The 72,089-nt window shown below is 40.6% G+C and overlaps 2 non-coding genes and 1 pseudogene across 2 annotated transcripts; 2 read left to right on the forward strand and 1 right to left on the reverse strand.

Annotated features, from left to right (window-relative positions):
- The first annotated feature begins 36,732 nt into the window (after positions 1 to 36,732).
- On the forward strand, positions 36,733 to 37,357 carry LOC118980810 (ferritin light chain-like; annotated as a pseudogene).
- A 3,958-nt stretch (positions 37,358 to 41,315) lies between these two features.
- Positions 41,316 to 41,394, forward strand: LOC118981005 (small nucleolar RNA U2-19). Its single transcript, XR_005065257.1, has one exon. It is a non-coding gene; the product is annotated as a small nucleolar RNA U2-19 (small nucleolar RNA).
- A 19,859-nt stretch (positions 41,395 to 61,253) lies between these two features.
- Positions 61,254 to 61,356, reverse strand: LOC118980998 (U6 spliceosomal RNA). The gene has a single exon (XR_005065250.1). It is a non-coding gene; the product is annotated as a U6 spliceosomal RNA (small nuclear RNA).
- Between the last annotated feature and the right edge of the window lie 10,733 nt (positions 61,357 to 72,089).

The following is a 72,089-nucleotide window of genomic DNA, read 5'->3' on the forward strand; positions in this document are numbered from 1 at the left end:
GCCACTGGTACTGTGAGCTGTGTCGCCTGCCTGTCCAGGCAGGATCTCCAATTAATCCAAAGTCATGCAGCACCTTCCACTGGCAAGAGTTCTTTGTACCAAGTCCTAGTCAAAGTCTCTCCTGGTTTCCAGGCCACTCAGCCAAAGGGCGCACGCCAAAGCCGCGTGGGCCTCTTCTACCAAAGCCGCACTCCACCAAAAGCGCGTCTTTCTTCTTCACCTGGCCGCAGGGATCTCCATTCTGGCAAAGCTGCGTGGGCTTTCCTTTCACCTGGCCAAGAGGGTGTCTGCACTCTGCTGAAACTGCATGGCTCTCCCTCCTAATGGCTACAGGGGTCTACATCTTCCTAAATAGCGTGGCTCTCCCCCTCACCTGGCCAAGAGGGGGTCCTCACTCTGCTAAAGCCACATGGCTCTCTCGCAGGCACTCTCTCTCAGAGAAGCAGCCCCCCATTCCCGCCTGGTTAGCCGCCACTCACTTCTCCCTGGCCCAAAACTTGGCCACAGCTATTTAACATATCTATGAAACCAGTTAAAAGTTATAGATATGTTAAATGACCATTCCAGGGGTTAGCTGCAAAACTGTTGCTATGCAAAACAGCTCTCAATGGCCCTGCTCCATTCGTCCCTTCCCCCAACTGACACCTTGAGGGGGGGCGGTGAGGACATCCTAATATTTCCTCCAATATTCCTGTACACTTTGAGTTCTGGACACCATTCTAAATCTTTTCTGGGCCCCCCCTTGGCTGCACCCTGTATCACTAACAGGATATCTGTCTAAATTTTCTGGCTCTCTGGGTGGTGAGTCATTGTGGGAGGAGGAACTCTCTCAGGGTTGAAATAAGGAGCAATGGCTACAAAGAAGGTCCTCTGGGGGTGCTGTGGGCAGAACTTTCACAGCTGGTTCTTCCACTACGTCACACACGACTTCCTCCTTTGAACTGGGCTCTTTATCTTCCTTTTTGACTAGTTCTAGTTTCCCAGCCCATATGGGCAGGAAAGCAATCCTGACTAGCCCCCAGGTTACTAAGTTTTGAGTTCTGATAGAAACACCAACAACCTGTAAAGTTCTTAACCTATCACCTGCATCTTCCCCAATCTTTGTATCTAAGGTTCCCTCCTCGGGAAAAGCAGGGTAGTGTCCTTTATAGTTTGTAAAAGCTGAATGAGCTGCTGTTCCTTCACCTTGCAACCACTCCCCTGAAGAGCTGCTATAATACCCTCGGATAAACTTCCTGGTCTTTAGATAAACCAGAGCCTATTCTTGCTATTAAAAGGCTCCTTTTCTCTTTCGATTGTTGTCTTTTCAGATTCCACCACCTGTGCTGAACCCTAGCTAGTTAGCTATTGAGGGATATAGTGTGATGGGTCTAGGTGTGCTGCTGGTGAAAGACAGTCAGGGAGAGGGGTACTGGACTTTCCAAGTACTCTCACTCCCCTTATGGGTTTTGGGTTCTCCCCCAGTGTTTAGGACTGCAAGGTGGGGCTCATAGCGGTAGGTGACCAACCTTTATATGGTGCTTCCCAGACGAGCCAGAAGTTAGATTAAGCAGTGTTGGAGGTCCCTATAAGGCCCCTGCATGTCTTGGGAATTGATCCCAGACACCCTCGAAAGGTTCCAAATCATGCAGGAACACCCCAATTTCTCGGGCTGAGGAGAGGAAGTGCCTTTTGTCTTCGGAACTTGGCAAATGTCAGAAGCTTTCATACAAAACCTGTGACTAACACTAAATTCTTCTGGAAAGAGATTTTCAGAGTTCAGTCAAAACCAAAATACTCATTCACTAGCGGCTTTTCCTTATGCAGGCAGACAGAGGGAAAAGGCAAAATCAAAAGGACTGCAAGAGGTGGCCTAAAAGAAAAAATTTGCTGAGATGCTTGTAAATTATCCTGTAACTAGTTGATGTTTTTAAAGATGATTAAAGGGAAAATGTTTGCTCTATCTCCCAAGCCTAGCCCTAGTTGGGAGTTGTGCCATGGGAATGGGCTTGTGAGTGTTATTATAGTGTGCCTCTCCTTGCATCGACTTTTACTTGAGGCTGGCAGGAAACCTAGTGTTCTAACCCAGTCCACGTTCTAGGTAATCCTGTCATGGGTGACTTCTAGCAGTGAGCACCCTTGTGGCTTTTAACTGCTTGACCCGTGCCCTTGAGGTTGTGGAATATACTTGGGAGAGACAGCAAGGGTCCTAACTTACTAAAGAAGGTACAGTTGCAAAGCAGTCGCAAAAGAGGGTGACCTAGGAAGAAAACCCTTTTTGTCTGAAATCCAACACACCCTATGACCTAACTGAAAAGAACTCAGTGTCATTGGCACTTACCTGGGCTGATGCACGTGTACTCCAACCAAGTTGGTGTGTTGTCCACAACAATGGCTCATAGCCCTGGGTCCCTGTTCCTGGGAACAGGGACGCCCTGGGTCCCTGTTCCTTGGAACCAGCTGATGTGCACCCTGGCTCATGGGGTCCATGGCATTGTGGCTGACATGAGACAAATTCACACAGACTACCAAGTCCTGTGCAGGAAAAGGGATAGCTCGGGTTCTCTCTCAAGAGGAGAAAAAGCCTCAGACCTTGTCTTGACAAGCTTGTATTGCTTTTCTAGGCACATTACAGGATGGTCCTAATTTACTATACACAGGTTCACTTTAGGTGGTTACCTTTTACAGAAAACAAAGGAGAAGATGCCTCTAATCACATCACAGAAGAAGGATATTTGCAAATGCAAAGGGAAAAGTGGTTGACCTGGTTACACTCATCCTTGGAAGGTTTAGCATGGATTTGAGGAAGTTGACCTATAAAAGGTCAGCCTTTTAAAGATGTGCAGTGAACATTTTCTGCCTCAATTCAGGGTGAGGGAGTTTTAGCAAAAGCAAGTTTCATAGCAGTGTAAGTACAATGCAGGCCCGATTCCCCATAGAAGAACCTATCCATGGGCATGGGTCCTATGTATCTCCAAGTGGGAGCTGGGCCCACACCACGCAAAATGGTCTCTTATATTTCCCTTCTTAATTTGAGTTAGGTTGGCTATAGATCCCACAAAGCTTGCTACTTGCTGGTCTCTCACACGACCCTGGGAATATAATTTGCAAATGTGTCAAAGTACACAAAGCACTATAATAACCAGTAAGCAACCAGCCATTCCAAAGACCCACATTCTCAGATGAGGCCTATCAGTCATTGTCAGGCAGTAATGATCAAATAGATAACATTCAAAGAACTTCCTATGCACCGCCAAATGGGAGCTGGCCCACACCACACAGAATGGTCTCCTAGAGAAATCCCAGGTATAAGGAGAAGGAATCTGAATGCCAAGGAAAAGGGGATGGAACTTGATGCCCTAGAACAAAGGGAAGGAACTTGGAATACCAAGAACAAGGGACTTGAACCTGAAACCCTGGGGACAAGGGGATGGAATTTGGAATCCTGAGAACAAGTGTATGGAACCTAGAATCCTAAAAACAAGTGGATGGCATTTGGTATCTGGAGAATAGGGTGATGGAATATTGACCCTGAGAATAAGAGGATAAAACTCAAAAACCCAAGAACAAGGAGATAGAACTCAGCACCACAAGAAGAAGGGGGTGGAACTCAGAATTCTGAGAATAAAGGAATGAATTGTGGAACCTTGAGAACAAGGTTATGGAACATGGAAGTACCAGAACAGGGGTCGGAACAAAAATCTCCAGAGAAAGGGGATGGAACTCTCAACTGCATAAACAAGGGGAAAGAATTCAAAACCCTGAGAACAAGGAGATGGGACTCAAAATCATGAGAACCAGGGGATGAAATTCAGAATCTTGAGAACAGGATGATGGTACATGAAACCCAGAGAGCATGGGTACGGAACTTGGAATGCAAAGAAGAAGATGGAAATCAAAACCTCATAAACAAGGGGAAGGTTTGGGAATCCCAAGAATAAGGGGATGGAACTCAAAACCCAAAAACAAGGGTGTGGAATGTAAAACCCTAACAACAAGGTTAAGGAGCTCAGAACCCCAAGAAGGGGGGGGGGGGGGGTGTAGAACACAGAACCCAGAGAACAAAGGAATTAAACTCAAAACACTGAGAACAAGGTGCAGGAACTTGGAATCCCAAGAAGAGAAGGATGGAACTCTGAACTCTGAAAACAAGCACATAGAATTCGAATTCTTGCAAAAAGAAGGAAGTAGGAATCCCAAGAATAAGGGGATGGATTTTGAAACACCAACACCAGGAAGTGAAACTTGGATCCCTGAGGAAGAGGAAATGGAACACAGGACAGCAAGAAAAGAATTTGAAACCCCAAAATGATGGAGAGGAACTTGGAACTCTGAGAAAAACGGGATGGAACTCAGAAGGCTGAGAAGAAGGGATAGAACGTGAAATGTCTAGAACAAGCAGAAGCACACGGTATTCCAACAAGGAAAAGATTGAATCCCAAGAACAAGGGAGTGAAATGCTCAACCCCAACATCAAGGGGATGGAACTTAGAGGCCCGTGAAAAGAGGGGTAGAATTTGAAATCTTAAGAACAATTGTGATGGAATATGAAACCCCAAGAAAAAGGGGATGAAACCCGGAATCCTGAGGAGAGGCTGGAAGTTGGAATGCCAAGAAGAAGGGGATGGAACTCATAACTTGGAGAACAGGGGGATGGAACTCTCAACTCCAGTAAGAAGGGGATAAAATTCAAAACCCCGAGAAAGGGGACTGAACTCAGAATCCCAGGAAGAAGAAAAAGGAACTCAGAATCCTGAGGGGAAAAATGGAAATCAGAACCACAAGGAAAGGGGGATGAAATACAAACACCAAGAATGAAGGGAAGGAACTTAGAACACCTACAACAAGGGCACTGAACTCAGAAAGCCCAGAACAAGGTAATTGAACATGAAACCCCAAGCACAAGAGGGAGCAACTCGGAATCCCAACAACAAGGAGAAACACCTTGGAATCCAAAGAACAAGGGAAAGAAAATCGGGATGCCAAGAGAAAGGGTATGGAACTCGACACCCTAGAACAAGGGGAAGGAACCCGGAATTCCAAGAACAAGGGGATGGAACTTGAAACCCCTAGAACAAGGTGGTGGAATTCAAAATCCTGAGAACAAGGGTATGGAACCTGGAATTCCTAAGAACAAGGGGATGGCGTTTGGTATCTGAAGAACAAGGTGATGGAATATCGACCCTGAGAACAAGGGGATAGAACTGAAAACTTGAGGAACAAGGAAATGAAACTCAGAACCCCGAGAACATGGGGATGGAACTCAGAATCATGAGAACAAAAGGATGGTTTCAGGAACCTAAAAGACAGGGTTATGGAACATGGAAGTACTAGGACAAGTGGTTGGAACTCGAAATCTTGAGAGAAAGGGGATGGCACTCTCAACTCCAACAACAAAGGGATAGAATTCAAAATCCCAAGATCAAGGGAATGAAATTCTCAACTTCAATAACAAGGAGACAGAATTCAAAACCCTGAAAAGGGGCATTGGAGTCAGAATTCAAAGGAAAAGAGAAAAGAACTCATCATTCCAAGAAGAAGGGAATAGAACTCAGAACCGTGAGAATAAGGGGCTGGAATCTGAAACACCAAGAATAAAGGGAAGGAACTTGGAACCCCTACACCAAGGGTATGCAACTCAAGAACAAGGTAATGCAACAAAAACCTGCAAGTACAAGAAGAAGCAACTTGGAATTCCAGGAACAAGGGGAAACAATTTGGAATCCCAGGAACAAGGGGAAGGAAATCGGAATCCCAAGAAAAAGGAGATGGAACTGGAAACTCCGAGAACAAGGGGATGGAATTTGAAATCCTGAGAACAAGGATATGGAATCTGGAATCCTAAGAACAAAGGATAATCAAAACGTAATCACCTTGAGTCATGCTTCTTACAGCCATTTCACTTTTGTCCTGGGAGTGTCTCCCCTCTCCCCATGCTGCCACACCCAAAGGCAGGAAGCTTTTGCCTTTGTCCCTTGGGCTTTCACTCTGTGAGATGGGTGTTATTATCCTTATTTTCAGTTGAGCAAGCTGAGGATAAAAGAGGGTAAGGGTTTCCCCAGTATCTCCAGGTCAAAACTACCCTGTTTTGGGAATTCCCACATTATGTGTCTCATGGAGAGGTAGGACCTGACTCACTTTTTGATTTCTCTAGAGCCCACACTTGTTTTCCTGGCCTCCCTTCCAGCGAAGGTGTGGCTTGTGATGTAGGCTTCACCAATCACACACCTCTTTTCCAGATTTATTGTGGGTTGGAGCCACAATAAAGTAGGGACTGAAGAGAACTCTCTTTTGTGGCTGTGGTGGCCACATGAGTGGTAAAGGCCAGTGTCCAGCACCACAGAGCACTCCAGGAGGGGCATCTTCTTTGTTGGAAGTGGCATGTAGAACCCTGGGGTTTAAACCGTAAGCATCATGAGAGTCTGGGGAGTGAATGAGGTTCCTACGGCTGGGCATGAATGGATCAACTGTCATCTTTTGACGGGCCATGTGGCTTCAGGTAATAAGCCTCCTAGCGAGAACCTTGAAAACCTGAAATCAAAACCTTTCCGCAGCCCTGGCTTGTATGTATGTAGCTCAGTGGATTGAGCGCAGGCCTGCAAACCACACGATTGCGGTTCGATTCCCAGTCAGGGCACATGCCTGGGTTGCACGCCAGTTCCCAACAGGGGACTCTTGAGAGGCAACCATACATTGATATTTCTCTCCTTCTCTCCTTCCCTTCCCCTCTAAAGATAAATAAATAAATTTTAAAAAAACCTTTTCCCAAAATTTCAGGATTGCCTAAGTGACCTGATACCCAAGAACAGTTTTGGGAAGGATGCAGACCACTACACATAACTAAGATTATCTTTTTCCCCTCTGAGTAGGTAAAAGCTCAGAACCACATATAATTTGGTGCCAGAAATTAAAGAAAAGATTACTGTATATCTTGCATTCAAGTGTTATTGAGCAGAAAATATTAGCTATACTTGAAAAATAATTCACACACTTTAATTTTATTTAGATCTCCAATTCTCCCACCCTTATAATCATAGTCATAATGATTTGACTATTGACACTGAGAAGGAAAACCTGGTCTGGATCTGAAACTTTTGCTCATTAGGGTACTTCCTGGTTCTGTTGAGTGATGTTAAAACAGGGTCTTTAAAGGAGCAGGCAGCATCATTTTTTCTTCACCTGCCACTTGACCACAATGCTGTGTCAACCCTTCTGAGGAACATAATGCCTGATTCATAGAGAAAACTCCCCAAAGTTGGAGATGCCAGAATGAAAGAAACAAGGGCTACTGACAATAAGCAACCATCTCAAAGCCTATATAGAATAAGTTCTCAGATCCAGGGTCTTCAGGGTGAGGGGAGAGTATGGGGATGCTCTTTGGGAGGCACAGAGAAGTGGGGACCACAATGAACTCTTCTTCGTGGCCGAAGGGGTCACAAGAGTCACACAACAGTGTAGGTGGAGCAAAAAAGACTAATAAAGTCTTTCCTGGTACTTGAATATCCTAAGAAGTTCCCAAGACATTATCCTACTTTGATAGATGACAACACTGAGGCCCATGGTGACTCCATCAGGATGGAAACTGGTGAGTGCTAATTTTCTTTCCAACATGTTTATGCTATATTACTGTTATTTCCAGGTAATTGAATGTTCTCATTATTTGCATTTGTTCAATGATGTCACAAGAGTCAAGCTATAGGGAGACTACAGAGCATACAGAAGGTGCTCTAATGGACAATGGACTGAAAAAAGAATGAGCTTGGATCCTCATTGCAGCCACTTTGTGGCTATGGTTGTGAACCCTGGGGTAGCTTCCTTAGACTCCCTGAGCCTCAGCTTTCTCACCCAAAGGTAAGGATAGTGGTTTATACCTTATAGGATTTCATAAGGATTAAATGTAGTAATGTATGTAAAGTACCTTGCACATGGTAGGTGATTAATAAATATTATATTAATGTTATTGTCCTCATTTTATGTCCATGATGAAGAGTTGATCAATAAAAGAGTACTTTGCTCAGTATCACGTAATAATGTAGTTTCAGTTCTGTTGCTAGAGACCCAAGACGAGTAAACAATGGATATTAAGAAAATAAAATGAGAAACCTTAAATATTCACAAATCAAAAAGCTGCTAAACATAGATGTTAAGGCTGTGCACAATCCAACACAGGGGTATCATTCACACAGATTATAATGTCAGCAGTGCCCTCTGGATTTGTTCGGTATACAACCTGAACAGTCCTATGGGGTACCCCAGAGGATAATACATGATAAAGAGTTTTCAATGAGGAAAGACCGAAGATAATGGCAAGGAGGGAGCAGACTCCACTTCCCCCTACACACAGGAGAAAAACCGAGCTGAACTACAGAGGAGCAGAGCAAACAGCCAACAGTGCCCCAGCACATATGAAGATAGGAGACCAAAAATTGTAGAAGACATTGAAAAATCAGATGGTAAGCAGAGTGCTTCAGGACAATAAGGTCTCTGGGTCCAGCACAGGGACCAGGGTGGCTACAGCCCCAGGCCCAGCACCCACCGGGTCTGCCACTGAATTCTTGGCAGAGAGCTTGTTCAGTGGCTCCCTCTCCTGTCAAACAAGGTTTGAGCAGCACCAGGAGAGACAGTGGTTGCTTGAAGTCGCACAGAGGGGAATAAGGACTAAGTGGCAAACATACAGGGGCTGTGAGCACACACAGAGTCTGTGGATGCCAGCTGGGGAGAGTTGAGAGTTGGGCCATGACAGGCCCTGACTCAGATAGTCTCTGTTCTAGTTGGAGAATTGGCCTGTGTGAGAGGCCAGGCCTCTGTATGGAGCAACAGTCTTGAATAGGAGAATTTCTCAAAAAGAAAAAGTGAAAAAAAAGACACTGTTTGGGGAATTCTCCTGCAGCAGCCACTTCGGCCTCCTCCCCACCCAGCTGGGCAGCACTCCCGAAGTGTTGGGGAAGGCCCTGCACACCCCCATAGCAACTCAACCTGAGGGACCAGAGGCAGCCTGGTTGAGAGTGCACCCTATGGAAGGCCCTGAGCCCACACCTGTAAACCTGGAGAGAGTGTGCTCTGAGGAAGGCCTGGATCCCACACCCAAAGCCCCAGGGAGAGGCACCCAGCTAACCCCGGGGAGAGTCTGTAGCCAGCCTTGGGGAAAGTGTGTACCCAAACATGTAGAACCGGAGGGACCAGAGGCTGCTAGGGAGTTGGTCTGGAGGCTGAATGAGTGCAGATCAGGAAGGGAGAAAAGCAAAACCAATTGCCCCTCAGCCTGCTTCAGCTAGGAAGACCAGCAAAACCAGTTTGACCACTTTGAAGCCAGCAAGAGGCTTTTAAAAAAATAGTTCTTTATTTTTTCTATTATTGTTTTTTTATATTTCAACTTCTTTTCCCCCCTCTTTCCTTCTTTCTTGTTTTATTTCTTCTTCCTTTCTTTCCAATGTTATATCTTTTTCCTTCCTTCTTCTGCTTTAAAAAAAAAACCCACAAGTAAGACAAAAAAATCTGGCACTGTGAAAAGACCAGAGTTGGACCCAAAGAGGGGTCATCCCAAGAGCTGAGACAGTGAGATGAATTTCACTTTGCTATTATAGAGAACCCACAGGTTATTGCATACTTGTATTATTATTTTTCATTATTCTTACATCTTCTATTCTATTAGTATTTTTGTATTCCTCTTCTTTCTGTTTAGTCTTTTTTTGCTTGGCTGGTTAAATTTTATCATTTGACTGGTTTCCCTTGTTCTCTGTTTCATAGTGTATTGTTAATTTAGTGTCTCTCACTTCATGTGTGTTCCATTAGCACATTACTCAAGGTCCTGTACTTCCTATTCTTGTTATCCAGATCACATAGAATCTGTCGAATGATTGTTGCTCCATTATTATTGTAAATAATAGCTGTTCCATACAATTGTAAATGCTACACAGCACCCGTCCCAGATCTGAGCCCACTTCACAGTTTCATGAACTCTATTACTGCAGTGGTTAACACTAGTCTCTCACACACTACAAATATTTACTATCCTTTACTCTCACCTTACGTCAGAATCTGACCTTCCACAACCTCACTGCTTTCTAGATCCAACTCACAATCCTTCCCTCCCCTACAAGACTCTCACATTCTTTCCACCCTTTCTAAAAAGTGACTAGTTGGGTAGAATATCACAGTTAATACTATACATATCCAAAGGATCTCACATCTCTTTTCTATGGGCTGGTACTGTAAATATCATAGAATTCATGCTTACTGTCTTAAACCGTTTTGCCTTCCCCCTCCAAACGATCACAAAAAAAGGGTAGGTGTAGGTGGAAGCTGTGGACACCAGAACACATGCTAGAAGAGAAAACCCACTAACAAAGGAACCACCAACAGATAACAACAAAGAAGGTGAAGAGGGAAATGGAAGCCACACTAACCCCAATCCAGAATCTATATGGAAATACAACGAAATAGTGAAGAAATTACCCAGAACAAACAACTGAACAAGAGCAAGAAAGAATCCTCAAAACCTTGTACACACAAAATAATCAGCTTCAACACAAACTGTCCACACCAGCACAACAAAATACAAGAGGTGGTGGACAGAGTGACCCTCAGTTAACCAGCTTGTGGGAAGGACACACCAAAGAAAGACCCAACAACAATCAAAACCCAAAGACAAACACAGAACCAACATAAATGACAGCCCAAGACCAGTGAGCTTGGCTGATGAAGGAGACTGCACACTGAATCTCACAGGTCTTCTACCATAGAAGTTCACACCATAAACCCAGGGAGTCAGAACAGATCAATTTAAAAAGCTGAGGCTAACAAGAAGAGTCTCACAATCAATGGGAAGACAAAGAAACAATCCCCAAATGAAAGGAAAGGAGGAAGCCTCAAAAAGAATACTAAATGAAATAGAGGCAATTCAACTATCAGATACTGAGTTCAAAGCAGTAGTTATCAGGAAGCTCCATGAGCTCACAGAGAATTACCAAAACTACAAGAAAACGACAATGAACTCATTGCAAACTATGTCAACATGAAAAAGGAAATAGAAACTATCAACAAGGGCCAAGAGGAAGTGAAAAATACCATTTCTGAACTGAAGAACACAGTAGAACAAAACAAAAGCAGGCTCGATGAAGCAGAAGATGGGATCAGTGTGCTGGAGGACAAAGTAGAAAAAAACACCCAGAAAGAGGAAGAAAAGGAACAGAGTCTCAAAAAAATGAAGAGGGGTTAAGAGAAATGCAGGACAATATGAAACATAATAATAGCGATATAATAGGGATACCAGAAGGAGAAGAACAAGAGCAAGGGATAGAAAGCCTGTTTGAAAAAGTAATGATGGAAAAATTTCCTAATTTGATGAGATAAAAAAGTCACACAGATCCAGGAAACAGAGAGTCCCAATCAAGAGGAACCCAAAGAGGCCCACTTCAAGACACATCATAATTTTAAAATGGCAAAGCTCCAAGAGAAAGAGAGAATCTTAAAGGCAGCAAGGGAAAAATGGGCAGTAACATACAAGGGAGCCCCGATAAGGTTAGCAGCTGACTTCTCAATGGAAATGCTCCAAGTCAGAAGAGAATAGCAAGAAATATTCCAAGTGATGAAAACCAGAGGCCTGCAACCAAGGCTACTTTACCTAGCAAGGCTCTCAATCAAGATAGAAGGCCAAATAAGTAGCTTCCCAGACAAAAGAAGTCTAAAAGAATGCACTTCCACCAAACCAGCTCTGCGAGAGATGCTAAAGGAACTGCTTCAAGGAAAGGAAGGAAAAGAGAGAGAGGGCAGGGGGGGAACAAAGGTATAAAAATGGCAATGAATAAGTACTTATAACTACTCACCTTAAATGTAAATGGATTCAATGCTCCAAACAAAAGACATAGCATAGCTGAATGGATAAAAAAAGCATGACCCACATATATACTGCCTACAAGAGACCCACCTCAGGACAAAAGACCTCCACAGACTGAGAGTAAAAGGCTGGAAACAAACTCTCCAAGCAAACAGGCAAGGAAAAAAAGCTGGGATAGCAATACTCATCAGAAAAAACAGACTTCTGAGACTTCCACCAAGATGGAGGTGTAGGTGAAAACACTGTACCTCCTCTCACAACCAAGTTTAAAGTCAATAAAGTTTCAGTAACAAAAATGCAGTCAAAACACAGAAAATTGAACTATACAGAAGTCCAACAACAACGAACTGTTCAACCAGACAAGTAAGAGGGGCGGAGCGAGCAGCGGAATGGGGTCTGGCAAGAAAGATCTCAGGAACCAGGCATGCAGGCAGCCATGGGCAAATCCCAGGTGTGGGGTAGCAACAGGCAGACACAGTGAGGGCGCAAGGTAGCAGGCTGACTGTGGGCACATATTCACGTGCAGATAAACCAACAAAGGAGCAAGCAGTGAGACAGATCACGCAGGCCCCAGTGGTGGGAAGCAGCAGAGTGGACTGCCATTGCCCCTTTTGGACCCTGCCCCCACATACAGCGTCACAACCCAGTGACTGAGTTGCCCTGCCCTGGTGAACACCTAGGGCTCTGCTCCTCATACGTAACAGGTGGGAATGGACCAATAATATGGCTCAACTCAAAGCCCCAGAGCTGATAAGTTCAAGCGACCAAGAAATAGCCAACCTATCAGATAAAAAGTTCAAAATACTGGTGATCAGGATGCTCATGGGACTGGTCAATTTTAGTCACAAATTAGAGGAACAAATGAAGGCTAAACTAATTGAAATGAAGGGAAATGAACAGGAAACCAATAGTGATAGAAAGGAAACTGGAACTCAAATCAAGGGAATGGACCAGAAGGAAGGAAAAAATGACCAAAGAGAAAAATATGAAGAAACAAGAATATGAAAAAATGAGGAGAGGATTAGGAATCTGCAGGACATCTTTAAACGCCCCAACATCCAAATTATAGGGGTACTAGAAAGGGAAGCAAAAGATGAAGTGGAGTTCTGGCTGGTGTAGCTCAGTAGATTGAGCATGGGCCTGCAAACCACACAATCGTGGTTCAATCCCCAGTCAGAGCATATGCCTGGATTGCAGGCCAGTTCCCAGCAGGGGACTCACGAGAGGTAACCATACATTGATATTTATCTCCATCTCTCCTTTCCTTTCCCTCTAAAGATAAATAAATAAAATATTTTTAAAAAGAGGAAGTGGGAAACTTATTTGAACAAATAATAAAGGAGAACTTCCCCAGTCTGACAAAGGAAATAGAAGTCCAGGAAGCTCAGAGAGTCCCAAAGAAGTTGGGCCCAGAAGGAACACACCAAGGCACATCATAATTACATTAGCCAAGATTAAAATGAAGGAGAGAATCCAGGAAGCAGCAAGAGGTAAGAGGACAGTCACTTACAAAGGAGTTCCCATCAGACTGTCAGCAGATTTCTCAAAAGAGACCTTACAGGCAAGAAGGGGCTGGAAAGAAGTATTCCAAGTCATGAAATCCAAAGACCTACAGCAAAGATTGCTCTATACAGCAAAGCTTTCATTTAGAATGGAAGGGCAGATAAAGTGCTTCTCAGATAAGGTCAAGTTAGAGGAGTTCATCATCACCAAGTACTCAATATATGAAATGTTAAAGGGACTAATCTAAGAAAAAGAAGATGAAAAATATGAACAGTGAAACAATAGCAAACTCACAGTTATTAACAACCACACCTAAAACAAAAGCAAACTAAGAGGACAGCTAGATCGGGAGTGGAAACATAGAAATAAACATGGAGGGTTAGCAATAGTGGAGTGGGAGGAGCAGAAGGTACAGAAAATAAGTAGCATAAACAGTAGGTAGAAAATAGACGGGGGAAGGCAAGAATAGTAGGGGAAATATAAAATCTAAAGAATTTGAACACATGGACATAAACTAAAGGGGGTGAATGGGGGGGGTGTGCAGGGTGGAGGGGAATGAAGGGGAGGAATTAAAACAATTGTAACGGCATAATCAATAAAATATATATACAAAAAAAGAAAAAACAAATTTCAAAAAAAGGTCCATAAAGAGAGAACCAGGAGGTCACTTCATTATACTCAAGGGAAGAATCCCTCGAGAAGACATAAACATTGTAAATATATATGCACCCAAAATAGGAGCACCCAAATACATAAAGAAAATATTGGAAGACTTCAAGAAAGGAATTGACAGCAACATGATTTTAGTAAAAGATTTTAACACCCCACTCTGAAAAATGGACAGATCTTCCAAACAAAATATCATTATTTATTGTGTGGATATTGTGGCATTGAACAATGCCCTAGATGATGGACTTAACTGATATTAATGAAGACTTTCATCCCAAAGAAGTTAAATACACATTCTCTTCAAATTTACATGGAACATTTCCAAAGATAGATAGGACACAAAACAAGACTCAACAAATTCAAGAAAACTGAAATCATCCCAAGCATTTTCTCCAACCACAAGGGACTGAAATTAGAAACCAACCCCAAGTGGAAAAAAAACTAAAACACTCAAAATCATGGAGATTGAATAGCAGGCTATTAAACAATGAGTGGGTCAAGATTGAAATTAGGGAAGAAATAAAAAATTTTCTAGAAACAAATGAAAGTGAACTCAAAACAACCCAAAACTTATAGGACACAGTGGAGGCAGTCCTGAGAGGGAAGTTCATGGTGATACAGACTGACCTAAAAAAAGATAGAAATATTTCAAACAAACAACCTAACCCTATGCCTACGAGGGCTCGAGGAACAACAATGACAGCCCAGAGCAAGGGAAGGAAACAACCAAGATCATAACAGAATTAAATGACATAGAGACCAAAAGCACAATTCTAAGGCTCAATGAATCCAGTAGCTGGTTCTTTGAAAAGATAAACAAAATTGACAGAAATTTAAGGAGGCTCATCAAGAATAAAAGAGAGAGGAACCAAATAAACACAATCAAAAGTGAAAGGGAAGAAATTATAACTGATACCACAGAAATACACAGGCTTGAAAGAAATTACTATGAAAAACTGTATGCCAAGAAATTTGAAAACCTAGGAGAAATGGACAAATTTCTAGAAAAACATAATCTCCCAAAACTCAATGAAGAAGAAGTAGAAAGCCTGAACAGACCAATAACACCTGATGAAATTGAAACAATAATCAAAAAGCTTCCAACACACAAAAACCCTGGACTGGATGGTTCCACAGGAGAATTCTACAAAGCGTTTAAGGAAGAGCTAACCCCTATCCTTCACAGATTATTTCAAAAAATCCAAAATGATGGAAGACTCCCAAACTCCTTTTATGAAACCAGTACCATCCTAATCTCAAAACCAGATAAAGACACAACAAAGAGAGAAAACTTCAGGCCAACATTGCTGATGAACACAGACACTAAAACCCTCAACAAAATATTGGCAAACCACATCCAACAATACGTCAATAAGATCATACACCATGACCAGGTGAGATTCACTCCAGAGATGCAAGGATGGTTCAATAGTCGCAAATCAGTAAATTTAATACATCACATAAACAAAAGCAAAGACAAAAATCACATGATCATGTCAATAGATGCAGAAAAAGCATTTGATAAGGTACAGCACCCATTTATGATAAAAGCACTCAGCAAAGTGGGAATAGAGGGAGCATTCCTCGATATAATAAAGGCCATATATGACAGACCTACAGCCAACATCATACTCAATGGCCAAAAACTAAAAGCTTTTCCACTAAGATCAGGAATAAGACAAGGTTGTCTACTTTCACCACTTCTATTAAACATCGTATTAGAAGTTTTAGCCACAGCAATCAGACAAGAAAAGGAAATAAAAGGCATCCAAATCAGAAAGGAGGAAACAAAACTGTCATTGTTTGCAGATGACATGATAGTGTACATAGAAAATCTAATAGGTTCTGCAAAAAAACCTGTTGGACCTAATAAATGAATTTGGCAAAACAGCCAGATGCAAAGTCAATACTCAGAAATCAAAGGTGTTTTTGTATAACAACAATGAAACTTCAGAAGCAGAAATCAAGAAAAAATTCCATTTGATATAGGAACAAGAAAAATAAAATACCTAGGAATAAACCTAACCAAGGAGGTAAAAGACCTGTATTCAGAAAACTATACAACACTGAAGAAAGAAACCAAGGAAGACACAAACAAATGGAAACATATACCGTGTTCATGGATCGAAGGAACTGACATCATCAAAATGTCCATACTACCCAAAGCAGTGTACAGATTCAATGCAATACCTATTAAAGTACCAATGGCACATTTCACAGACATAGAACAAACACTTCATTTATGGAACCATAAATGACCCTGGATGGCTGCTGCAATTTTGAGAAAGAAGAGTTAAGTGGGAGGAATCACAATACCTGATACCAAACTGTATTAAAAGGCCACTGTAATCAAAAAATCCTGGTACTGGCATAAAAACAGGCACATACACCAATGGAACAGAACAGAGAGCCCAGAAGGGGGCAGCAACATGAAACGGAGTAAAAATAGCCTCTTCAACAAATGGTGTTGGGAGAACTGGAAAGCTACTTGCAAAAAAATGAGACTCAAGCACCAACTTGCACCATACACCAAAATAAATTCAAGGTGGATAAATAATTTAAATGTAAGTCATGACATCATTAAAGTCCTAGAGGAGGACATAGGCACAAAAATCTCATATATTTCACACAGCATATTTTCACTGGTATGTCCCCTAGAGCAAGGGACATAAAGGAAAGAATAAACAGATGGAATCTCATCAAAACAAAAAGCTTCTGCATGGCTAAGGAAAACAGTATTAAGATAAAAAAGAACCAAGTGTATGAGAAAACATATTTGCCAATGATATCTCAGATAAGGGTTTAATCTTCAAAATATACAAGGAGCTTACATGACTCCATTCTCGGAAGACAAGAAACACAATTAAAAAATGGGAAAAGGACTTGAAGAGATACTTCTCCAAGGAGGACATTTGGAGGATCCAGAGACACAGGAAAAGATGCTCAGTATCGATAGCTATCAGGGAGATGCAAATTAAAACCACAATGAGACACCACTTTACACTGGTCAGAATGGCTATCATAAACCAAGCAACAAACAACAAGTGAATTATGGAGGAGAGGAAAATGGCGGCAGAGTAGGACGGAGCGACTCCAGTTCTCGTACCCCTGGGAGAAAATCCTGGCAGATTTACTGAAGAACAGCGCAATCAAATCCCAACCATCAATTTCTCAGCATTTATGAAAATAAGAGACCATTGATAGTGATGAACCAGACAGCTACAGGTTGGTGGGGTCTCAGGGACATGAGTAAGGACGGAGTCGGCCAGGCCGGCAGCAGCCATTGGCTGGCGCGTAAAGAACTTGGAGCCACAGCGGCTGCTGCAGTCGGGGCTCAGAGGCTTCCGCCTGCGCCCAGCGACAGGGGAATCTGCCACAGAGGACTCATCGGGAGCCCAGCATCTGTGTGTAAAGACAAAAGTGGCAGTGGCAGGGCTGGCTGCCCTTGGGAGCCAGGCACCCCAGATTAATGTCAAAAGCAGCAGCAGCGGGACCAGCAGCCATTGGCTCGGAGCTGCTGCTGCTGCCGCAGCTTCCAGGGCCCAGAGTCTTCTGTCTACGGCTAGCATCCGGGCATCTGCCACAGAGGACTTATCGGGAGCCCAGCACCTGTGAGTAAAGACAAAAGTGGCAGCGGCAGGGCCAGCTGCCCTCGGCCAGCCCAAAGCGCCTTGGAGCCACTGCTGCCACTGCCTTAGGGGCTTCAGTCTGTGGCCAGTGCCACAGAGGACTCATAGGGAGCCCAGCACCCAGTGGAGCATTGGGCTGGCTGCGGGGTCCTTGGAAGAGCTGGCTCTCTTCCTCACCATCTAGGCGGAGCTGGGTGGCAGAGACCTGTCTGCCTAGGTGTGCAGGGAGGGTGGCAAGGACAGGGAGGGGGCCATGTTCAGTTGCGATCTCTGTGGTCGCCAGCTCACCAGCCTGCCAGCCCAGGAAATTTGAGAGGAGCATTGTCCTAAACAGTCAGGTTGGGGATTGGGCTGGGCTGAGAGGCACGCTTTCTGGAAAAGTTTTTACTGGAAAGTGGACTGAGGTGTTCTCCTGTGAAGGCAGCTTGACTTGCTTCTCACCCAGCCACAGGACTGGGAAGGACCAGTACCAGATCCCGTGGGACCCAGGCAGCCTGTCGGGTGGGCGGGCGCCTGCACCCCAGTCTGGTAGCCTGGCTGGCGGGCGGGTGTGCACCTGGGCCTACAACCCAGCCCACAGAGGGTGTCCTGCTGAAACCATAAAAACTGGATTGGACAGTTTGAAACCAACAAGGAAGGAGGGTTTTGTTTTTTTTTAACTTTTTAAAAAAATTTTTTTTCAGTAATCGTATATTTTTTTAAATTTTATTGTTGCTGTATCTTTCAGTACTCTGTTCCTCTCCTCTCTTTTTTCCTGTTTTAGTCCTTCTTCCTTTCACCCCAAACTTATTGCTTTTTCCTCACTTCTCTTGCCCTTTTTTTGTGTGTGTGTTTGTTTGTTTGTTTCTTTCTATACCACTGTAAATACTTCACAACACATCTCTTGGGTCTTAGCCGACTTTACAGGTTCCTGAATTCTATTACTGTAGTGATTAACTCTACTTGCTCACACCCTACATCTATTTACTATTCTTTACTCTCACCTTACCTCAAAATCTGACCACGCGCAACCTCACTGATTTCTAGATACAACTCACAAGCCCTCCCTCCCCAACAAGAGACTTATCTTTGGTCTATCCTTTCTTAAAAGTGGCAAATTGGGTTGAAGATTACAGTTAACACTGTATAGAGCCTAAAGATCTTCTATCTCTTCTCTACTGGCTGTGACTGTAAATATCATGAAGTACTCTCTTGCTGTCATAAACCATTTTGCCTCCCCCTCCAGCTGATCACACACACACACAAAGAAAGGAGTAGGTGGAAGCAGAGAATATCAAGATACCTACAGGAGACTGCACCACTGAATTTCACAGGTATTCTACCACAGAAGTTCACACCATAAACCTAGGGAGTCAGAACAGATCAATTTAAGAAGCTGAAGCTAACAAGAAGAGTCTCATAAGCAATGGGAAGACAAAGAAACAATGCCCAAATGAAAGAAAAGGTGGAAGTCTCAGAAATAATGTCAGATGAAAGAGAGGCAAGTCAGCTATCAGATATTGAATTCAAAGCACTAGTTATCAGGAAATTCAAAGAGCTCACAATGAGCTACCAGAAAATAGAGGGGAACTACAATGAGCTCTCCGCAAACTATTTCAACATGAAAAAGGAAATAGAAACTATCAGCAAAGGCCAAGAGGAAATGAAGAATACAATTTCGGAACAGAAGAACACAGTAGAAGGAATGAAAAGCAGGATCTATGAGGCAGAAGATTGGATCAGAGAGTTGGAGGACACAGTAGAAAGAATCTCTCAGAAAGAGCAAGAAAGGGAAAAGAGGCTCAAAAAGAATGAAGAGGGACTAAGAGAAATGCAAGATAATATGAAACGTAATAATATCCGAATAATAGGAATACCAGAAGGAGAAGAAGAAGAACAAGGGATAGAAAACCTATTTGAAAGAGTAATGATGGAAAATTTTCACAATTTCATAAGAGAAAAAGTTACACGAATCCAGGAATCACAGAAGGTGCCATTTAAGAGGAACCCAAAGAGGCCCACTTCAAGACACATCATCATTAAAATGGCAAAACTCCAAGACAAAGAGAGAATCTTAAAGGCAGCAAGGGAGACAAAGGAAGTAACATACAAGGGAGCCCCAATAAGGTTAACTACTGACTTCTCAATGGAAACACTCCAAGCAAGAAGAGAATGGCAAGAAATATTTCAAGTAATGAGAACCAGAGGCCTACAACCAAGGCTACTTTACCCAGCAAGGCTCTCAATCAAGATAGAAGGCCAAATAAAGAGCTTCCAAGACAAAGGAAGTCTAAAAGAATATGCCTCCACCAAACCAGCTATACAAGAAATACTAAAAGGACTGCTTTAAGGAAGGGAAGGAAAAGAGAGAGACAGAGAGGAACTGTGGTACAAAAATGTCAATGAAAAAGTACCTATCAATAATAACCTTAAATGTAAATGGATTAAATGCTCCAATCAAAAGACATAGAATAGCTGAATGGATAAGAAAGTATGACCCACACATATGATGTCTACAGGAGACCCACCTCAGGACAAAAGACCATCACAGAATAAAAATGAAAGGCTGGAAACAAATTTTCTAAGCAAATAGTCAAGAAAAAAAAGCCAGGGTAGCAATTCTAATATCAGACAAAATAGACTTCAAAAAAAGGGCCATAAAGAGAGACCCAGAAGGTCACTTCATAATACTCAGGGGAAGAATCCACCAAGAAGACATTAACATCATAAATATATATGCACCCAACATAGCACCCAAATATATAAGAAAAATCCTAGAAGACTTCAAGAAAGATATTGACAGCAACACAATTATAGTAGGGGATTTTAACACCCCACTGTCAAAAATGGACAGATCTGCCAACAAAATATCAACAAAGATATAGCTGCACTAAACAACACCCTAGATGAAATGGACTTGACTGATATATATAGAGCCCTTCATCCCAAAGAAGCTAAATACACATTCTTTTCAAATGCACATGGAACATTTTCAAAGATAGACCACGTGATAGGACACAAAACGAGCCTCAACAAATTCAAGAAAATTGAAATCATACCAAGCGTTTTCTCTGACCACAAGGGACTGAAATTAGAAACCAACCCCACAGGAAAAAATCCAAAACACCCAAATTCATGGAGACTGAATGGTACGCTATTAAACAATGAATGGGTCAAGATTGAAAATAGGGAAGAAATAAAAAAGTTTCTGGAAACAAATGAAAATGAACTCACAACAACCCAAAACTTATGGGACACGGCCAAGGCAATCCTGAGAGGGAAGTTCATATGAATACAGGGTTACCTAAAGAAATTAGAAAAACATTTCAAACAAACAACCTAACCCGACGCCTGCAAGAAATTGAAGAACAACAACAAAGACAGCCCAGAGCAAGTACAAGGAAGGAAATAACCAAGATCAGAGCAGAATTAAATGACATAGAGACTAAAAGCACAATTCTAAGGATCAATGAATCCAAGAGTTGGTTTTTTGAAAAGATAAACAAAATAGACAAGCCTTTAAGTAGGCTCATTAAGAAAAGAAGAGAGAGGACACAAATAAACACAATCAGAAATGAAAGAGGAGAGATTACAACTGATACCACAGAAATAGAAGGGATTGTAAGGAATTACTATGAAGAACTGTATGCCAAGAAATTTGAAAACCTAGGTGAAATGGACAAATTTCTAGAAAAATATAATCTTCCAAAACTCAATGAAGAAGAAGTAGAAAGCCTGAACAGACCAATAACAGCAAATGAAATTGAAGCAGTAATCAAAAAACTCCCATCACACAAAAGCCCCGGACCAGATGGTTTCACAGGAGAATTCTACAAAGCGTTTAAGGAAGAGCTAACCCCTATTCTTCACAGACTATTCCAAAAAATCCAAAATGATGGGAAACTCCCAAACTCTTTTTATGAAGCGAGCATTATCCTAATTCCAAAACCAGATAGAGACACAACAAAGAAAGAAAACTTCAGGCCAATATCACTGATGAACATAGATGCTAAAATCCTCAACAAAATATTGGCAAATCGCATCCAACAATACATCAAAAAGATCATACACCATGACCAAGTGGGATTCATCCCAGGGATGCAAGGATGGTTCAATATCCGCAAATCAGTAAATGTAATACACCACATAAACAAAAGCAAAGACAAAAACCACATGGTCATATCAATAGATGCGGAAAAAGCTTTTGATAAGGTACAACACCCATTTATGATAAAGGTACTCAGCAAAGTGGGAATAGAGGGAGCATTCCTCAATATAATAAAGGCCATATATGAAAGACCTACAGCCAACATCATACTCAATGGGCAAAAACTGAAAGCTTTTCCACTAAGATCAGGAACAAGACAAGGTTGTCCACTTTCACCACTTCTATTCAATATAGTATTGGAAGTTCTAGCCACAGCAATCAGACAAGAAAAGGAAATAAAAGGCATCCAAATCGGAAAGGAGGAAACAAAACTGTCATTGTTTGCAGATGACATGATAGTGTACATGGAAAATCCTATAGCCTCTACCAAAAAACTGCTGGAACTAATAAATGAATTTGGCAAAACAGCGGGATACAAAGTCAATATCCAGAAATCAAAGGCATTTTTGTATACCAACAATGAAGCAGCAGAAGCAGAAATCAAGAAAAAAATCCCATTCGATATAGCAAAAACAAAAATAAAATATCTGGGAATAAACCTAACCAAGGAGGTAAAAGACCTGTATGCAGAAAACTACACAACACTGAAGAAAGAAATCAAGGAAGACACAAACAAATGGAAACATATACCGTGTTCATGGATTGGAAGAATTAACATCATCAAAATGTCCATACTACCCAAAGCAATTTACAGATTCAATGCAATACCTATTAAAGTACCAATGGCATATTTCACAGACATAGAACAAACACTTCAAAAATTTATATGGAACCATAAAAGACCCCGAATAGCAGCTGCAATGTTAAGAAAGAAGAACAAAGTAGGAGGGATCACAATACCTGATATCAAACTGTATTACAAGGCCACTGTAATCAAAACAGCCTGGTACTGGCATAAAAACAGGCACATAGACCAATGGAACAGAATAGAGAACCCAGAAATAAACCCAAATCTCTACAGTCAATTAATATTCGACAAAGGGGGCAGTATCATAAAATGGGGTAAAGATAGCCTCTTCAACAAATGGTGTTGGGAGAACTGGACAGCTACATGCAAAAAAATGAAACTCGAGCACCAACTTACATCATACACCAAAATAAATTCAAGGTGGATAAAAGACTTAAATATAAGCCATGACACCATTAAAGTCCTAGAGGAGAACATTGGCAGGAAAATCTCAGATATTTCACGCAGCAACATTTTTACTGATATGTCCCCTAGAGCAAGGGATATAAAGGAAAGAATAAACAAATGGGATCTCATCAAAATAAAAAGCTTCTGCGCAGCTAAAGAAAACAGCATTAAAATAAAAAGACGACCGACTCTATGGGAAAACATATTTGCCAATGACACCTCAGACAAAGGTTTAATCTCCAAAATATACAAAGAACTCATACGACTTCACTCTAAGAAGACAACTAACCCAATTAAAAAATGGGGAAAGGACTTGAACAGACACTTCTGCAAGGAGGACATACAGAGAATCCAGAGACACATGAAGAGATGCTCAATATCGCTTGCTATCAGAGAGATGCAAATTAAAACCACAATGAGATACCACTTTACACTGGTGAGAATGGCTATCATAAACAAAGCAATAAACAACAAATGTTGGAGAGGGTGTGGGGAAAAGGGGACTCTGGTCCACTGTTGGTGGGATTGCAGACTGGTATAACCATTATGGAAAACAGTATGGAATTTTCTCAGAAAACTAAAATTGAACTTGCCTTTTGACCCAGCAATTTCACTGCTAGGATTGTATCCCAAGAACCCTAAAACACCAATCCCAAAGAACCTATGCACCCCAATGTTCATAGCAGCACACTTTACAATAGCCAAGAGTTGGAAGCAACCTAGGTGCCCATCAGTAAATGAATAGATAAAAAAACTATGGTACATACACACAATGGAATTTTATGCTGCAGAAAGAAAGAAGGAGCTCCTACCTTTTGCAACATCATGGATGGAACTGGAAAGCATTATGCTGAATGAAATAAGCTAGGTGTTGAAGGACAAATACCATATGATCTCATCTTTAACAGGAAGCTAAACAACAAAACAAACAAGCAAGCAAAATATAACCAAAGACACTGAAATAGAGAACAGGCTGATGGTGACCAGGGGGGAGAGGGAAGGAAATTTCAGGGGAAATAGGGGAGCAATTTAGAGGAACATATATAAAGGATACATGGACAACAACTGAGAGGGGTGGAAATGGGAAGGAGGGGGGGCACGGGGGTGGAATGGGATGGGAGTAATAGACAGAAAAGTGTACTTGAAAAATAATTAAATAAAAAAATAAATAAAATAAAAATTAAACAACAACAACAACAACAAGTGTTGGAGAGGTTGTGGGGAAAAGGGGACCCTAGTGCACTGTTGGTGGGATTGCAGACTGTTACAACCACTATGGAAAACAGTATGGAATTTTCTTAGAGAACTAAAGATGGATTTGCCTTTTTACCCAGCAATTTCATTGCTGGGATTATATCTTAAGAATCCTGAAACACCAATCCAAAAGAACTTATGCACTGCACATGTTCATAGCAGCTCAATTTACAATATTCAAGTGCTGGAAGCAACCTAAGTGCCCATTGGTGAATGAGTGGATCCCAAAACTATGGTACATTTACACAATGGAATTCTATGCAGCAGAAAGAAAGAAGGAGCTCCCACCCTTTGCAACAGCATGGATGGAACTGGAAAGCATTATGCTGAGTGAAATAAGCCAGGTGGTGAAAGATGAATACCATATGATCTCACCTTTAACGGGAACATTATCAACAAAAGAAAAAAGCAAACAAAGTATAACCAGAGCACAGAGATTAAGAAGCAAAACACAGAAATTAAGAACAATCTAACAATAGCCAGAGGGGAGAGGGGAGGGGACCGTAGGGAGAACAGTTTTCAGGAACTAATTGAACAACAATAAATTAATTAAAAATAGACTGGTTCTGATCCAATCTCTTGAGTTTTATCATAAAAATTCTGTCTTTCTCCTGGTGTCCAAGATCCTGATCACTCAGTCACTACATTTAGTCCTATATTGATGATAAGTCCTCCCCCTCAATAATCAGTTCTGCAGTTTGGTGGAAGAACCAACCAGACCATTTGGATCCTGCAAATGGACTAATCCATGGGTTCATGGAATGTTCTCTTTCTCAGCTCATTGTTTTGTGCTGGAGAGACAGACTTTTATATTCCCCCAGCATCCACTAGACTGAGTGCTGAGCAAGCTCTTGGGGGTAACATGATACGAATGATACACATGAAATTCTGGTGCCAAAACAAACTCTATGAGGACTAGATGTACTTGGAGTTTCACTCTATCTCTTCTGTGTTGTAGTGGGTTACTATAGTTCATCAGGAAAATAGTTCGAAATTTGCAAAATCTCCATATCCTGCCCTGAGGAGTCTGCTTCTTGGCTTCCTTACAGCCCTTTGGTGAACATGATAGGTTCATTAATTACCCTCTGGGTTGCATCACTCTTATTATTCCATCAGAGGAAAATAGTGCAGAAAAATAGAACATGTATTTACATTTCTTGTTTCAGATATACAATTTCATCTGAAGAGAATAGCAGGTGCTATTTACCCATGATTATATTCCTCTCTGGTTCCCAGGCTGGAGGGTCTGCAGCAAACAGTTTCAAAATAGAAGCATCTTTCCCAGCATGCTCTCAACATGCTCTCCTTCCTTACCCTATCACTTTCTCTCTGGCTCTCCTCCTCCATGGTGAGTTCACAGAAGAAAACCAGAGAAGGATTAATGAACCTTGGTGCTTCCTAGGATGGCCACAGGGCCTGATGAGAGCTGATGATTTGGGATGTGGAACACATCCCATGTGAAGTCCACATCCCAGTGGACTTCATTTAAAGATGTGTGTAGATACTTCCAGTCAGGATGGCAATGTAGGCAGACATGGCTCACCTCTTCACACAACAACATCAAAATTACAACTAAAATATAGAACAACCACTACTCAGAATGGACAACAAATGAATTAAATGGAAGTCTGACAACTACAGAATTAAAGAAACCACATACATCCAGACTTATACGATGGGTAAAGAAATGGAATGGGCTGGTCCCACACCCACATGGGGTGGAAAAAATTGGGAGGGATATATCAGGAGCAAGGAGTCCCAGCCCCACAACAGGCTCCCCAGCCCAAGGTTCCAGTGCCAGGAAGATAAGTCCCCAAAACTTCTGGCTGCAAAAGCCAACAGGGGTTAGGTCAGTGGAAGAAAATTCTGCAGCCCCAACCAGATCATCTTAAAGTTGACACATGGACTCACCAACTCAGACTTACTCCTTGTGAGCTCCAGCACCTGTGTAGCAGCTTGAGAGGCACCAGTGGCATATTGGGAGAAATTGAAGTGTCTAGCAACAAGGTAAGCAGAGGCCATCGTGCCTTTTCTAAACCCTCCTCTCACAGAGCCACAGAGCTGGCAAGCTGGTACCATAACTGAGACTTCATGAATTTGGTTAACACTAAATGACCTCTCTTGGAGATCCCCAGAGACTCTGCCTCACTGAACTTACATGCCCGAGCAGCATTTTCCCCAACTGGTTACAGGTGAACATTCCTAGCTCTTCAGATACAGAGGATTTCTGATCAGAAACAGAACCAATGGCAGAGACATGCTCCTCTGCCTCAGGCTGAAACACTCATTAACTCTGTATAACTATCCTCAGTCCTGAGCAACAAAGGTGTTCTCCCCAACTGGTGACAAGCAACATTTCCTGGGTGTTACATGTGACATTAACTAGGTCTTATGATACAAAGGATTCCCGATCAGAAACAGAACCAATGACAGAGACATGTTCCTCTCAGATCTGGTCTCAATGGAAGACACATGCTCCCACACCTGAGGGGTTCGGTCTGCCACGGGCAATTATTGTCCCATCTGGGTCACCAAAGCTGTTATAAAATGGCCCTGTGGCGTTGGAGGGGACAAGAACTATTACTAAAATGACCCCCACCTTTTCCCGGGGTGCCTCTGTAGTAGGTTCACCTTGCCTGCCACCAGGGAATTATAGCACTAATTCTGCTATAATTTCTGACATTTCGCCAATGTCAGAAATTGGTGAAAAGGAAAGGAATTATTTATTCAAACATTATACAGACTTAAGAGTAATGACTTAATGTCTTCATTAAAATCCCAAAGTCTCTTAAAACACCCACAAACACACACTGTCCTTCTTTCTGCCCTTTGCCCAGTCCAGGGTACCGTATCTTAGAAAAAAAATAGAAGTTCATGGCTCAAGTAACCCCCAGTTCTTCCCAGTAATCTGTGTTTGGCTTACATACCTGCCACATTCCCAGCACTGTTAGCTGTGTTGCCGGCATCTCTAGTTCTCAGTCCAAACCTGTATGGCACCTTGTCCTGGCCCAAGAGTCCTTTCCTTCCTGCAATGTCTCTCCTGCATTCTTCCAAACTGCTCAAAGAGACCTCTGTGTCACTGCTACATGTTGCTTTCTGGCTTCCTAAGTTGCATGAAAAGGGATCCCTAAAGCCACGTGGTTCCAAACCTGGCCAAGCCACATGGTTCTCCCCTCTCTCGCCAAAGCTGCATGGTTATCCCTTGCTACATCTCAGTTTAAAATCCCAGTGCTAGATCATCTGCATCCCCATTTCTGTCTCCTCCCACAATTGGCTACACCTGCCAGCATTCCTGTATTTTTCCAGCTGTTCTGGGCTGCCAAAATAAGTCTGGGCAGGTTTTGCCACATGGTGTGAAGCCAGTCATATCCAAGTGTTTACTTAGGTGTTGTAACCAGTGGGAATTGCTTCCCAGTTATGTCATGGGTGGACACTCCCACCTCCCTGGCTCAATGCATGGCCACAGATATTTAATATATCCATGAAACCAGTTAAAGCTATAGATATGTTAAATGACCACGCCTGAGGTTATTTGCAAAACTGTTGTTATGCAGAACAACTCTGAATGGCCCTGCTCCATGTTTCCCATCCCCCAGTTCAGACTTGTGGGGTTGAGGACATCCTATATTTTTATTATTTTCTGGATACCCCGAGTTCTGGACTCCATTACAAATCTCTCTTTTGGGGGCCCTGGCTGCACCCTGTTACAAGTACCCCCTTTCAGATATACAACCCCTTTATAATTACATAAGGGACAATGGGTGGAGGTCTCATCTTCTTGTAGCTACTCCTGGCTGGACATGGATATCTTTCTACCTACCCTGGGTCAGGGTTCCCTGGAAGACTTGAGGGGAAGCATGGAGGGCTTTCTTCCAGTAAGGAGAAGGACCTTACAGAATCCAGGTCAGTTGGCTGTTGCCAGGAAGTTGCAAGCTCGAAGTCCAAAGCCTGGCATTTCTGGGCAGTTGGCATCCGTGTTATATTCTGGTGGTGATAGATTTGGCAGGAGAGTTGAAAGGCACAATAAAATCATGACCACTAAAATCATGACCACAAAGGCAGGGACTTATGTAAAGAATGGCTTATCTGGAGGAAGGTGTTCTAGGCATGCTATTCCTATCGAAAGCCCTTCTTGACCACTATACTTAGCTTGGGCTGAGGGGAATATTTTAGGATTTCCCCCCTTTCAGATTTCTGGGTCCTTTCTGTCCAAGCCATTAGGACCGAAAAGGGAAAATTAGTTCTAAAGTGAAGCCCACAGACTGCCCCAACCCTTCGGCATCAGCCAAACTGTTGAGTCTCAGGGGGGCAATGATGAAGAGGGGCTCCTTAAGTGGGGCCTATATTGCAACCAATCACTCAGGTAGTGAGGTAGTAGGCATACACCTTATGAAAACAGAAGGAAGCACACACATGTCAATTCACACAACAATTCACAAGCCAGTCTCTGTGCCTGTGAGACTGTCTTTCAGGAAGACGCCCAGTTGCAAGGCTTTTGCTGCAATGACATCTAACAATAGCAATCTGACAGGTCCTTTGTGCCTGTAAATTAAACACCTTTGGTGATATTATAAACCAAGTTTCAACTTCCAGATGAAAACAAACTTTCAAGACAGTTAGTTGCACCATTCTGATGTCCAGTACTGAGCATTGTGATTTCCCTTGAACCATGATTTTTCTCCTTGAGATCACCCTCATTGTTATCAAAGGGACTACATTGAATCCAGCTTTTAATTTTGACTGTTAATTTGCATAAACACACTAAGAGCAGCCTGGATCACCTATCCTATGATCTTTAAGTCCGCTTATCAGGAGCTCACACAGGGAGCCTTTAGATCAACTTTTCAGCTCGCCCCTCAGGGCACAGAAGCAGAGCCACACATCTGCCACCTGGTTTTGCCTGTACCAGTTGTTTCACTCAAGTCCTTAAGGCTTCCGTTGTGCCTACAGGTTCTGTTTTTAGCCATCTTTCATGAAAGCAACCTTTGTTCCTTCCCTGGAAAGACTGCCACAAACCGCACAAACAACCAAGATACCAGGTTATTTCTTGGGGGCTTTTGCTAGCTTTGAAAGTGAATCCCAGTTCCTCAAGACTTCCTGGTGACAACCCATACATGCCTCCTTCAGGCATGACACTCGAGTCAAAACCTTGGTTAACAAAACCATCATTAATAACTGTTCTTAATGGATTTATGCAAAGAAACCTTATGTCATCAATCACTTCTTCAGAATGCCAAATTCTGGAGAGATCAGGTTGGGAGAAAATATAAAGCGTGAAGGAAAACACTTTTCTTTCTAATTCCACCAAATTGCAGCCCCATGCCATATACCTTCCATTACTAACACCACATAATTTCTTCTTAAAACTCATAAACTTCTATAACCTTTCTATACTTTGTTCATTTACATATACTACACTTTCCCTTGTTTACATTCCTATAGAGCGTGAAGTTTTCACATTTCCTGAGAAACCTTAATTTTTCTTTTCAAAGCAGATACAGAAAAAATCCAAAACACAGAGTTACAGAAGAACAATATATGGGTAGAGACATTCTCTTTCACCAGTGTGTCTACTGGTGCCCAAGTAGAGACACGCTTCTTCAGGTACAGTCTCCTGGGATAGACTTGCTCCTTTACCTCAGGATGAAACATTCATCAGCCCCAAATGACCCTTCCTGGGTCCCAAGCAGCAAAGGCATTCTCCACAACCAGTTACCGGTGACCTTTCCTAGGTCTTCAGATACAGAGGATTTCTGATCAGAAACAGAACCAATGGCTGAGATATGCTTCTCTCAGGTCCAGCCTCAAAGGTAGATACATGCTCCTTTGCCTCAGGCTCAAACACTCATTAGCCCTGAATGACCCTTCTGGGTTCCTGAGCAGCAAAGGCATTCTCCCCAAATGGTTACAGATGACATTTCTTAGGTCTTATAGGCCACCTTTCCTAGGTCTTTCATATACTGAGGAGTTCCAATCAGAAACATAGTCAAATTCAAACCACACTCACATAAAACCAGAAAACAAGTAATTGACTTTCCTTTCCACCAGGTTTAAAAGCTTTGCAACCTTTAAACATACTTTTTACCCATTCAGAATTTTAACATTTTTATTTATTTATTTTTATTATTTTTAAATTTTAATTGTTGTTCAGGTACAGTTTTCTGCCTTTTACTCCCATCCCAAGCAATACCCCAGCCCTCCCCACCTCCCTCTCATTTCCATGCCCCCACCTTGTGTCCTTCATACTTGTTCTGACAAACCCTCCCCTTTTCCCCCTGAAATTTCCTCCCCTCTCCCCTATGGTCACTGTCAGTCTGTTCTCTGTTTCAGTATCTTTGGTTATATTTTGCTTGTTTGTTTGTTTTGTTCATTAGGTTCCTGTTAAAGATGTGACCATATGGTATTTGTCTTTCACCACCTGGCTTATTTCATTCAACATAATGCTCTCCAGTTCCCTCCATGCTGTTGCAAAGGGTGGGATCTCCTTCTTCCTTTCTGCTGCATAGAAGTCTGTTGTGTAAATGTATCATAGTTTTTCAATCCATTCATTTACTGTTGGGCACTTAGGTTGCATCCAGCACTTGGCTATTGTAAATTGTGTTGCTATGAACATTGGGGTGCATAGGTTCTTTTAGATTGGTGTTTCAGACTTCTTAAGATATAATCCCAACGGTGGAATTGCTGGGTCAAAAGGCAGATCCATTTTTAGTTTTCTGAGAAAATTCCATACTGTTTTCCATAATGGTTATACCAGTCTGCAATCCCACCAATAGTGCACTAGGGGCCCCTTTTCCCCACAACCTCCCCAACACTTCTTTGTTGCTTTGTTTATGATGACCATTTTGACTGGTGTGAAGTGGTATCTCATTGTGGTTTTAATTTGCATCTCTCTGATAGCTAGCGATATTGAGCATCTTTTCCTGTGTCTCTGGACCCTCTGTATGTCCTCCTTGGAGAAGGGTCTGTTCAAGTCCTTTTCCCATTTTTTAATTGGGTTAGTTGTCTTCCTAGAATGAAGTCGTGTAAGTTCCTTGTATATTTTGAAGATTAAACCCTTATCTGAGGTATCATTGGCAAATATGTTTTCTCATACAGTTGGTTCTCTTTTTATTTTAATTATGTTTTCTTTAGCTGTGCAGAAGCCTTTTATTTTGATGAGATCCATTTGTTTATTCTTTCCTTTATGTCCCTTGCTCTAGGGGACATATCAGTAAAAATATGCTGTGTGAAATATATGAGATTTTTGTGCCTATGTCCTCCTCTAGGACTTTAATGATGTCATGACTTACATTTAAATTGTTTATCCACCTTGAATTTATTTTGGTTATGGTGTAAGTTGGTGCTTGAGTCTCATTTTTTTGCAAGTAGCTTTCCAATTCTCCCAACACCATTTGTTGAAGAGGCTATTTTTACTCCATTTTGTGTTGCTGCCTTCTTTGTTGAATATTAATTGACTATAGAGGCTTGGGTTCCTTTCTGGGCTCTCTGTTCTGTTGCATTGGTGTATGTGCCTATTTTTATGCCAGTACCAGGCTCTTTTGATTACAGTGGCCTTGTAATACAGTTTGGTATCAGGTATTGTGATTCCTCCCACTTAACTCTTCTTTCTCAAAATTGCAGCAGCCATCCAGGGTCATTTATGGTTCCATGAATGAAGTGTTTGTTCTATGTCTGTGAAATATGCCATTGGTACTTTAATAGGTATTGCATTGAATCTGTACACTGCTTTGGGTAGTATGGACATTTTGATGATGTCAGTTCCTTCGATCCATGAACACGGTATATGTTTCCATTTGTTTGTGTCTTCCTTGATTTCTTTCTTCAGTATTGTATAGTTTTCTGAATACAGGTCTTTTACCTCCTTGGTTAGGTTTATTCCTAGGTATTTTATTTTTCTTGTTCCTGTATCAAATAGAATTTTTTCTTGATTTCTACTTCTGAAATTTTACTGTTGTTATACAAAAACACCTTTGATTTCTGAGTATTGACTTTGCATCTGGCTGTTTTGCCAAGTTAATTTACTAGGCCAGCAGGTTTTTTTTGCAGAATCTATTAGATTTTCTATGAACACTATCATGTCATCTGCAAACAATGACAGTTTTGTTTCCTCCTTTCTGATTTGGATGCCTTTTACTTCCTTTTCTTGTCGGATCACTGTGGCTAAAACTTCCAATACTATATTGAATAGAAGTGGTGAAAGTGGACAACCTTGTCTTGTTCCTGATCTTAGTGGAAAAACTTTTAGTTTTTGGCCATTGAGTATGATGTTGGCTGTAGGTATCCAATACATAGCCTTTATTATGCTGAGGAATGCTCCCTCTATTCCCACTTTGCTGAGTGCTTTTATCATAAATGGGTGCTATACCTTATCAAATGCTTTTTCTGCATCTATTGATATGATCATGTGATTTTTGTCTTTGCTTTTGTTTATGTGATGTATTAAATTTACTGATTTGCGAATATTGAATCATCCTTGCATCTCTGGGGTGAATCCTACCTGGTCATGATGTATGATCTTATTGACGTACTGCTGGATGTGGTTTGCCAATATTTTGTTGAGGGTTTTAGTGTCTGTGTTCATCAGCAATGTTGGCCTGAAGTTTTCTTTCTTTGTTGTGTTTTTATCTGGTTTTGGAATTAGGATGATGCTGGCTTCATAAAAAGAGTTTGGGGGTTTCCCATTGTTTTGGATTTTTTGGAATAGTCTGTGAAGAATAGGGGTTAGCTCTTCCTTAAATACGTTGTAGAATTCTCCTGTGGAACCATGCAGTCCAGGGTTTTTGTGTGTTGGAAGCTTTTTGATTATTGTTTCAATTTCATCAGGTGTTATTGGTCTGTTCAGGCTTTCTGCTTCTTCTTCATTGAGTTTTGGGAGAATATGTTTTTCTAGAAATCTGTCCATTTCTCCTAGGTTTTCAAATTTCTTGGCATACAGTTTTTCATAGTAATTTCTTTCAAGCCTGTGTATTTCTGTGGTATCAGTTATAATTTCTTCCCTTTCACTTTTGATTGTGTTTATTTGGTTCCTCTCTCTTTTTTTCTTGATGAACCTCCTTAAATTCCTGTCAATTTTGTTTATCTTTTCAAAGAATCATCTCCTGGATTCATTGATCCTTAGAATTGTGCTTTTGGTCTCTATGTCATTTAATTCTGCTCTGATCTTGGTTATTTCCTTCCCTTGCTCTGGGCTGTCATTGTTGTTCCTCGAGCTCTCGCAGGCATAGGGTTAGGTTGTTTGTTTGAAATATTTCTATCTTTTTTTAGGTCAGCCTGTATCACCAAGAAGTTCCCTCTCAGGACTGCCTCCACTGTGTCCTATAAGTTTTGGGTTGTTTTGAGTTCACTTTCATTTGTTTCTAGAAAATTTTTTATTTCTTCCCTAATTTCAATCTTGACCCATTCATTGTTTAATAGCCTGCTATTCAATCTCCATGATTTTGAGTGTTTTAGTTTTTTTTCCACTTGGGGTTGGTTTCTAATTTCAGTCCCTTGTGGTTGGAGAAAATGCTTGGGATGATTTCAATTTTCTTGAATTTGTTGAGTCTTGTTTTGTGTCCTATCATGTGGTCTGCCTTTGGAAATGTTCCATGTGCATTTGAAAAGAATGTGTGTTTAGCTTCTTTGGGATGAAAGGCTCTATTAATATCAGTTAAGTCCATCATCTAGGGCACTGTTCAATGCCCCAATATCCACACAATAAATAATGTATTTTGTTTGGAAGATCTGTCTATTTTTCACAGTGGGGTGTTAGAATCTCCTACTAAAATCATATTGCTGTCAATTTCTTTCTTGAAGTCTTCCAATATTTTCTTTATGTATTTGGGTGGTCCTATGTTGGGTGCATATATATTTACATTGTTTATGTCTTCTCAAGGGATTCTTCCCTTGAGTATAATAAAGTGACCTCCTGGTTCTGTCTTTATGGACCTTTGTTTGAAGTTTGTTTTTTTCTGATATGAGTATTGCTATCGCAGCTTTTTTCCCCTGCCTGTTTGCTTGGAGAGTTTGTTTCCAGACTTTTACTCTCAGTCTGTGGAGGTCTTTTGTCCTGAGGTGGGTCTCTTGTAGGCAGCATATATGTAGGTCATGTTTTTTTTATCCATTCAGCTATGCTATATCTTTTGTTTGGAGCATTGAATCCATTTACATTTAAGGTTATTAGTCATAGGTACTTATTCATTGCCATTTTTGTACCTTTTTTCCCTCCGCCCCCTCTCTCTTTTCCTTCCTTTCCTTGAAGCAGTTCCTTTAGCATCTCTCGCAGAGCTGGTTTGGTGGAAGTGCATTCTTTTAGACTTCTTTTGTCTGGGAAGCTACTTATTTGGCCTTCTATCTTGATTGAGAGCCTTGCTAGGTAAAGTAGCCTTGGTTGCAGGCCTCTGGTTTTCATCACTTGGAATATTTCTTGCTATTCTCTTCTGACTTGGAGCATTTCCATTGAGAAGTCAGCTGCTAACCTTATCGGGGCTCCCTTGTATGTTACTGCCCATTTTTCCCTTGCTGCCTTTAAGATTCTCTCTTTCTCTTGGAGCTTTGCCATTTTAAAATTATGATGTGTCTTGAAGTGGGCCTCTTTGGGTTCCTCTTGATTGGGACTCTCTGTTTCCTGGATCTGTGTGACTTTTTTATCTCATCAAATTAGGAAATTTTTCCATCATTACTTTTTCAAACAGGCTTTCTATCCCTTGCTCTTGTTCTTCTCCTTCTGGTATCCCTATTATATCGCTATTATTATGTTTCATATTGTCCTGCATTTCTCTTAATCCCTCTTCATTTTTTTGAGACTCTGTTCCTTTTCTTCCTCTTTCTGGGTGTTTTTTCTACTTTGTCCTCCAGCACACTGATCCCATCTTCTGCTTCATTGAGCCTGCTTTTGTTTTGTTCTACTGTGTTCTTCAGTTCAGAAATGGTATTTTTCACTTCCTCTTGGCCCTTGTTGATAGTTTCTATTTCCTTTTTCATGTTGACATAGTTTGCAATGAGTTCATTGTCGTTTTCTTGTAGTTTTGGTAATTCTCTGTGAGCTCATGGAGCTTCCTGATAACTACTGCTTTGAACTCAGTATCTGATAGTTGAATTGCCTCTATTTCATTTAGTATTCTTTTTGAGGCTTCCTCCTTTCCTTTCATTTGGGGATTGTTTCTTTGTCTTCCCATTGATTGTGAGACTCTTCTTGTTAGCCTCAGCTTTTTAAATTGATCTGTTCTGACTCCCTGGGTTTATGGTGTGAACTTCTATGGTAGAAGACCTGTGAGATTCAGTGGTGCAGTCTCCTTCATCAGCCAAGCTCACTGGTCTTGGGCTGTCGTTTATGTTGGTTCTGTGTTTGTCTTTGGGTTTTGATTGTTGTTGGGTCTTTCTTTGGTGTGTCCTTCCCACAAGCTGGTTAACTGAGGGTCACTCTGTCCACCACCTCTTGTGTTTTGTTGTGCTGGTGTGAACAGGTTGTGTTGAAGCTGATTATTTTGTGTGTACAAGGTTTTGAGGATTCTTTCTTGCTCTTGTTCAGTTGTTCATTATGGGTAATTTTTTCCACTATTTCATTGTATTTCCATATAGATCCTGGATTGGGGTTAGTGTGGCTTCCATTTCTCTCTTCACCTTCTTTGTTGTTATCTGTTGGTGGTTCCTTTGTTGGTGGGTTTTCTCTTCTAGCATGTGTTCTGGTGTTCACAGCTTCCACCTACTCATCTTATTTTTTAATGTCCTGTACAATTTTTGGTCTTCAATCTTCATATATGCTGGGGTACTGTTGGTTGTTTGCTGTGTTTCTCAGTAGATTGGCTAGGTGTTTCACACTTGTGCAGGGGGAAGTGGACTCCACTCCCATCTAATTCGCCACCATCTTTGATTTTTGGATCAGAACCAGTCTTGAGATGTTAGAGCTCTGAGCCAAACTGGAGAGGGTAGAAAGAAGTACCTGGTTCATACTGGACAGGTTTGGAATTTTTATTTGTGCAAATAAATGGTCATGCTTTTATTTAATGCAAATGAAACCCAAATCTCAGACATATGCAGCATTTTCATAATTCTCCCCTTACAAGATGGCAGTTCCTTTTCCTTCCACATGCTTCTCAAACAATGAGGGTCCCTTTTCTGACTTTTCCTCTTTCCCCACCTTTCACACCCCTTCCCAAACTGCACTTAATGCTCATTTCACCCATTTTTACCTGGATACAAGTGGAGGAAGAAATAGGGAGCTGATTTCCACACCATCCCTTCATCTGTCAAGAGGGCCCTGCAACTTGTTTGTTTGAACTGTCAAACTGAGGAATAGGATAAGGAAGGCACCTGAGAAAAGAAGAGAAGCTGAGGAAGACCAGGCTGTGACTAGGGCACAGAAGTGAGCTTGTTTCTTCTGACTCATCTCTACCAAGAATTGAGGCAGGAAGAGGCAGTACTCTTGGTGACCCCCAGGAACTCTCTTTTGCTTCAACAGTGTTTGGGCAGGACGAACCCAGGGACACCTCTCTTCCTATCTCTTTTTCAGTCACCATCTTTAGAACCATCTCAGCCATCTTCTGCCTCTGATTCCAGCCAACAATGTTTTTTGAGCTTACTTCCTAATTGTTGAGCAACTATGAGCTCCAAACTTCATCAGAATTATTCCACCAAGGTGGAGGCCACCATCAAGTGCCTGGCTAACGTGTATCTGTGGGTCTCCTAATACCTATTTATTTTGATCACAATGATGTGTCTCTGGAGGGCATGGCCCACTCTTTCTGAAAATTGGCCAAGGAGAAGCCAAGTGTCTTTTTTAGATGCAAAATTAGTGCAACAGCCAAGCTTTTGTCCAGAACATGCAGAAGCCTTCCCAAGATGAGTGGGTTAAAACTCAGGTTGCCATGGAAGTTGCCCCAGTCATGGAAAAGAACCCAAGCCAGGCTCTTTTGGGACTGCATGACTTGGGTTCTGCCTGCACAGACCCTCACCTCTTTGACCTCCTGGAGAATCACTTCCTGGATGACAAGGTAAAGCTCATCAAGAAGGTGGGTGACCACCTGACTGATCTCCACAGGCTGGTCAAACCCCAGACCATGTATCTCTTCAAGTATCTCTTCAAGATGCTCACCCTCAAGCAGGACTAGAAGCCTTCGGAGCCTAGAGGCCTATGAGGGGCTCCTCTGCATCTCCCTGGTAGCTGGCTTCTGCCTAAGCCTCTCCCTGCAACCACTAGGCAGCCTCTTAACCATCCTGGAGCCCTGCCCATGCTGTGGACCAAATGAAAACAATAAAGCTTTTGAAACAAAAAAATTTTTTTGACATCTGACTGAATTTTATTGCAATAAAATTATATTAATTATCTGTAAATGTTTTCATGGTTTGACTTAAAATTTGTCTGAAATTGATCAGTATTAGGAACATGCCAGTGGAAAAAGACTAAAAATTAGAGATTGCCAGAGAAATAGCTACATAAACAGTGGATGCTGTCTTTTGGTGTAGTGAAATTCCTTCTTTTAATTTATTTCCCTTTTTTATGGTGGTAATTACATATAACATGAAATGTGCTATCATAACCATTTTTAAGAGTATGGTTCAGTGATACTAAGTACATTCATATTTTTATGCAACTTTTACCACCATTCGTCAGCAGATCTCTTTTCATCACGCCAAAGTTAAACTGTGTATCCATTAAACATTAACATCTCTCCCTCCAGCCCCTAGCAACCACCATTCCTCTTTTTGTCTCTGTGATTGCGACTACTCTAAGTGTCTCATGTAAGGAGAACCATACAGTATTTGTCATTTTGTGAGTGGTTTATTTCACTTAGCATAATGTCTCTGAGGTTCATCCGTGTTGTAACATATGTCATAATTTTCTCCTTTTTTTCAGAGGTAGGTGTATGGTGTAATGCACACACCTTTATGTATTACAGAATAATATCGTTACTATTACGGGAGCCTTTCTTTCCATCATCATCTTGATATGTTATAGATTTTAGTGAATGTCATCTATACATCTCCATTCTTGTGGCATTAAACAAAAGACAAATCAAAATAGACGTGTCAGCAGTTATTTTGAGACTCCAACAGAATCCTTTTGTAAGATGGGTTGTTCGACACAGATTTAGATGTGCTACAGGTCCTGCCATAGGGCAGATAAGATTTAAGCCAATCTACAAGTCAACAGGAGTGTAAGTGGCTGCTCTGTCTGGAGCAGCTTACTCTCTGTCTCACTGCATCACTATTAAACCCTCTTTCACTTTAAACAGAAAAAGAAAAAGAAAGAAAGAAAAAAGTTTAAGTAGTAGTTTATGTTTCACCCACCCCCCTGAATTGTGTTAAACACCATATTTTGTACTTTACGGTATCTTAGTTTATATTACTTGAAAATGTCACACTAGGAGTTTTATGAAGATAAATATGTCATCATTATATGTAGTGATGTATTTAGTTCTCTCAGGTAAGTCATCTGCTGTCCTAGAATAGTTTCCTGGGTTTTTGTTGTTGGTAGTGTTAGGTATCATCAGAAATGTGCAACTAAGATGCTACATAGATCAAGTGTTTAATGAGCATCCATATATATGTAGTTCTTTTTTAGCTGCTGTAAATAAGTGGATTAGATCTAGTGATGAGCTATGGAAGATGAATAAATGCTCAGTTTAAATATGCATGTTACCAAAGTTATACAGTATCTTAAGTTGCACAACCTCCTTTGGAGTATAAGGATGGTTAAATAGGAGGATGAAGACTTGCTGATAGAAAATAAAGTTTGAAGTACAAAGATTCTTGGCCCCTTGGTAATATAGGTAATATGTGTGCATTTAAGGTTACTGCAGTTAGATTAGTCCAACACAGATAATATAGTTTTCAAGACAGTTTGTTTACTACTGAAAGGCATGATTGATAAATTTTGGGGACAGAATTATAATCCATCCTTAAACAGTTAATGAAATTATTTTTAAGTGCTTGGTCTTGTGTATATGTGTTGCTTTTAATTTTGAGAATTTATCAGCAAAGGGTAACAGTAACTATAGCTATACACTACAAATCATAGGCTTGGACTGTAATCAACCCTAGTTTTAAAGAAAGACAAGAAAGCAAAGATCTTAGTTTACTGTGCCTTGTCTCATGGACAGTTAGAGCTAGATTAGCAGTCCTTGTATTTGTAGAAGTTAAATTGTGTTTAATATTATAAGGGACGATAGAAATTTTGCCCCAGACTTCCTTAGAATGAATATGAAGATTTCTTTTTAACCTAATTAATTAGGTTAAGCATTAGAAAGGGATTGAGAACAGAAGGAAAAGTGCATAGTGTTGCTATTTGTCTTTCTTGTTGATGGCTAAAGTGCCTAGAGGCTTGGAGGGGCCTCTCTGCATCTCCCTGGTAGCTGGCTTCTGCCTGAGACTCTCCCTGCAACCAGTAGGTGGCCTCTTAAGACCCTGGAGCCTTCTCCCATGCTGTGGACCAAATGGAAACAATAAGGCTTTTAGTGGGAAAAAATAATTAGGTCTGGAGGAAACTTATAAAATAAAATTAAGCTCTCCAAAGTCTAGAACAATCTTAACCTTCCATATTTAATTTACTGAGGCCAGCTTAGTACTTTGTTTAGGGAGGTTTGGGTAAAGAAACTTTGATCCTTATTATTGCCAATAGATTTTATCCAGCCTTGAAAACACAAATGATTTTTTCCAAAATTTGTTATTTTTAGAGAGGGGGAAGAAAGGGAGAAAAAGAGAGAAACATTGATGTGAGAGAGAAACATCCCTCAGTCACCTCTCACATACCCCAACAGGGACCAAGCCTGCAACCTAGGAATGTGCCCTGACCAGAAATCAAACCCAAGACCTTTTGCTTTGTGGGATGACACTCTAGCAATCAGGACCACAGATCAATTATAAAGCTTGGTCTTCAGATATGTCCTGGTTTTAATTTAAAGCTAAATATTTAGTTCAGTTTTAATTTTAGATTATACTGCTTATTAGATCCATGACACAGTGACAATGTCATTTTTCATGTCTACAAACACCACTTCTTGACATCTTTTCTTTAACATTTAGCCATGCAATTCTGTAGATATATTACATAATAAATGGAAATGTATCTCCTTTATTTTATTTATTGTACATTTGTGGACAAATAAAGTTTATGGTCTTTTAGTTGATATAAGATGTAAAGGTCACAGAAAGTTCAGTTCAAATTAAAAACCAACAATATTTGGAAGCTGATAAACTTCCCCAGGGTTTTATGTCTAAAAGAGATTCTAGTACCCAGTACCAGTACTATATTGATGATCTGCCCCAGGTGTCTCACTTAACCAATGATATTTTAACCTAGAAGTAGCATTTATACTTCAAGTGGCCCATGCTGAGATATAAAATACTGCCGTAAATACTTTTTTAAAAACATACAAACAATAGGTCTATTTTTCATAGCTCTAGCCACTCTAGTTATAGTACATAAAAACACTTTTGTAACTGCTTTGTGTATGGGATGATGGAAGTAATTCATGGTCAATGAAAAAATGTGGAAAACACAGAAAAGCACGAAGAGGTAAAGCACACAGGAGCCAGTAATCCACCAGTCAGAGAGAATCGTGGTTGACATTTGATCTTTCTGACATATAGAGATAGAGTTGTACAGGCAGAGAGGCACACAACTTTGAAAACAAAAATGAGATGTGATGGAGAACTAGGGAGACCAGTGACAGAGATGTTGCAGTTGTACCAGTTCATGCAAGACCTTCTGACAAAGAAGTGGAAAATCTGAGCTAGCTAAACCTTGAGCCCTCCCAGGACAAAGTTCTAGGGTGTTACCTTCTAAACTACTCAGGGTACAGACTGGCTGTGCTTTATTAGTTCTGAGGCTGGGGTATTCATGGTCTACTAAGATTTTACAGCAGTCAAGTTCCCTCTAAGAGTTCCATTGCTTTGTGGCTTCCTACATGGACCTTGAAGAAGGTTGTGAATAAAATGCTTCTAACTTCTCCTACTCCCTTTGCCCCTTCACCAGGATTCTTGGCTCTCAGTAGCCAAGCGTCTCCATAATTAGCTTATTGTTTATATTTGCTCACTGTCACTACAACAGTTTTATATTTTGCCCTCATGAGATATACTGTGAGGGAAGGAAATATAGTGTCCCCTTTGTTATGCTTTATGCCCTTTTATGCTAAATGTATAAAATGGCTCCTCATTTCTCTGAGATCTGCTCTTACTGAAGTGGATCAGTGATGAAAATAGACAAATCTGAGTATCAAAGAATTTGTAGTCTACCTGATGCATGTTCTCTATGGTTCTGAGGAACAAAGGGATAAAGTAATTTAAGACAGTAAGTGTGTGTGTGTGTGTGTGTGTGTGTACGCACAAAAAAGTGACAGTGGATAACTGAGGACCTGCTGATGGATGGATTGGGGGGGATGGGGAGAAATGTCTCCTCATGCACTTCTCACACTCTGTACCAAAGGAAAGTTTTCATTTGTGTGTCTTCTAATGGCTCTACACAATTTCCTTTGATTTGGAGTCAGATCAATTTAATATTCATTCCACAGATTTAAAAAAATGTAATCCTCACCCAAGGATATGTTTTATTAATTTTAGAGAGAGAGGGAACGGAGAGAGAGAGAAACATCAATGTGATAGGGAAACACTGATCAGCTGCCTCCCATATGCCCTGACCAGGAATCAAACCCCAAATGTTTATTTGTTTTGGTGTATGGTATGATGCTCCAACCAACCAAACCACTCAGCCCGGGCTCTGCAAAATTTTATGAAGCACCTCCTGGACCAGGCACCACGTTAGGTGTTGGAAATGTAGCAATGAATGAATCAGAGAAAAAGTCCATTTCTCATGGAGCTCTCATTCTAGTGAGACCAGATGGACAAGTGCCTGTTGCTGCTGTGCCCCTTCATTCATTCATTCATTCATTCATCTATTTAACCAATAGGGAGTTCCTACTATAATGACTTTGTAAGGTGCCAACTTGGCTAGGCTGAACCACATTTTCCAGAATTTTCTTTCCTCTATGTTTTTGGTTAGGGCAGGATACAAGAGGGATTCTCATGTGAGATTTGGAGGGTGGAAGGAAGTAGTGATGATTTTGTGGCTCACATACATTTTCTCCGTGTGCTGAGTCGCCTCATCGGTATGAAGCAGTGACCAGGTTTACAAATGCCCCACCACCCTGGATCCTTTCTTAACTTCTCTGACTACTGGGCCAGTTGTGGGCATTCACCTGTGCTGGGAGGACTGGGGGGTGGGGGGCGGTGCTCTGCCTGCAGAGCTCCCCCATTGTTGCAGATGAGAATAAATCTATCAAGACATGATCTGCTTGGGGGGGGGGGGAAAGGTGACCGATCTCTGAGTAGAAGGGTCCCAAAACTTTTCCTTCTGCATTTTTATTGAGTTCAGCTCACACAGAGATATGTAGTATGCACATAAAGCTCATCAACCAGTGCTCAAAAAGCTACAGTCATGAGAAACTGACATCATTTACAGACAATAGTTGAAAAAACACAGGGAATATCTCTGGTCAGGGTCTAGTTTAGCTCAAGTGTCTGTTTCATGTCAACAGGGCAGAGCAAGCCTCAAAGGAAAAAATGTGTATTCTTTCTTTGGCCAGATTTGCCCTGAGGGAGCCATCTGTTTCAGTACAAGGTCACAGCTGCCTCTGGCATTGTTCCAGGCTGAGTCAGGCAGGGAGGACAAAGCAGCCAAGAGATTAGGAGACTTTTACAGAAAGACTCAGGTTATGACAAAGCCAAGGGGTGAGGGTCTCTCTGCCCCTTTTCTATAGACCCTAAGTCCTTCCCTGATAGCCCTTCATGACTGTGCCTGTATTAGGTTGCTCCTCCTTTGAGGGGTCTTACCCATTATTGGCTAACCAGTCATCTGCCCAGGCCAAGCAAAGGAAAGTGAGGGGGGCAGAGGTTGTGCTCCCACCAGGAGGAAATATTCTTTCTCCTTAGTGGCTTCTGTCCCCAAGGCCTTTCCACTCAACCCACCTATGGGCTGTTTTTGTCTGGTAATGAGGCTACAGTCCCTGAAACCAAGCGGGACGACTCCCAACACACCTCCATGATGACAGGCACTTTCACTTGACTCGTCAGCTTTGTTAGCTTCTCCGCACTCTGCTCCACTCTCCAAAAACCCGGTTCTGGTACATCTGGCTTTACTTACCACCCACTCTCCCTGTGTCCTGCATTTCACCTTTACTTGGTTAAGGAAACCACAATATGTCACTTATTATAAACATTTTACTTCATTCATTCATTCATTCATTCAACAAATATTTTAATGAGATTCTCCTATATTGAGATGCTCTGCTAGGTGCTGGAGATACAGCGGGAAACAGAACAGACAAGGTCTCTGCCCTCATGGAGCGCATAGTCCAAACGAGAGGACAGAATAAAAAAATAATCGAACAGATAAAACTGGATTAAAAATGAGTGGGACTCAGCATGGATGGACCTTGAGATTATTATGCTAATTGGAATCTAATGAACAAAGTAAACTGATGAACAAGAGAGAAACAGCAGCATGGATACATGGAACAGTCTGACTGTCAGAGGAAAGGGGGCTTGGGAGACTAGATAAAAGAAAGTGAAGGGATTGATTTTACATATATAGAGAGATTACATATATATATATATAACCTCTAGTTATATGTATGTAATATATATATAATCACATAGGCATAGACACCAGTGCTGTGACAGCCAGAGGGAAAGAGGGGTGGGGCTAGGAGAAGGTGGGCAAAGGGAAGGAAAATGGCAATGAAATGAGACTGCTTGGGGCAATGGGCACACAGTGCAGTATGCTGATGATCTTCGGTTGACTTGTACACTTTGAAACCTGTATGGTTTTGCCAACTAATGTCATCCCAATAAATTAAATTTAAAATTGAGTGGGGCTGTGTGACTAGAGAAAAGTGGGCCAGAGTGGACAGGAGATAGTCCTAACATAGACAGGAAGGCCTTTGTATCCAAATGCATTTTTAAATCTTAGAAATACAGAAGGATTTGTTAGAAGTGCTCATCCATTTGAAAACTACTCTATAGAGGTTAAATTTCTTAAGAAGAAATGAGAAGAAAAACTAGAAGTGTTAGAGACCTGTTCAGGAGGAAAGAGTTAATCATGCAACATCCATTGTGTAAAGAGATGTTCAGTCTTGTCCTTTTCTTTCCTTTTGTTCTGATGCTGAAATAGGGCATGCATGGAAGGCACATCGTTTATTCTAACATAGCCCATTTATTCCGAATTAGTTATTGAAAGTGATCTTAGGCTGTGCTATCAAAAACCTCTCCATGAAGGGATGGGATTCAGGGATAACCCTGAAAGAACATGCTGGAACAACCAACTGGTGTGTGTGTGTGGGGGGGTGTTTGTGCATGTGCTCACTTGTTTTCCTACACAGAAAACCTGCTAGACTAAAGGAAGTGAGAAAGGTAATGGCTCTGAATGCAGAGGCACCTTTCTCTGGTGCTACCCAGGAACCAGAGATAAATCCACTCAGACTGGCTGTAAGCACCAGGTATTGTTTGAGTTGGAAATGTTCCCCAGTTAGTGTCCTCATGGCCTTGGAATAATTCACATATGCCACCAGAATATCAGTGACACAAATTTATTCCTTTTGTGTCTCACCATAGGACCAAGCAAAAAGTGCTGTGCACCCAACAGGAGAATCAATGCTCATTGATGACTTTATACAAAAGCTTTTCACCTGTGCAAAGTCAGCTTTTAGAGCTTCTAGAGGTTGGGACCTGAACTGTGGAATCAGGACACAGAGACCCCGCCAGGGTACTAGCAGGTCTTCTAATGTTTCCCATGATGGTTCCAGGGCTAGTTACTGGTTTTGGATCAGAGGAACTATGCTCCTCACTTTGGGAATTCTACAGATTAAAGGAAGAACTCAAACTAAAAGGTGGGAGACAAGCTAATGTGATGAAGAACCTCTAGAATAAAGCCTCTCTTCTTAAGGAAGGACATGACTTTCAAGATAAGGATTAACACTGTTCCTTTGGAAATTCCAAGTTCTCCTTGCTAGTTTGTTTTCAGGTCAATATCAGTATCCCATTGTCATTCCCCAGCTTCGCCAGGTTCACATTTAGCTCCTTTAGCTATAGGTGCTGAAGTGCTGATAGGTTGTAAAGAAAACATGAGACCCTCTGGCTGCTGTGGCTCAACTGATTGGAGTGTCCTCCTGTGACCAAAAGGTCACCAGTTTGATTTCGGTCAGGTCACATGCCTAGGTTATCGGTTCCAGCCCCAGTCTTGGTGGATGTGTAACTTATCCATGTTTCTCTCTCTCTCTCTCTCTCTCTCTCTCATCTCACTCCCTTCCCCTCTCTTGAATGAGGATAAAATAAACCTTTAAAAAATAAAGAAAGAAAACACAGGAAGAGAAGTCAGACTAAAATTTTTATTTGAAAGTTAACTACTTACCCTGGAATCTGACATCCTCTTCACATGTCAGAATGTCCGGAGTTTTTGAGGTTCCTCTACCCCTTGGGAGACTAAGCCTCAGACATCTCCAAGATTCCTGTTACAAAGGTTGTTGTAAATATGGACCCATGAAAAAGACCCAGATGACACCTTTAAAAACAATGATGTTCCTCAGCCTTACAGTCTGGTCCTGATTAACAAAGAAATAAAATATCATGGCCTCTAGTGAGAACTTGTCACAGTTCACTCACCTTGGCTATTAATGCTCTTTACATGACATAAAGCAAATTATCTGCCGTGGATCAGCTGAGAAATAATCATGAAAATTCAAGCATAAGGGGGAAAATGCATGCATATGTAAAGGTTTAACCCAAGGTCACCCAGTCTACTTTCAGCCAGAAAATATCACAATCTTTCCTTCCACAAGGTACAGGAGTAGAAAACACATTAAGCAGGATCCGTTGAGTCTGCTGAAGTGTAGCCTTCCCACAGTTCCAACAGAGAAATGGCAGCCCGGGACCACACCACCAACACTAGGATGTGTGTGGAATATGGCTTCCATCTTGGACTCAGAAGCCAAAGCCAGGCACAGATTTGATTTACCATCCTGCCCTGTAGCAATTGCTCAAGAATGTTTAGCTTAAGACTGAACATTTATTGAGTTATTATGAGGCACTTTTAAAATCCTTCATTACCAAAAGCTTTTGCCTAGAGCCTTGGAGAGAACTACAAAGGAATCCTCTTTTTGCTTTCTTCTTTCACTTTATTTCTTAGGAAATTACCTCCAGACCTGCCAGAGTCACAAAAAACTGAAGGACTTTATTAGTGCCTCCACACATTGAACATGTGGACATCCCTCACGATTTTTTCCCACTCCTGTTTCCTGAGGAGGAAAAAGAAGATCTGGGAAAGAAGGGCTGTTTTCCTCTGGTCTCCAGGCTGCCCTGATTGAAAGACTCCAAGCATTAAAGGTGTTAGAAGGAGACTTGACTTTGGGTGGCAAACGTACAATGCAATCAATATACAGATTATGTATTATATAAGAATTCCCCATCTTTATTGGGATTTTTCCACATTACCATTTAATCCTCCCACCTGAAATCACCACACTGTTGTCCATGTCCATGAGTCCTTTTTCCTTTTTGGCTCAATCCCTTCATCCCCTCACCTCCCCCACTCTCAACTAGCTATCATCCTGCTCTCCATCTACGAGTCTGTCCCCATTTTCCTTGTTAGCTTAGTTTATTCATTTGATTTCATATATGAGTGAAATCATATGTTTGTCTTCCTCTGACTGGCTTATTTCACTTAGCATAAGTGAAATAAGTGGACCTGTTCTCCAGGTCCATCCATACTGTTGCAAAGGGTAAAAATTTCTTCTTTTTTATGGCCAAGTAGTAGTCCACTGTGTAAATGTCCCACAGTTGTTTTATACACTCATCTACTAATGGACACTTGGGCTGTTTCCATATCTTGGCAACTATAAATAATGTTACAATGAACATATGGCATGCTTATGTTCTTTTGGATATATTCCCAGAAATGGGATTACTGGGTCAGAAGGCAGATCCACTTTTAATTTTTTGAGGTAACGCCAAGCTGTTTTCCACAGTGGCTGCATCAATCTGCAATCCCAACAATAATACAAAAATATTCCCCGTTCTCCACATCCTGGCTGGCACTTGTTTATTGATTTATTGATGATAGCCATTCTCATAGGTGTGAAATGGAATCTCATTTGCAGTTCTCTGATGATTAATGACCCAGAGCATCTTTTCATATATCTATTGGTCATCTGTATGTCATCTTTGGAGAAGTGTCCAGTTTCTTTGCCCATTTTCTAATTGGGCTGTTCATTTGGTGTTGACTTTTGTAAGTTCTTTATAAATTTTGGATATTAACCCCTTATCAGATGTATTGGTGAATATGTTCTCCCATTCTTGGGATGTCTTTTTATTTTGTTGATGATTTCCTTTGTTGTGCATGAACTTTTCAGTTTGACGTAGTCCCATTTGTTTATTTTTTCTTTTGTTTCCCTTGCCTGGGGAGATATAGCCAATAAAAAAATTCTGCAATGAATGTCCTATATTTTGCTGTCTATGTTTTCTTCTATGATTTTTATAGTTTGGGGTCTAACATTTAAGTCTTTGATCCATTTTTAATTTATTCTTATGTGTGGTGTAAGAAGGTGGTCTAGTTTCAGTACTCTGCATGCATCTGTCCAATTATAGTTTAATATTAGGCAATGTGATTCCTCCAACTTTGTTCTTTCTCAGGATTGCTTTGCTATGTGGGACCTTTCGTAGGTCCATATAAATTTTTGAAATATTTGCTCTAGATCTGTGAATCTTGATAGGAATTGCATTGAATCTATAAATTGCTTTGGGTAGTATGGACATTTTAGTGATGTTAATTCTTCATATCCATGAACACAGCATGTGCTTCCACTTCTTTGTATCTTCTATTTCTTTCTTCAGTGTCTTATAAGTTTCCAAATATAGGCCTTTTATATCCTTGGTTTGGTTTATTCCTAGGTATTTCATTCTTTTTGAAGCAATTGTGAATGGGATTGTTTTCTTAATTTCTCTTTCTGTTAGTTATAAAAATAACTGGCATATAAAAATGCAACTGATTTCTGGGTATTAATTTTGTATGCTGCTACTTGGCTGAATTCATTTCTCACAGTTCTAGTAGTTTCTTGGTGGAATCTTTGCAGTTCTCTATGTACAGTATCATGTCATCTGCAAATAATGACTATTTTACTTTTTCCTTATTCCTTTCCAATTTGGATGCATTTTATTTCTTCTTCTTGTCTGATTGCTATGGCTAGGAATCCAGTAGTCTATTGAATAAAAGAGATGAAAGTGGACATGCCTGTCTTGTTCCCAAACTTAAGGGGAATGCTTGTAGTTACTGCCCACTGAGTATGATACTGGCAGTGGACTTGTCATATATGGCCTTTATGATGTTTAGGTATGTTCCCTCTAATCCACTTTGCTGGGAGTTTTTATCATCAATGGGTCCTGGATTTTATCAAATGCTTTTTCTACATCTATTGATCATATCATGTGGTTTTTATCATTCATTTTGTTTATGTTGTGAATCACATTTGCTAATTTGCAAATGTTGCACCAAGCTTATATTTCCAGAATAAATCCCACTTGATCATAGTGTATGACCTTTTGGATGCATTGCTGTGTTTGGTTTGCCAATATTTTGTTGAGAATTTTAGCATCTATGTTCATCAGTGATATTCGCCTATATTTTTTTATTTGTAGTGTCTTTATCTGTTTTTTTCTCCTTTCAATCCCCTCCACCCTGCACACCCTCTCCGACCCACATTCCCCCACTTTAGTTGATGTCCATGTGTCATACTTATAAGTCTTGGCTTCTGCATTTTTCATACTATTGTTACCCCCCTGTCTATTTTCTTTTTTTAAAATATATTTTATTGATTATGCCATTAAAGTTGTTCTAATTCCCCCCTACATTCCCCTCCACCCTGCACAGCCCCTCCCCCACCATTGCCCCCCTTTATTTTATGTCCACGTGTCTCAAGTGCTTTAGATTCTATATTTCCCATACTATTCTTGCCCTCCCCCCATCTATTTTTCACCTACCGTCTATGCTACTTATTTTCTGTACCTGCTCCCCCTTTCTCCTCCTCCCACTCCCCTGTTGCTAACCCTCCTTGTGATCTTCATTTCTATGGTTCCACTCCTGATCTACCTGTCCTCTTAGTTTGCTTTTGTTTTAGGTGTGGTTATTAATAATTGTGAGTTTGCTGTCCTTTCACTGTTCATATTTTTTATTTTCTTTTTCTTAGATAAGTCCCTTTAACATTTTGTATAATAAGGGCTTGGTGATGATGAACTCCTTATCTGAGAAGCACTTTATCTGTCCTTCCATTCTAAATGAAAGCTTTCCTGGATAGAGAAGTCTTGGCTGTAGGTCTTTGGATTTCATGACTTGGAATACTTCTCTCCAGCCCCTTCTTGTCTGTAAGGTCTCTTTTGAGAAATCCACTGACAGTCTGATGGGAACTCCTTTGTAGGTGACTGTCCCCTTACCTCTTGCTGCTTCTAGCATTCTCTCCTTCATTTTAATCTTGGCTAGTGTAATTATGATGTGCCTTGGTGTGTTCCTTCTTGGGTCCAACTTCATTGGGACTCTCTGAGCTTCCTGGGCTTCCTGGAAGTCTCTTTCCTTTGCCAGATTGGGGAAGTTCTCCTTTATTATTTGTTCAGGTAAGTTTTCCACTTGTTGCTGTTCCTCTTCCCCTTCTGATACCCCTATAATTCAGATGTTGGAGCGTTTAAAGATGTCCTGGAGGTTCCTAAGCCTCTCCTCATTTTTTTGAATTCTTGTTTCTTTATTCTTTTCTGTTTGGTCATTTTTTTCTTCTTTCTGGTCCACTCCCTTGATTTGAGTTCCAGTTTCCTTCCCATCACTGTTGGTTTCCTGTGCATTTCCCTTCATTTTAATCAGTTTAGCTTTCACATGTTCCTCTAATTTGTAACTAAAATTGACCAGTTCTGTGAGCATCCTGATCACCAGTATTTTGAACTGTGCATCTGATAGGTTCACTTAGAGTTATTGGCTCTGGGGCTTTAAGTTCGTCTTGAGCCACATTTTGGTCTGTTCACACCTGTTATGTATGAGGAGCAGAGCTCTAGGTGTTCACCAGGGCGGGGCAACCCAGGTTGCTGGGTCCTGACGCTTTATGTTGGGGCGGGGTCCAACGGGGGCAAAGGCAGTCCCCTCTGCTGCTTCCCGCCACTGGGGCCTGCTCGGTCTGTCTCACTTCTTGCTCCTTTGCTGGTTTATCTGCACGTGAATGTTTGACTGTAGTCAGTCTGCTGCCTTGCACCCTCACTGGGTCCGCCTGTTGCTACTCCACACCTGATATCCACCCATGGCTGCTTACGTGCTTGGGTGGGGAGATCTTTCCTGCCTGACCCATGATCCACTGCTGGCTCCGCCCGTCTTACCGGTCTGGGTGAACGGTTCGTTGTTTTCAGACTTCCGTGTAGTCCAATTTTCTGTGTTTTTGCTGCATTTTTGTTACTGAAACTTTGTTGACTTTAAACTTGGTTGTGAGAGGAGGCACAGTGTTTCCACCTATGCCTCCATCTTGGCGGAAGTCCTCCTTGTCTATTTTCTACCTACCATTTATGCTACTTATTCTCTATACCTATTCCCCCTCTCTGCTCCTCCCATTCCCCTGTTGATAACCCTCCATGTGTTCTCCATTTCTGTGGTTCTGTTCCTGTTCTAGTTGTTTGCTTTGTTTGTATTTATTTTTGTTTTAGGTGTGGTTGTTAATAATTGTGAGTTTGCTGTCATTTTACTGTACATATTTTTTATCTTCTTTGTCTTAGATAAGTCCCTTTAACATTTCATATAATAAGGGCTTGGTGATGATGAACTCCTCTAACCTAACCTTATCTGGGAAGAACTTTATCTGCCCTTTCATTCTAAATGAAAGCTCTGCTGGATAGAGAAATCTTGGATGTAGGTCTTTGGATTTCATGACTTGGAATACTTCTTTCCAGCCCCTTCTTGTCTTTAAGGTCTCTTTTGAGAAATCACCTGACAGCCTTATGGACACTCCTTTGTAGGTAACTCTCTCATTTTGTCTTGCTGCTTTTAAGATTCTCTCCTTATCTTTAATCTTGGGTAATGTAATTATGATGTGTCTCAGTGTGTTCCTCCTCAGGTCCAACTTCTTTGGAATTCTCTGAGCTTCCTGGACTTCCTGGAAGTCTATTTCCTTTGCCAGATTGGGGAAGTTCTCCTTTATTATTTGTTCAAATAAGTTTTCCACTTGTTGCTTCTCTTCTTCTCCTTCTGGTACCCCCGTAATTCTGATGTTGGAACGTTTAAAGATGTCCTGGAGGTTCCTAAGCCTCTCCTCATTTTTATTTTGAATTCATGTTTCTTCATTCTTATCTGATTGGATTTTTCTTTCTTCCTTCTGGTACACTCCATTGATTTGAGTCCCAGTTTCCTTCCCATCACTCTTGGTTCCCTGTACATTTTCCTTTATTTCACTTAGCATAGCCTCCATTTTTTTCATCTAATTTGTGACCAAATTCAACCAATTCTGTGAGCATCCTGATTACCATTGTTTTGAACTGTGCATCTGATATATTGGCTATCTCTTAGTCTCTTAGATGTATTTTTTCTGGAGCTTTGATCTGTTCTTTTGTTTAGGCCCCCCCCCTTTTTTTTGCCTTGATATGCCATTACATCTTTATCTGGTTTTGAAAATAGGATAATGCTGGCCTCAAAAAATAAATTTGAGAGCCTTCCACCTCTTGAATTTTATGAAATACTTTGAGAAGGAGAGGTGTTAGTTCTCAGAATGTCTGGTAAAATTCACCTGTGAAGACATCTGGTCCAGGGCTTTTGTTTGTTGGGAGTTTTTTTTATTACTGCTTTACTTTCACTAGATGTAAACTGTCTGTTCAGGTTCTCTGATTCCTCCTGATTTAGTTATGGAAGGCTGTATGTTTCTAGGAATTTATCCATTTCATCCAGGTTGTCCCATTTGTTGGCATATAGTTGTTACAATATTTTCTAACAATCCTTTGTATTTCTTTGATGTCAGTTATTATTTCTCCTCTTTCATTTCTAATTTTATTTATTTGGGTCATTTCTTTTTTATTCTTTATAAGTCTGGCTAAAGGTTTGTCAATCTTTTTAATCTTTTCAAAGAACCATCTCTTGGAGTTACTGCTCTTTTGTATAGCTTTTTTAGACTCTATTTCATTTATTTCTGCTCTGATATTTATTGTTTTCTTCCTTTCACTCAATTTGGGCTTTGTTTGTTGTTCTTTAAGTTCCTTTAAGTGGGAAGTTAGATTGTTTATTTGAGTTTTTTCTTGTTTTTGTTTTGTTTTTGTTTTTGTTTTTGAGATAGGCCTGCAATGGTATGGATTTCCCCCTTAGGATTGCTTTCCCAGTCTCCCAGGAACTTTGGATTGTTGTGTCCTCATTTTCATTTCTTTCAAGGCATCTGTTGATTTTGTCCTTGATCTTGTTGTTGACCCATTCATTATTTAATAACATCTTATTTAGCTTTCACATCTTTGCATGTTTTTCAGTGTTCCTCTTGTGACTGATTTCTAGTTTCATAGTATAGTATGATTTCAATCTTCTTAAATTTATTGAGACTTGTTTTGTGTCCTAGCATGTGGTCTATCCTAGAAAATGTTCCATGTGCACTTGATAAGAATGTATATTCTGCTGCTTTGGGATGAAATGCTCTGACGATATTAATTATATCCATTTGATCTAGTGTATCATTTAAGGCCACTGTCTCTGTTGATTTTCTATCTGGAAGATGTGTCCATTGAAGTCAATGGGTGTTAAAATCCCTACCTACTATGACTATATTTCTGTTGATCTCTCCCTTTATGTTCATCAAGATTGCTTCACACATTTAGTGCTCCTATATTGGGAGAGTAGATGTTTGCTAAGGTTACATCCTCTCGTTGGATTGTTCCCTTTATCATTATGTAGTGTTCTTGTTTGTCTCTTAATTGGTTTTAAAACCTTTGTTTTAAAGTCTATTTTGTGCCCTAGCTGGTGTAGCTCACTGGATTGATCATGAGCTGTGAACCAAAGGGTCCCAGGTTCAATTCCTAGTCAAGGCACATGCATGGGTTGTGGCCAGGTCCCCAGTGGGGGCCATGTGAGAGGCAACCACACATTGATGTTTCTCTGTCTTTTAGAAAAATAGATAAATAAAAATCTTTAAAAAATAAAAATAAAATGTTATTTTTTAAAAAAAACAAAGTCTATTCTGTTGTATATAAATACTGCTGTCCCAGCTTTTTTTTCTTTTCCATTTGCATGAATTGTCTTTTTCCATCCCTTTACTTTTAGTCTGTGTATATGTTTCTGTCTAAGACGAGTGTCCTGGAAGCAGCACATGTATGGGTTTTGTTTTCTTATCAATTCCGCTACCCTCTGTCTTCTGGTTGGAGCATTTAAGCCATTTATATTTAAGGTGATTACTGATAGATACATATTTAGTGCCATTTTACTTTTAAGCTATTTGCATCTGTTTTTCTTTCTCCTCCTCCTCCTCTTCTTCTTCTCCTTCTAGCATATTTTATTAATTATGCTATTACAGTTTTCCTAATTTTTTCTCCCCATTACCCCCCCTCTATCCTGGATGCCCCTATCCTCTAGCATTCCCCCTCTTGGTTCATGCCCATGGTTGTACATGTAAGTTCTTTGGCTTCCCTGTTTCCTATACTATTCTTAACCTTCCCCCATCTATTTTATGCCTACCAATTATGCTTCTTGTTCCCTATACCTTTCCCTCCCCATTCATCCCCTCCCACTCCCCACTGAAAATGCACCATGAGATCTCCTTTTCTCTGGTTCTGTTCCTATTCTAGTTGTTTGCTTAGTTTTTGTTTTTTGGGTTCAGTTGTTGATAGTCATGAGTTTGTTGTCATTTTACAGTACATATCTTTGATCTTCTATTTCTTAGATAAGTCCCTTTAACATTTCATATAATGAAGGTTTGACAATGATGAACTCTTTTAATTTGACCTTATCTGGGAAGCACTTTATCTGCCTTTCCATTCTAAATGATAGCTTTGCTGGATAGAGTATTCTCGGATGTAGGTCCTTGCTTTTCACGACTTGGAATGCTTCTTCCCAGCCCCTTTGTGCCTGTAATGTTTCTTTAGAAAAATCAGCTGATAGTCTTATGGAAACTCCTTGTAGGTAACTCCCTCCTTTCCTCTTGCTGCTTTTAAGAATCTCTCCTTAGTCTTTGGTAACTTAATGATGATGTGTCTTGATGTGTTCCTCCTTCAATCTAATTGCTTTGGGACTCTCTGGGCTTCTTGGGTTTCCTGGAAGTCTATTTCTTTCACCAGATTAAATAAGTTTTCAATTTTTTGCTCTTGTTCTTTTCCTTCTGGCACCCCTATGATATGGATGTTAGATTGCTTAAAGTTGTCCAATAGGTTCCTAAACCTCTCCTCATCTTTTCAAATTCTTGTTTCCTCATTCTGTTCCAGTTAGATGTTTATTTCTTCTTTTTGTTTCAAATCATTGATTTGAAGCCCAGTTTCCTTCCCTTCACTGTTGGTTCCCTGTATTTATTTTGCTTTGAGTAAACTTTATTTCTTCCTTCATTTTGTTTCTGAACTCTCTCTCTTTTTTTCAAATATTTTATTTATTTATTTTTTAGAGAGAGGGAAAGGGAAAGAGAAAGAGAGGGGGAGAAACATCAATGTGTGGTTGCCCCTCATGTGCCCCCAACTAGGGACCTGGCCCACAACCCAGGCATGTGCCCTAACTGGGAATCAAACCAGCAACCTTTCGGTTTGCAGGCCCATGTTCAATCCACTGAGCTACACCATCCAGGGCTGTTCTTCTTAAATTAAGCACTTTAACTTTTGTTGCAGTATTGGTGTTTTGCAGCCTGCCAAGGCCTGACAGGTCCACTGTAGCTTCAGGAAGACAGAAAAAATGCATGGAGCCATGGGGATTCATGATATGCCTTTATTCATGGGTGAACAAGGCACACATGCTGCAAGCTGTGTGTCTCCCTGCATGTCTCTGCATGTCACCTGTCCCCTCTGTGTGGCATGCAGAGTGGCACTTGCTTCCCAGCATGGCACCCAGCAGGAACCCCCAAACTGCCTTAAGTACTAGAGGCAAAATAAAAGCAGCTTCCAGCCAGAAAATGACATAACATAGCATAATTCTGTGCATGCCAGCCCACTTCATGTTATGGGAACAGTTTATTGGACCCAGTTTCAAGGCTATGAGAACACTACTTATCAGGCCCATTGAAGGTTATGGGAACACTGCTTCTCTTAGTTACCCAGACACCTGGGTGAGGAAGCCAGACTGCTTCCATTTACCTTACAACTGGTTTGGTGTTAACAAACACCTTTAGCTCTTTCTTGCCTGGGAAACTCTTTAATTCTCCTTCAATTTTAAATGACAGCCTTGCTTGGTTAAGTAGCCTTGGTTGTAGAACCTTGGTTTTCATCACCTTGATTATTTCTTGCTACCTCCTTCTGGTCTGAAGTGCTTCTGTTGAGAAATCAGATGATTATCCATTAGTGCTCCCTTTTATGTAACTACCTGCTTTTTTCTTGTGACTTTTAGGATGGTCTCCTTGTCTTTAAGCCTTGTCATTTTAATTATGATGTGTCTTGGTGTTGGCCTGTTTGGGATTCTCTGAGTTTCCTGGACTTGTGTGTCTTTTTCCTTTACCAGATTAGGGAAGTTTTCAGTCATTATTTCCTCAAGTATGTTCTTGATTCCTTGATCTCTTTTCCTTCTGGAATTCCCATGATGTGTATTGTATATTGTTATACCTCATGTTATCCAAAATGTTTTTTAAGCTCTCCTCAGTTTTTTAAAATCCTTTTTTTTTGTTGTTGTTGCTCTGCCTAGGTGTTTTTTTCTACCTTGTCTTCCAAATCACTGATTCAACCCTCTGCTTCATCTAACCTACTGTTCATTACTTCCAGTGTATTATTTATTTCAGATATAGCATTCTTTATTTCTGACTGGTCCTTTTTTATGACCTCTATGTCTTTTCTTCATGCTGTTGAGTATCCTTATAATCATTACTCTAAACTCTCTATGTGATGAACTCTTTGCCTCCATTTTGTCTAGCTCTTCTGAAGAATTCTCTTGGTTTCTAATTTGAGGTCTATTTGTCTTTCTGTTTTGGCTCCTTTATATTTTCTGCCTTAGTTGTTTAACTGATCAGTAATACAGCCTCAAGCTGTAATCAGCAGCTTAAGCACCATGTGGCAGGGCAGGCCTATTGCTTCCCCTTGGGCTGATGTCACTTGGAGAAGAGTATCTGCCTAGAAAGATAGCTTCTGCTGTATGGGGAATGACTCAGCGCAAGGAAACAGGTGGTTGTTACTTCAGTTCTCTCCCCAGATCCACCAGTCCTAGACTCTCCTCAAGCATCTCTAGGCCATGTTACCCTCTCTCTACCAGAACCAAAGGTAAGTGGCTGCAAGCAGAATTTTGTGCATTGGCCCTTAAAGAGACGTCCTGCATCTCCAGCTGTCTCTCCCTGGCAGACAGAAACGCTGATTTTTGTAGCTAAGTCCTATCTGGGTTCTTTCTGGCTCTGGTGCTGTAGGTTGAGGAATGCTACTTGTGGATTAGACCCCACACTTCTCAGAGGGAACACTCTGGCCACTGAAATATCCCTCCAGAACTTCAGCTGCTGCCTGTTGGAGCCCAGCTGCCCTCTTGTACCTCCTTCACATTCCCTACCAGTGTTGTGGTTAAGTGCTTTCTTCCGTCTGTCCTTGGTTATGAATTTTCTCTCCAACTAGTGTTTAGTTGGTTATTCAGGATGATTTCTCTACAATTTATTTGTAATTCCAGATTTTTCTTGGGAGAAGGTTAATGTAACTTTCACTTACCCCTCTGCTATCCTGGATCTTCAAAACCTATACAATTATATTAACCAATATCAACCCAATAAAATAAATTTAAAAAAGGAAAGACTCCAAGTGGCAGTCCCAGGACTGATGTGGAGAACACATATAATGTATTGCTTACACCTTCGTACTTTATAGTGATTGGTTTCACTGCCAGGTGAGGGTTGTATTCCTTCTGTCCAGGTGTTTTGCTTTCACCCTCATTTTATAACCACATTTCCCCTTCTTCTTTGCCTTTCTTCCATCTATGCATCAATAAATCCATTTGCTAGCTATTTAACCGTTCATCCACCCATCCATGCGCCCATCCATTGATTTTTCATCCATCCATCCATCTTCTACCCATTCCTCCAAAACTGATGCCTTACTGTGTGCCAAGTTCTACACTAGAAACTGACTCTAAAGACAAATGTTCTAGAGAACAGTCCCTGCCCCCAATTCTGTGGGGAAGGCAGACACATGTGTAAATAACTCTAACATGTGCAGAGATTGAGGTAAGTGTAAGACCAAGAGACTGATGGTGTTCAAAGGAGAATCATCACCTCCAGCTGTCATCCCCCATGGTGGACTTTCTCCTAATGTGGCCTCTTTGACCCCAAATCCTGATGTTCATGCCCTTGTGTGATCACCACCTGTTGAGTGGGTAGACATGTGACTTGCTTCTAGTCAATAGAATGCAGCAAAGTTGATAGGATGTGGGTAATTATGTGCATGTGGTTACATTATGGTGCTACATAAAGTTGTAGTGACCATCTTGCTGGAGTCTCTTTCTCCCTTTCTGGCAGTGGCCATGTTGGAAAACCTCACATGGCAGGGAACTGCAGGTGGGATTTGGGAACTGAGGACAGCCTCTAGCCAACAGCTAGAAAGAAACTGAAGCCCTGCATCACATAGCTATAGAAACTGAACTCTGCCAACGATGTGAGGGGCTTGGAAGGGCTGCATTAGAGCTTCGGCTGGAACCCATGTGAGACCCCAGAGAGAGGACCCCATGAAGCTCTGCCCAGACTCCTTAACCACGGAAACTGTCAGATAATGCATGTGTGTTATTTTAAACTCCTACATTGTTGGTGATTTGTTACACAATACTGAAAAACTATTACAGCTTCTGAGGAGCAGCTGTGAGAATGTAAAGTTCTGAAAGCTGGGCGAATGCCTCTCATCTTTGTGTTCATTCATTTAGTCAGCAAGTATTACTGAGAACTTAATATGCATGAGTCAGTGTTTTAAATACATTGGTCAACAAGAAATTCTCTGCTATCATGAGGCTTATATTCTAGTGAAAGAATACAAACATTAAATTAGTAAGTTAATTATATCATGTTATTAGATGATGAGTACTATAGGAAAAAATAGATAAGGGAGCTGAGAATGCCAGGGAGGTGGACTGAAATTTTTAAGGGGAGGTCTCACTAAATAGGTGACACTTGAGTGAAACTTAAAAGAGGTGAGGAAATATTACACCATAAAGTCTAGGTATCTGCCATGTGTACATCTTCAGGCATGGCTTTAAGTTGTAGTCCTGCTCCGGGGAGTTATGGCGGTCGTAACTGACTTTTCTACCTCATTTCCCTCCTCTCGTTCTCCACTGCCCAAGTCCACCCTGCATCCTCACCCCCTGGCCCTCTACCATTCATTCCTCCACCCCAGATACTAAGAATCCTCACTCCTCATTCTGTGCATCTGACAAAATGCCTTTCCTCCCCATTCACCTCAACAGTCACCTCGCCCTGAAGCCTCCCCTGTGGAATATCAGCCCCTCCTCCATGTGCCTTCTGGGTTTTCTTATTATTTTATTGTGAGCTTTCTACTTACTTACCACATGTGCTATAGCCAGTTGCCTTTGCCTCTCGAAGAGATTGTGGAATCATTCAGTGCAGGGACCTGACTTCTTATTGTCTGGGTTTCCAGACTTTGGCATATTATAGGTGGTATTTGTTGAAAAAAAATTGGTTGAATGTCAGTCTCCTGTGTTTCTTTTTCTTTCTCTCTCTGTCTTTCCATCTACCCCTTGCCATGACTCTCTTCCTATCTGTAGTTCTCTGAATATCTCTTTCTGCCTCTTTAAGTGTCTCCTTCTGTTTCTCAGTCTGTCTCTTTGTTATACACATGCAGACTCATGCAAGTAGACACAATCACATGTAGAAGAATTTTTGAACATCTTGAGGACAAGGGAGAAGGAAATGAGGATGGGATAGTATTGGAATAGAAGAGAAACCTTTACTTTGAGGAAAAATTGAAACATACATCTGACTCCTCTTAAGTACTAGATTAAAATAACCATATCATCACCCCCACACACCTATGGAGGAAACTCATTACTCCTACCTTCATGTACATAGGGTTTCTTAGCTGTGGAGCTATTAATATTTTGGATCAGATAATTCTATTGTGTGGAGAATGTCCTGTGCACTGTAGGATGTTTGGTAGCATCTCTGGCCTCTACCTACCAGTAGCAGCCAATCATAACAATCAAAAACATCTCTATGCATCATCAACCATCTCTTAGGGCAAATCCCCCTTCCTTCACTGAGAACCACTGATGCAACCTTTTTTCTCAGGATCTGAGGCATTTATATGCAATTTTTCAGACAGTGTCCTAGGCATGTAATTTCTATAGGATGCAACAGAGAACAGAGTGCCTGGGTTTATGACAGAACAGCTACCTCAGCCTATTCTCAGTCCTCCCTGAGCCCTGGATCTGGCCCTTTTAAGTCCAACACTGACCTTGTGAGGCCTCTGGCAACTTACAGGCCCCTTATGGGAAGACCTACTGTTAAGTCAGGACACAGAGCTTGGATTTCATTCCCTTTCACCAGTTCTACCAGGCCTTTATGGAGAGCCTACAAACTGCACACATGTATACTGTGAGCCTGGACACAACCTACCCTTCTGCTACTAAACAGTGGGGTGGCTACCAGTGAGGTTTTCCTCTAAAACAGCGACAACACTGTTCTTTTCTAACATACCCATAGCTGAGGTGATGTGCATCAGTGAGAGTGAGGTATAGAGAAGCACATCTTTTTGATTCTTAAAACACCAGACTGTCTTTTCCAAATGTAGTTCATCTAGTAGCAAAATTTAGCCACCTGTACAGAAGATCAGCCTACACTAGAAGGAGCAGGACACTACATTGTTGTAAAAATCTAGATAGAACTCAGAAAATATTCAGGATGGAAATGTACTTGACAGACGACTAGAGAAATTAACGACCCACACTTACAAACCGGTTTCTGGGATTTTGTGCAACAGGAGTCCCAGGTACTTGAAAAGGGAAATTTGACTATACATTTGACCTTAGAAGAATCCACCTCAGGAGGATTTATGTAGCTTGATCCTGACCTTAACTATGCAGTAATGGTGTAAGGACTGGCATTTTGGCATAGTGCCTAAAATGTTTAGAAATGTTAAATACTTAGAGGAAGTTTATGTCACTTTTTCAATTTGGTTTGTTACTGAGAGGGTATTTGAACAGAGTATTATTTGTTTTGAAATTCTACTTTTATTTTATTTTTTAAAATTTTAAAAATGATTTTATCGTTGTTCAATTACAGATGTCTGCATTTACCCCTCACCCCAACCATGCCACCTGCCTTCCTTGCTTTCACACCCCACTTGGTTTTGTCCATGTGTCCTTCATAGTTGTTCCTGAAAACCCTTCTCCTCCTTCCCACATTATCTCCTTCCACTTCCCCTCTGGTTACTGTCAGATTGTTCTTAATCTCAATGTCTCTGGTTATATTTTGCCTGTTTGTTTGCTTTGTTCATTAGGTTCCAGTTAAAGGTGAGATTATATGGTATTTTTCCCTTACTGCCTGGCTTATTCTAATGAGCATTATGCTCTCCAGATTCATCCAAGCTGTTGCAAAGGGTAGGAGCTCCTTATTCCTTTCTGCTGTGCAGTGTTCCATTGTGTAAATGTACCATAGTTTTTTGATCCATTCATTTGCTGATGGGCACTTAGGTTGCTTCCAGTACTTGGCTATTGTAAATTGTGCTGCTATGAACATTGGAGTGCATAGGTCTTTTTGGATTGGTGTTTCAGGGTTCTTAGGATATAATCACAGCAGTGGAATTGCCTGATCAAAAGACACTTCCATTTTTAGTTTTCTGAGGAAATTCCATACTGTTTTCCATAGTGGTTATACCAGTCTGCAATCCCACCAACAGTGCACTAGGGTTCCCTTTTTTCCACAACCTCTCCAACACTTGTTGTTGCTTTGTTTATGATGGCCATTCTCACAGGTGTGAAGTGGTATCTCATAAAAATATGAAAACTTCACAAATTTTTCATTCTTGTGCAGGGACCATATTAATCTTCTCTTTATCATTCCAATTTCAGTATATATGCTGCAGAAGTGAGTACCCAAATTCTACTTAAACCAAATTCTTCCACAGGCCAACTTTCTGCACAAATATGCACACACACTGAAGACACAGCCTTGGACTCTGAAACAGTTAATTTAAGCAGCCACATACATCTTTCCCAGAGAAGTAAAAAGTAATGACCTTTAAATATCATTAGGAAACACTTTGAGAAAGAAGGAGTTTCTCTTTCTGAGTACAGAGACTAAAATATGGTGATAATAAAGTCTTTTTATTACTTATTGCAACTGCAAATAAAACAAACAGTATTTTTCTCTTTTAAAAAATTTCTATTATATTTTATTGATTATGCCATTACAGTTGTCCTATTCCCCTCTTCATTCTTCTCCACCCTGCATACCCCTCCCCCATCATCCCCCCCTTTAGTTTATGTCCATATGTCACAAGTTCTTTAGATTCTTTATTTCCCATAGTATTCTTGCCCTCCCCCTGTCTATTTTCTATCCACTGCCTAAGCTACTTATTCTCTGTACCTTCTCCCCGCTTCTCCTCCTCCCACTCCCCTGTTGCTAACCCTCCATGTGATCTCCATTTATATGGTTCCACTCCTGATCTAGCTGTCCTTTTAGTTTGCTTTTGTTTTAGGTGTGGTTGTTAATAACTGTGAGTTTGCTGTCCTTTCACTGTTCATATTTTTTATTTTCTTTTTCTTAGATAAGTTCCTTTGACATTTCATATAATAAGGGCTTGGTGATGATGAACTCCTTGAACTTGATCTTATCTGAGAAGTACTTTATCTGTCCTTCCATTCTAAATGAAAGCTTTGCTGGATAGAGCAATCTTGGTTGTAGGTCTTTGGATTTCATGACTTGGAATACTTCTTTCCAGCCCCTTCTTGTCTGTAAGGTCTCTTTTGAGAAATCAGCTGACAGTCTGATGAGAACTCCTTTGTAGGTGACTGTCCCCTTATCTCTTGCTGCTTCTAGGATCCTCTCCTTCATTTCCACCTTGGCTAATGTAATTATGATGTGCTTTGGTGTGTTCTTTCTTGGGTCCAACTTCTTTGGGACTCTCTGAGCTTCCTGGATTTTCTGGAAGTCTATTGCCTTTGCCAGATTGGGGAAGTTCTCCTTTATTATTTGTTCAAATAAGTTTTCCACTTGTTGCTGTTCCTCTTCCCCTTCTGGTACCCCTATAATTCAGATGTTGGAGCGTTTAAAGATGTCCTGGAGGTTCCTAAGCCTCTCCTCATTTTTTTGAATTCTTGTTTCTTTATTCTTTTCTGTTTGGTCATTTTTTTCTTCTTTCTGGTCCACTCCCTTGATTTGAGTCCCAGTTTCCTTTCCATCACTATTGGTTTCCTGTGCATTTCCCTTCATTTCAATTAGTTTAGCCTTCATTTGTTCCTCTAATTTGTGACTAAAATCGACCAGTTCTGTGAGCATCCTGATCACCAGTGTTTTGAACTGTGCATCTGAAAGGTTGGCTATTTCTTGGTTGCTTAGAAGTATTGGCTCTGGGGCTTTGAGCTGTTCTTGAGCCATGTTTTGGTCTGTTTGCACCTGTTATGTATGAAGGATGGAGTCTTAGGTGTTCATCAGGGCGGGGCGACCCAGTCTCTGGGTTGTGACATGATCTAGCTGAATGGTTCGTTGTCATCAGACTTCTGTACAGTTCAATTTTCTGTGTTTTGGCTGCGTTTTTGTTACTAAAACTTTGTTATTTTTAAATTTAGTTGTGGGAGGAGGCACAGTGTTTCCAACTACACCTCCTTCTTGGCCAGAAGTCCAAACAAACACTATTTTTATTAGCAAAAGTCTTACTGATGGAAGCTTCAGTCTGAAATTCAAGTACCTGCATTTCCATAATCCCACTCACCATGTAAGCCAATGACTGGAGGAAGGAATTGGTTTGCCTCTGCTTGCATCTGACTGCCATCAGTGATGACAAGAAACAAGGCAAAAAAACGTTGTGGAAAGTTCTAAAAATGACCTCGGAAATATTTTCAATTGAAGATACATGAGAAAAAAGTCAACTGAGAGTCATGTAAATCAAAGGAAAGCTGACTTAAATCAGTCATCAGAGCAGTACAGATTAAAATAACAAAGAGGTATCAGGGTATAGCTAGTAGATGGGCAGATATTGGGAAGCGGAATAATGTCTAGTGTTCTGAACTGTGGGTTATAGGAAACCTCTTGAATGGCTGGTGGAATAGGGCACTAATGCACTCACTCTAGAGAGAATCAGGATTTAATCAAATCATATATATCCTATGACCCAGCAATTTCTCTCCTGGTTTGTCTCAGAAAATCTCATACAGGTCCATAAGGGTTCATGCAAGAGAATATTTATTGCTGGATTATTTGTGAAGTTGGAGGCAATCTGGGTTCATTACTGGAGTAATGGAATAAATCACAATGTGTGCACACCATGAAGTGCTATGCAACAGTTGGAAGCAAAAGATTAGTTGCATGTATAATAACATGGATGGATCTTAAAATACAGTGCTGTGTTTAAAAAGTATGAAACAAAACACTCTTATCCACACTACCATTTATATAATCTAAAATACACACATATCAAACAAAAAATACGTTTAGTAGAAATGCAAACAAAAAATTCACACTAAACACATTAGGATATTTTCATATATAGAGGACAGAGAGAAGAATGAGAGTTAGAACTTGGATAAAAGGGAATATATAAATAGAATAAAATGGAAACTTGCATGCACCTGTGATGACAATATTTTGAGTTGGAACAGGCAGGGAACAAGGTCTCCCTTAGAATACCCAGAAAGGCAGGCAGCCCTGCTAATATTAAGTTCAGCCCTTTAAGACCCGTTTCAGAGTACTGACCTCTGGAACTGTGAGATAATAAATTTGCATTGTTTTAAGCCATTAATTTTGTGGTAATTTGTTGCAAAAGCAACAGGAAAGTCATACAACAACTATAATTAATATATTAAAACAACTAGTGGAAAAGGTATACAACATACATAAACAAATGGGAAATTTCAGCAATGAGATGGAAGATATTCACACTTGTCAAATGTAAATATTATGTGAAAAACACAATATCAGAAATAATTCCTTTGACATTCTGACCAGCAGAATGAACACAAAAGAAGAAATAATCAGTGAACTTAAAGATAGGTAAAAAATTATGCAAACTGAAATACAAAGGAAAAAAGGGTAAAAATGCAAAACGTACATCCAATATCTCTGGGACAATGTCAAATGGCCTAACATACATTGTCAATGGATTTGCCAAAAGAAGACAAAAGAGAGAATTGGGGGCAGAAGCAGAGATAATTTGAAGAGATAATAGCTGAGAACTTCCCAAAGTTAATGAAAGAAAAAAATGAAAGACCAACCACAGAGTTTACAGCTGAGAAAACCCAAAGAAAGATTAACACACATTTGGAGATCAAACACTTGTCTGAGGTGTCATTGGCAAATACATTTTCCCATATGGTTGGTTCTCTTTTCATTTTAATGCTGTTTTCTTTAGCTGTGCAGAAGCTTTTTTAAATTTTGATGAGATCCCATTTGTTTATTCTTTCCTTTATGTTCTTTGTTCTGGGACACATATCAGTGAAAATATTGCTGCATGGAATATCTGATATTTTCATGCCTATATTCTCCTCTAGGACTTTAATGGTATTATGACTTACATTTAAGTCTTTTATCCACCTTGAATTTATTTTTGTGTATTGTGTAAGTTGGTGCTCGAGTCTCATTTTTTTTGCATGTAGCTGTCCAGTTCTCCCAACACCATTTGTTGAAGAGGCTATCTTTGGTCCATTTTATGCTGTTGCCCTCTTTGTCAAATATTAATCAACTGTAGAGACTTGGGTTTATTTCTGGGCTCTCTATTCTGTTCCATTGGTTCATGTGTCTGTTCTTATGCCAGTACCAGGCTGTTTTGATTATGGTGGCCTTGTAATATAGTTTAGCACCAGGTATTGTGATCCCTCCTACTTTGCTCTTATTTCTCAAAATTGCTGTAGCTATTCAGGGTCATTTATGGTTCCACATGAATTTTTGAAGCATTTGTTCTATATCTTTGAGGTATACCATTGGTGTTTTAATAGGTATTGCATTAAATCTGTAAGTTGCTTTGGGTAGTATGGACATTCTGATGATGTTAATTCTTTCAATCCATGAACATGGTATGTTTCCATTTGTTTGTTTCTTCCTGATTTCTTTCTTCAGTGTTGTGTAGTTTTCTGAGTATAGGTCTTTTACCTTCTTGGTTAGGTGTATTCCTAGGTATTTTATTTTTGTTGTTACTATATCAAATGAAATTTTTTTCCTGATTTCTGTTTCTGATATTTCATTGTTGGTGTGCAAAAATGCCTTTGATATCTGGATATTGACTTTCTATTTTGCTATTTTGCCAAATTCGTTAATTAGGTTGAGCACTTTTTTGGTGGAATCTATAGGGGTTTCTATGTATACTACCATGTCATCCACATGACTCTACTCTAAGAAGACAAGCAACCCAATTAAAAAGTGGACAAAAGACTTGAACAGTCACTTCTCCAAGTAGGACATACAAAGGGTCCATAGACATATGAAAGGATGCTCAGTATCGCTAGCCATCAGAGAGATGCAAATTAAAATCACAATGAGATACCATTTCACGCTGGTCAGAAAGGCCAGACAAAGCAACAAACGACAAATGTTGGAGAGGGTGTGGAGAAAAGGCAACCCTAGTGCACTGTTGATGGGATTGTAGACTGGTGCAATCACTATGGTAAACACTATGGAATTTCCTCAGAAAACTAAAAATGGAACTGCCTTTGGACTGGCAATTCCACTGCTAGGATTATATCTTAAGAACCCTGAAACACCAGTCCAAAGAACCTATGCACCCCGATGTTCATAGCAGCACAATTTACAATAGCCAAGTGCTGGAAGCAACTTAAGTAAATGAATGGATCAAAAAACTATGGTACATTTACATAATGGAATTCTACAGAGCAGAAAGAAAGAAGGAGCTTATAGCCGTTGCAACAGCATGGATGGAACTGGAGAGCATTATGCTAAGTGAAATAAGCCAGGTGATGAAAGACAAATACCATATGCTCTCACCATTAACAGGAACCTAACCAACAAAAGGAACAAGCAAGCAAAGTATAGCCAAAGACAATGAAATTGAGAACAGGGTGACAGTAATCAGAAGGGATGGGGAGGGGTTAATGGGGGGAAAGGGTGAAGGGTGTATAGGAACAATTATAAAGGACATATGGACAACAAAAATGGGGGGGTGGAAATAGGGGAAGGAGGTGGGGAGGGCTGGGGTGGTGGGAGGTGGGGGGAAAAGACAGAAAACTGCACTTGAACAACAATAAAAAAGTAATTAATTAATTTTTAAAAGATTGATTAAATTAATTAATTTAAAATGACTTAATTTAGATTAATTTAAACCAACTTACAAAGATTAAATTAAAACAATTAATTTTTTAAAATATTAACACTTACCATGCATATGATAGTCAACCTGCTGAAAATTAAAGATATAAAGAAAATCTTAAAGGAAACCAGAATAAGCATAAAAAATAAAGAAATAAATACAGAGGAGCAAAGGTAAAACTGACAATACATTTTTCATCAATAACTATGCAAACCAAAAACAAGAAAGTGATATTTTATAAATACTGTAATAAAAAATATGTCAACCAAAAATTATTTACCTCATGATGACACTGGTATTTTTTATCTCGATTTAAGTTAACCAACTTACTATACATTTTCACCTTATCCCACCTGTTCTTTGTTGTTATTTTCTTCCTTTTCCTGTTTTCTTTTAGATTTAGTACTTTTTACAATTCCATTTTATTGGCTTATTAAATTGAAAAGTATATTAAATGTAAATAGTCTAAACATGCCAACTAAAATGCAAAGCTTGTCAGATTGTCTTTAAAAAAATAAGATGTATTTGCTATACAACCCCCCCCCCAAAATCCAGCTTCAAATATAAATAACAAGATGGATTAAAATTTTTTTTAAAGATTTTATTTATCTTAGGGGGGAAGGGAAGGAGAGAGAGAGAGAAATATCAATGTATGGTTGCCTCTCGTGCGTCCCCTGCTGGGAACCGGGAACTGGCCTGCAACCCAGGCATGTGCCCTGACTGGGAATCAAACCGCGATACTCTGGTTCGCAGGCCCGTGCTCAATCCACTGAGCTACACCAGCCAGGGCTGGATTAAAATTTAAAGGATAGGAAACAATACATCACACTAACAATATTTGGAAGTCTCAGCATCACTTAGATGTTATTTCTCTACAAATTACTCTATACATTCGACATAATCTAAATCAAAATCCCAATAATTTTTTTCAAGTTTAACAATATCTACTCTTCAAAAGACACAATGGGGGAAAGAAGGAGAAGGAGAAGGGTCATCAAGTAACATGTAATGAGGACTCATGAACAAAGACAAGGGGTGAGGAGGATTGAATGTGGGAAGTCAGGATAAGTAGAGCAGGGGGAGAGTAATGGGGGAAATGGGGATAACCCTAACTGAACAACAGTTAAAAAAATAAAGTTTCTACAATCTAGCAAGAAAAAAAGAAAAGAAAATAGCCTGGGAGGAAAATATTTGCAAACCTACTGATGAGAATCTTATATTCTAAATACATAAAATACTCTTAGATGTTAGTAATAAGAAGACAAACAAGTCAATTAAAGATATAAGCCTAAGATTTGAACAGCACTTCATCAAAGATATATAAATAGCTAATAAGCACATGAAAAAAATGCTCAGTATCCTTAGTAATCATTAAAACCACGAGATATCACTTCACACCCACTGCAATGGTTAAAATGGAAAATACTGAGCCATACAAAGTATTAGTGAAAATGTGGAATAACAAGAATTCTCAGGCATTGCTGGTGGGAATACACACCAGTACAGACTTTTGCAGACACCGGCCTGCAGTGTCCACAGTGTTATGGATGAGACCAGATAAATTCACATGGACTCCTCCTGTGGAAAAGGGACAGCAAGGCTACTCTTTCAAGGGGGAGACTGCCCTGACCCTTGTCTTGACAAGATTTTATTGGGTTCAATTTGCACAGGAATAAAGCTCATCAATCACTGTCAGGCAGAAATGATTAAACAACAGATAACATTCAAAGAACTTTGAGGGCTTATTCTGAGTCAGGGTCAGAAAGTTAAAGGGCTATAAACCTTTGGGGAACAAACTCACTTCATGCTCGGACCCTTATCATTTAAATTAAGGATATTAGCAAAGCAGGTTTCACAGGATTTTATGAATTCTTTCTTAGGCCTGATCACCCGGGGAGCCCGCTCTTTCCAGCACAGGGCTGCACCCACCTCTGGCATTGTTTCAGGCTTAAGTCAGGCAGGGGAAGTAAGGCAGCCAAGAGATTAGGAGACTTCTCGCAGACAGGATGAGGACTCAGGCTATGTCAAAGCTGAGGGGCAAGGGTCCTTCACCCCCTTTTGCTATAGCTCCCCAAGTCCTTCCTTGGGGGCTCCCTGTGATTATACCTGTCTTATGTCATCCCTCCCTTGAGAAATCTTACCCATCATTGGCTAACTGATCAAGCACTGGGGGCCAGGCAGGGTGAAGTAAAAGGAGCAGAGGCTGCACCCCTGCCAGGGAGATAAGCTTTGTCTCCTTAGTGGCTTAGGGTCCAAAGGTCGCTCACAGTCTCAGCCATGGGGGGCATTACAGCTTCTGGAACCAGGCAGGGCAGTTCCCAACAGACTTGGGAAAGCAGTTTCACAATTTCTTATAAAGTTAGACACACACACACACACACACACACACACACACCATATGACTCAGCAATTCTACTCCCAGGTATTTACTCAAGAGAAATACAAATATATGTCCAAATCAAGGTACTCAATTCCTATATACTTTACCATTTTCAACTCAACACATAGCCATTATAAATATAATGATATCTTTAAAAAATACTCTAGCTGCTTAGAATTGGTAACAATGCATACATTTTATCTCACTAATATTAAAAGAAAAAATTACAAAGTAATAGAAAGGTGACAGATTTAATTAAGATTTCTTCTCCCGCCCTGGCTGGCGTAGCTCAGTGGATTGAGCGCGGGCCTGCGAACCAGACGATTGCGGTTCGATTCCCAGTCAGGGCACATGCCTGGGTTGCAAACCGGTTCCTTGCAGGCTAACTACCAGCAGGGGATGCACAAAAAGGCAACCATACATTGATGTTTCTCTCCCTCTCTCCTTCCCCTCTAAAAATAAATAAATAAATAAAATCTTTAAAAAAAAAATTTCTTCTCCCCCAAATCTATAGTCTAAGTAATCCAAGTCCTGATTTAAAGTTATACTTAATGTCTATATGTAAAATTATATTTTTGTATTAACACATTAAATAAAATAAAAAATACATGTCTACATGAACACCTGCTACCCAAATGTTCATAGCAGCTTTATTCATATTGACCCAAACTGGAAAGCACCCTAATATCCATCCACTGGTGAATAGATGAATATCTATGTGGTGAATATCACAACTATGATAAGTCCATACAATGGAATACTACTCAGTAACAAAAAGGAAGAAATTACAGATACATACAAGAACAGATGAATCTCAGAAGCATTATGCTAGCTAAAGGAAGCCAAACACAGAAGACTACATATTGAATCAATCCACTTATTTGACATTCTAAAAAAGGCAAACCCACAGTGACAGAAAGGTGCCCGAGGACAAGGAAAGGGGGCACTGGGAACATATTAAAGTGATAGAAATGCTCTGTCTTGGTGTGGTGGTAGCTTCCCAAATGAGTAAATTTGTCAAAACTTATTGAGGTGTACTCTTAAAATAAGTGAATTCTACTGTATGGCAGTTATGCCTCAATAAAATAATAAATATTAAATATATATATAATGTGAAATAATGCTTCTTAGGAAAAAAGAGATGAGGAAGGAGTTGAAGTGCTGGTAGATGAGGAAAGGGAAGAGAAATGAGAAAAGGAGAGAGAGAGAGAACAAGAAAAGAAAGACAAAAACACAAGAGACGCAAGAAAGATCTACAAACATAGGGGCTAAACTGCCAGCCACCGAGACATGCTCAGAGAAAAATAGAGAGGGGGGGAAAAAGAAAAAAGAAAGAGAGAAAGATCCCTAGAAGATGTAATAAAGAGTGGTAAATAATCTGTTACCTTTGGAAATGTCAACACTAAGAAATAACTACTGTATTGTAGTTTTAATCTATAGACTAATACAAATTTGAATATATGAGGATCTCAATATTAGAAAGGATGTTGTCAGTTATCTAGCCAACCTCTGACACCTCTGACACAGGGCAAGGATCCTCCCGGCCACATCCCCAGAACATGGAAGATCAGCTCTTCTTCCTTGTCATTGTCGGAGGAGGGTGCTCCAGTGTCACCCAGCAGCCCAGGGCGGTGGGGGCGGGCAGTGTCCAACAGCTGCAACTCTGAGGGGGAGCTGAGTCAGCCTCCTCTTCCTCTCAGCTTCTATCCTGCTTTGGGATCACATGGATTACGTCTGCTTCCTGCCCAACTTGAGGTGTTTGAAAGCTGTGGTCATGTGCCCCTGTGAGTCCTCCCTCTTCCAAGCTAAACATCTTCCATCCCTTTAACTTTCCTCGCTTGAAATGGTTTCTGGGCCCTTCAGTGAGTGCCCTTCCCTGCCCACTGGAGCTCCAGTTTTTCAGGTCCCTCTGTGGTGTGTGAGGCTGCCTACCACCCAGCAGGACTGAGAGACTGAGCAGTGTGGTCTGGTCTGGGGCGCACTGTTTTTATTGATGCAGCATCAGCTGCATTTAAAGCCCTGTCCCTTCCCTTGTTGACAAAGGGCATTTCAAATTACAAAATCTATAAGGCGTATAAAAAGTACTGACTAAAATAATTACCTAAGAACCCGCCCTTCTGCTTTGACAATCTAATATGATGCCACATTTGCTTCAGACTTTTGAAGTCACATTTGATTTAGACATCACAGGTACAACTGAAGCCCCCTAGAGGCCCCTTTTACACTCCCTCCCCTTGCTCCCCTGGAGAAACCATTATGAACTTGGGGTTTATCTTTCCCACGCATGTTATTACATAGTTAAGTGTATGATTCAGGAAATAATAGATAGCATTGTTTTGTATGTTTTAAACCACATAAATTGTAACACATGTATATAATTTTCTATAATTTAAGTTCTGAGATTTAGCTATATTGATTCATTTCAACTATTTAGCAGTCCATTTAATTTTCTACAGTGTGTTTATTCATACTCCAGTTGATGGGTATTTAGGTTGTTTACAACTTTCCCTGACAATGTCAAAGTGAGCACTCAGGAACATGAGTCCTTCCTTGAGCCTGTGTGTGGGAGTTTCCCTAGGGCCAGTAGCTGTGACTGGAAAGGCTGAGTCATTGAATGAATGCTTCTCCTTTATTAGACATTGCACACTCACTTTTGTGTCATCCGATTCATGCTAGGCTTATGATCAGCTGAGTTCATCATATAAATGCCTATTGAGCAAGGTCTTCCCCATATGTTCTGCTTTAAAAAAACCAAAACTGTGTTCCTTGGGTGTCTCCTATATGCAAGACACTGTGCTAGGCATTGTGGGCGTGCAGGGAAATAGTAGGTCCTTCACCTTTGGGGAATTTACGAATAAATGAAGGTAAATCGAGGGTAGGGCTGAGTCCATAGATGGAGTATCCTCAATGATGCTCCTGATAATTTATGCAAACTTGCCCTCACGAGGAAGTGCAGGCCCCACCTAATGGGC

This window comes from Sturnira hondurensis, unplaced genomic scaffold (genome assembly GCF_014824575.4).
Source record: "Sturnira hondurensis isolate 20B ecotype Veracruz unplaced genomic scaffold, ASM1482457v3 Scaffold0023357, whole genome shotgun sequence".
NCBI classification, from domain to species: Eukaryota; Metazoa; Chordata; class Mammalia; order Chiroptera; family Phyllostomidae; genus Sturnira; species Sturnira hondurensis.